At 37.4% G+C, this 72,089-nt stretch overlaps 6 protein-coding genes across 6 annotated transcripts in view; 3 read left to right on the forward strand and 3 right to left on the reverse strand.

Annotated features, from left to right (window-relative positions):
- LOC133325114 (radial spoke head 1 homolog) overlaps nucleotides 1–1,463 on the forward strand; it is a 3,204-nt gene extending 1,741 nt beyond the window's left edge. Inside the window, exon 4 of the mRNA XM_061533941.1 lies at nucleotides 1,453–1,463. Coding sequence (XP_061389925.1) covers nucleotides 1,453–1,463 — 11 coding nt within the window. The remainder of the gene's footprint in view (nucleotides 1–1,452) is intronic.
- A 5,052-nt stretch (nucleotides 1,464–6,515) lies between these two features.
- LOC133325125 (polycomb protein Sfmbt) lies at nucleotides 6,516–21,026 on the reverse strand. The gene is given in 12 exon segments (XM_061533952.1): nucleotides 6,516–6,860; nucleotides 9,807–9,887; nucleotides 9,936–10,634; nucleotides 13,422–13,611; nucleotides 13,677–13,926; nucleotides 13,982–14,425; nucleotides 14,485–14,964; nucleotides 15,148–15,261; nucleotides 15,334–15,558; nucleotides 19,415–20,002; nucleotides 20,138–20,377; nucleotides 20,872–21,026. Coding segments are annotated over 12 exon segments (3,786 nt in total). The 5' UTR covers nucleotides 21,008–21,026; the 3' UTR covers nucleotides 6,516–6,521.
- Nucleotides 21,027–27,998: 6,972 nt separating this feature from the next.
- On the forward strand, nucleotides 27,999–29,867 carry LOC133325158 (integrator complex subunit 14). The gene is made up of 2 exons (XM_061533978.1): nucleotides 27,999–28,548; nucleotides 28,612–29,867. The coding sequence occupies exons 1-2, from the start codon at nucleotides 27,999–28,001 to the stop codon at nucleotides 29,865–29,867; spliced, it is 1,806 nt and encodes a 601-aa protein (XP_061389962.1).
- Nucleotides 29,868–29,952: 85 nt separating this feature from the next.
- LOC133325102 (uncharacterized) lies at nucleotides 29,953–33,935 on the reverse strand. The gene is made up of 6 exons (XM_061533931.1): nucleotides 32,714–33,935; nucleotides 32,064–32,605; nucleotides 31,669–32,003; nucleotides 30,598–31,108; nucleotides 30,262–30,531; nucleotides 29,953–30,204 (listed from the first exon to the last, which is right to left on the reverse strand). The coding sequence occupies exons 1-6, from the start codon at nucleotides 33,933–33,935 to the stop codon at nucleotides 29,953–29,955; spliced, it is 3,132 nt and encodes a 1,043-aa protein (XP_061389915.1).
- A 602-nt stretch (nucleotides 33,936–34,537) lies between these two features.
- On the forward strand, nucleotides 34,538–35,704 carry LOC133325147 (uncharacterized). The gene is made up of 3 exons (XM_061533973.1): nucleotides 34,538–34,747; nucleotides 34,793–34,942; nucleotides 35,522–35,704. The coding sequence occupies exons 1-3, from the start codon at nucleotides 34,538–34,540 to the stop codon at nucleotides 35,690–35,692; spliced, it is 531 nt and encodes a 176-aa protein (XP_061389957.1). The 3' UTR covers nucleotides 35,693–35,704.
- A 479-nt stretch (nucleotides 35,705–36,183) lies between these two features.
- Nucleotides 36,184–39,448, reverse strand: LOC133325091 (phospholipase A-2-activating protein). The gene is made up of 7 exons (XM_061533920.1): nucleotides 38,421–39,448; nucleotides 38,167–38,353; nucleotides 37,481–37,683; nucleotides 37,256–37,419; nucleotides 37,121–37,196; nucleotides 36,816–36,958; nucleotides 36,184–36,749 (listed from the first exon to the last, which is right to left on the reverse strand). The coding sequence occupies exons 1-7, from the start codon at nucleotides 39,440–39,442 to the stop codon at nucleotides 36,184–36,186; spliced, it is 2,361 nt and encodes a 786-aa protein (XP_061389904.1). The 5' UTR covers nucleotides 39,443–39,448.
- Nucleotides 39,449–72,089: the final 32,641 nt, after the last annotated feature.

A 72,089-nucleotide genomic window follows, 5' to 3' on the forward strand; every position in this document is an offset into this window, starting at 1 on the left:
AGCTGTGGTTTGCGCGCACGATTTGAACATGCTGTCGAATGTGACCTCGAGAATTTTGGATTAATTGGTGGTCGTCGGAACTGTAGGCCCTTGTCCAGCACATTCAATGGCATTCTCTTCTCCGCAATCCATGTGGTGAACAATATGACCGAATATTTCGTGACGGATGTTTTCATATTTCTCGAGTGGAATAAGGTTGCTAAGTCGGTGAGATAGGCGTTCAACCTTTCTCAATCGTACAATCACCTACATACGTAACGATATCAATGCCGTTGAACAGTTCCGGAGATAATACTCCACCATGAGGAACTCTCTGCTTGACTTTACGGGGTTTGGACTTCTTATTCCGTACGATCTGCTGGGTTATTTCGACGGACTCATCACGCTCATTTGTTGAAACAACTGTCAGGTATAAATCTAGCGGCTGCAGCTGCAATGATGTCCCGGAATTTCTTTTCTGCTACCCGTACATAAGAAGGAATGGAAAATTATTTGAAGCGCTGGTTATGAACTCTCTGAATCCATGCTAGTTGGCTTTTCTATGGTTAAAGAATGTGCGGCGTTCTGAGATAATGAAATCGAGCAGTGTGCTAATAAAGACGATTATGGGGAGGTGGTCTGCGCCAAGAGAAATAACGCCTGTTGACGTCATTTGTAAGACCGGTTGAAACAACGGTTATGTCTGGCGAACTGTGACACTTTTCCCTTATTCTGGTGAATGTATGTATCCTCATTTACCGCGCCGAACGTGAAACTATCAATTCAGTAAATATTTTTTCTGGTCGAAGGCCATCAAATACGCGAAGTCGTCGTGATCGAAATTTTCTATGTATTTTGTCGAAGATTGTAAAAGGTATGATCTATCTGGCTCCATAATTTGGTGAGCTGTGAAAGTATTTCCCATGCGCTCATGGGAAATACTGTGACACTTGGCAAATTTTTGAAATCACTCGAAGAATCGATAATAGGTGGTCGCCCAAAAATTTGAGTGATCAACAATGAATTCTAATCAATAACTCGGTGGGGGAAATTTCAACCTTTGGATAATTTATTCATGTAGGAACTTCTATTAATGTTTCGCGTAGAAATGCTGTCAACGAAGCTTTGGCGTTCTCCTCTAATAGGTTTTCAGACGATGTGCGCGTTCATTATTTTCAAATGGTTCCCTCAATAATTTATGGATCACGACCAATCCTCGCTGGGATGGAAGAATGAATGGCACCATTTATAACGGAAGGTTTTATATATACTTGATAATGGTTGGATGTCCATGATTATAGAATTGGTTGCTAGATATCAGCTTTGCAGTTCTCGGCACATTTAATTGTAGCTATCGGCTAATTATGGAATGGGCTGTTGGATACCAGCTTCGCTCTTTTAAGGATCACGATTATTCCTCTCTGGGATGGGAGAATGTTTTCAAAAATGAATCCTTGCTGTTTTTATCTTCAGCGGGTCTCTGATTGGGCGCCATTTTTAACGAATTGTTTTGTATCTAATTGTTAATGATTGGATCTCCATGATCGAGCTCCCACTACAATTCATGGATTACGACCAATCTTTACGGATAAGGGAGAATGTGGTCCAATGTGTGAATTCTCACAGTTTACAATCAGAGACCCGACGAAAGATTTTATGTATAATTTACAATGGTTGGATCTCCGTGATAATGGAATTATTTGCTGGATATCTGCTTCGCAGTGTTTTTAATGGTAGCTATCGGCTGGGTAGGTTAAAATCAGCGAACAATTCGAGTACCTTCGAGCCGACAGCAGCTAACCAAATACATCCGAGCTGATAGCCGATAACCGATTACCTAATCAGCTGTCGTCTCGGAGATATTCGGTTTACTGGAGATCGGCTCGAGGACTAGCTCCTTTCGGATGGAAGGTATTCAAATGTTTGATGTCGATTCATGGTATCGCTCAAAAGAGCAATGCCGAAACGGTGCTCATTGTATGAGTAAAACAAAAACGCGACTATCCCCCATATGCCTAGTGGGGATCGTCCTAAGACAGCGAACGAAATCGGCCATCAATTTTTTCTCTCCAGTAATAAAGCTCCGAATGAACCGTTGACTACCACAAGCTCAGGTCTGCAATGTGCTCCATCAAGCACTATGGCCGATGATGTTCAACTACGGCCGCCAAATGTTTCCAGCCACATTCATGATGTAGGGGTTAATATCCGAGACAACAAATCAGATATTTTCGTTCACTCCAAGGGTAGACAGTATATGTGGAACGCCAGAACGCCGATACGTCCAACACCGTCGGCATACATTCATTGTTAGCGTTCGTAAATGAATTTCGTAAATCTTTGTAAAATGCCGCAATAAAAACAAAAACACCAACATATATATTTAATAACTTTTTGTTGTTGTAATATACTTTACTATTTTATTTTATATTTTATTTGTTTTTTTTATTATTAATTTTTTTTTGGATTTTTTTTTTTTTTTTTTGATGTCATTTTTCTCTTTGATGCTGTTGTTTTTGTTGTTACTAAAATACATAATAATTGTATTAGTATTAATAATAGGTAATAGTAATAATAATAGTTAATTATTAGTTACTTTTTCATATAGTATGTCTATTCAATTAGAGTTTTTTAATTTATAAATCTATATATATAGCAAGGGAAGGGGACTATATGGAAATACTTAAATAATAAAAATCGTAACTAGTTTATGAAAAATTTGTATATATGAGAAAGTGTATTTTGTGTGTGTGTGTGATTTTTTAATTCATATTTGTTTATATTACTAAACTTACAAACTAAACTAGCATTTCGAAAATAAAAACAAAACTTAAACAATCTATATTTATGTAATAATAAAAATGGTATATGATAGTGTGTATTGTATTTTTGGTATTTACAATTAAATTATCTGAACATTAGGCCTTTTAGGATGAAGATTTAGTTGTATTTTCCAATATAATTCCATATTAACACCATAGCAAATCATGACTTTAACATATATATTTCTTTCTTATGTGCAAAAAATAGAATCTAACAAATTTATTAAATTTTATTTGATTTTAGTCTACTCAATATTGGTTAAAATCTAAAAAAACAAAAATAGAGCATATCTATAAATAAAATCCGAAATTATTAGGTTGGGGAAAATAAATCCATTATTTTTTGTGTAAATGGTTTAAAACAGCTATGGCCGGAATGCTAACATACCGTCAAATTCGATTTTATCGACATTTTCGACGGTCGGTCCACCTGTGCGAGGTGCATCTTTAACATCAAAAATTCCTGAACGGAATCTACGAATACCAACCTACCATCCAAGGGCTAAAAGTAGAAATCACTGACACTCTCAGTAGTTAAACCTCCCAATCCAATAAAACAGATTAAAAAGAAAAGAGGAATATGTGATTGTGAAAGCAGCAACCACCTCTAAAAGGTTGTCAGATCTTATAGCAGTGGCTGGAATTCCAAAGTTGACTGGTTGTTCTTTTACATTGAAATGGATCAAAATATTCCACGTTTCTTGATTTCATGCATAATCAAACAAAAATATATATAGGACCTATAATTACATCAAAGTGTCAGTCGGTGTTTCCTGATAGATGTATACCCACAGTTTATGGTTTGCGGAGGTCAACGCAATTTCTACAAAGAGGCTTAATTATAATATAATAGCAGAAGGAGTGGATCGATGGGTCCCATCTTCGGACATGATCTGGATTTAGTAAAAATACTACGATTTGCAATTTTTGGATCAAATCCGACATTCAATTCGTTTGGTAATGAATTATTAAATTTTCAAAATATTGACACTTTGTGGGATAGGTACCAGAAGGCAAAGGTAAAACAATTTTGATGTGCAAAGTTTAGATCAAAACTGATCTTTCATTCGTTTCATATTGAATTGACAAAATTTTAAATTGTTTATACTTTGTGGGGTAGGCACAAGAAGGAGTGGACCGACGGGTCCCATCTTCGGAACAGATTTTGGTTTGTTAAAAATAATACGATGTGTAATGTTTGACTCAAATCGGGCATGCCATTCCCTTAATATTGGATTTATAATACATTGACAATTATGACTCTTCTTGTGGGATATTCCCCATCTACGAAATTGTTATCCTGTGCACCAGGATCCGAGAAACGTTTATCAACTTAGCCCATTGTGTAAAAGGAATTGGGCTGCTACAACAGCAGACAGACGGTCATTTCTAAATCGACTCCTAATTGTCGGAAACGAATTCGGTTCAAATAAGCATGGGATCTAAAACCAATATTTTGATCAAAGTGTACGAGTATATACCCTCATCCAAAGGGTTGAGGGAAAAAATGTTCACACATATTAACCCGAGCTGTGTTAGCGTGACCATATGGTCACACTCATAATACGATCAATAAATCATCTAAAAAACCTGTACCCGAGCAGTGCTAGTGTGAACATACGACCACAGGCCAAAAATTGATGCTGTCGATTATCCTGAAAAGAACTAAGGATACACATCAAATTTTTGAATTCAGTGGCCAACAATCTAGAGATGCTGAAAGTTTCTTCCCACAATTCCAAAAAAATAATTACAGCACTATTCGGGTTAAAATACGGCTAATTTCTGATCATGCATTAATTACATTGACTATTTTAAATCCGCTTACGGCTCTACACGTGTAATCTCCAGCCATACAATTGTTGTAATCGGGTTCCGCAAACAATCTCTTGGGATTATGGAAACAACATTCATAGGCACACATTTAATTTTTTTTATATTTTCTGACAGTAACCACAACGAAATACATGTAGGCCTTTCCTAAGCCCAATATTGCAGTTTCGTTGAAGCATCTTCCAGAACTCATTCGAGCTTTTGCCATTAGCAAACAAGGTCTTTCATACTAAGAATTTTCTGATACGACAGCTAATCAAATATCGTCTGTCAATGACAATATTAATACTGAGGCGAGTGGCCGAAGAGTGTATATAAGGAAATATTTTCGATCGGAAAAACTGTTCTTTAACAAATCTAGGCCTTGGATAGCTTTCGAAAAAAATTATTTAAAAAATCTATGCCTTTGATAGGTTTCGGAAAAAATTTATTTAAAAAAATCTATGCCTTGGATAGCTTTCGGGAAAATTTATTTAAAAAGTCTATGCCTTGGATAGCTTTCGAAAAAAGTTATTTCAAAAATCCACGCCTTGGGTTGGCTCTGGAAAATTATATTTAAAAATCTATATCTTGGATAGACTCAGAAAAATATTATATAAAAGATCTACGACTTGGGTAGTCTCAGGAAAAAATGTTCTTTCAAAAATCTACGCCTTGTGTAGTCTCAGGAAAAAATGTTCTTTCAAAAATCTCCGCCTTGGGTAGTCTCAGGAAAAAATGTTCTTTCAAAAATCTACGCCTTGAATTGTCTCAGGAAAAAGTGTTCTTTCAAAAATCTACGCCTTGGGTAGTCTCAGGAAAAATTGTTCTTTCAAAAATCTACGCCATAGGTAGTCTCAGGAAAGAAATTATTTAAGCCTTGTGTAGTCTCAAGTAAAATTTATTTATCTAGTCCAAGAAAAAAATTCAATTTAAATAATCAACGCATTGGGTAGACACTCGAAATGTATATGAAAATCAACGCATTGGGAAGACTTTGAAAAATTTTATTTAAAAAATCTACGTCTTGAAAAAAATGTTCTTTAACAAATCTACGCCTTGTGTAGCCTCACGAAAACAAATTATTTCAAAAATCTACGCCTTGGGTAGCCTCACGAAAACAAATTATTTCAAAATTCTACGCCTTGGGTAGCCTCACGAAAACAAATTATTTCAAAAATCTACGCCTTTGTGTTAGTCCCCGAAAAAATCAATTTAAATTATTGAAAGACAATAATAACGCTTTGTTTTCTTTATCTTTGTGATATTTACATATATATTTTCTTTATATATGGAGATTACTATTATTTGTAGTTGTTGTTTTTTTAAGAATATCATTCAAATTTCATTCTAATGCCTAAATAGTAGAAGTTAATTGGAATAAAACTTCAAAACTTTCTTGTACAAAAAAAAAATTGAAGAAAGTTATAGAAAAGTAGATCTTAAAAACTATATGTCTTGCCAATTGTGAATGTGCTAAATTTAAAAATACAAAAAAAAAATCTTAAAATTACAAAATCAAAAGGGAGCATGAAAAATCTTAATATTATTTAACTTAAAAAACAGCTTAGAGACAACAATAACTCTTAAATAAACATAATTAAGAAGTAGAGGCAAAGAAGCTCAACAATTCTAAACTCAAAATCCGGAAATTTATTTTATAAATAATTTCCAGTTGAGTTTTATCATTGTTGGTGCTGTTGAAGCGGATACCGCGTTAGCATTTTCCAAATGATTAACATTATTATTGTTATTAGTACAATTTGTTGTAATGGTCATGTTGCTACTACTACTATTATTGGAATAGGAATAGGAGGAGGCGTCAACGGCAGAGGAGGCGGCGGCTATATTCTTATCATTTACATTTAAATCTAAATTTAAATTATCATTCACGAAATTCATATTGGACTATAAATATTTATTATTTTTGTGCATACGCGATTTACCCGGATTAACTTTACACTTCAGCTGTTGTATTAGATCGTAGATTTTTAACGCAGGTCCCACCTTCATACCCAACAGGGTGATAATTTCATCCTTCGACAGTTGGAGCAATCGCTTACCATCGATTTTATTACGACTAAATGTATCACAATGGGCTGTACAATCGTTGACACGCAGAAATTGTGAAACATCATAGACATTCCAGGTGTCCGGCATCAGTTCGGCATTGCTGCTGCTGTTGCTATCAATGTCACTGCAGTCGCTAAGACGGGGTATATATTTGGTACTGCTAACCGAGGAGTTCTATAAACGGCGACAATTGAAACATATTTTAGAGATTAAAAAAAAAAAATTTATAATTTGATTTCAAATATTGATGATTGTGAGATATATGGAAATATATGATTGGGTGGGTGTGGTGGTTGTGGTGGTTGGTAAATGCCAATAACAGTGCGCAAAATTAATATATATGTACAATGTGAATGGGAGTGAATATTCTAAAATGGATTTTAGTTACAATGCAAAAAAATAATGGATCTAAAAGTTTGAAATAAACTAATTGAGTTTTTTTTCCAAATCTAAAGGTAATTTTAATCTGCAATTATTCTAGAAGAAGTGCAGAGCTATTCGATTTCAAAAACTGCTAGAATTTGCATGTGATTTGTGCGATACGATTTTGGGTGTGGAAAATTGCTATTGGGGATGGAAGACCTTGATGAGTATATGAAATATTCATCATAGTCAAAGTTCACATAATTTTTTTGCTGGGGACCCATATTATACATGAAAAGATAGTTTGATATCCTGAATTGTAGCTATGGTATGTATTTTTTAAATTACATTTCAAGCAAAGGCTCTAATTGGCTCTAACATGGCGAAGCCTAGGCTTATCTTGGCCCCTCTTTCATCTCTATTGTGAGCTGATATGTGCGTTGAGACGTCGGATTAGTTGTCCATACTCGGAAACCCCCTCTTACTATGAAAAAGCAACGAAAAAGAAAGCCAAACCCAAATTCTGTCAACATTCGCGTCATTTTTTTATATGAGTACAAACTTGGTAATAGTGCTGCAAAAGCGGCACGCAACATAAACTAATCGTTTGGGGAGAATTCGGTTAACGATCGGAAAGTGCAGCGTTGGTTCGAAAAATTTCAGATTGGGCCGCGCGGAAGACCCAAAACGTCTGTGATCCAGCCGTATTCACAAGGAAACTTGCTATCAGGATGAAAGTACTGCCAGTACATTCATGAGATGCACGATAAGTTAAAAATTGTACGCCCATGGCCTGGTCCGCTACTGCTCCATGACAACGCTTGGCCGCATACATCGCAGAAAACAGCATCCACATGCAGCATCCACCATATTCACCGGATCTCTCGCCGACCGATTTTCATTTTTTTTCAAGCATTTAGATCTGTTTTAAGGGCAAACGCTATAAAAATGAAGACCGTCTAAAAAAACTCGATATCGGAGTTTATTAATTTTAAAGACCAACATTTTTTTAAGTCAGACATCTACGTTTTAAAATCTCGTTGGGAGAAGTGTATTAAATCGATTGGAGCATACTTTGATTGAATAAACAGCTTTTGAAAAAATATATGAAGTTTTATACAATCACTCAAGAATCCGACATTTCGTATGCACCAATCTAATAGCTGTCATGAAACGAGACGTGAATTTGGCAGCGGACTTATGGTTAATAGGAGAATGAAAGACCTCATGTCCAGATTCACTCGAATAGATGAGCGAATTGTTATAATCCGTATAAAAGCGAAGTTATTCTACATCAGTCTTATTTGCGCCCACGCTCCGACGGAAGACAAAGATGAACAGACCGCTGAACCGCTGCCCTGCCCATGTCATTAAAATTCTGTTAGGAGATTTTAATGTAAAAATCGGAAGGGAATAGATTTTTGGTCCCACCGATATTCAAAATTTTGACCCATTGTGGTGGAGGTATCCGAAGGAGTGGACTGATGGGTCCCATCTTTTTATTCGTTCTAGGATTGCCAAAAAGATTACGATTTGATATTGATTAAAAAATTGGAAATTTTGGTCCTATGAGGGGGCATGGACCGATTTTGATTCAAACTTGAAAGAAATTTTACCATGTGCAGAATTTGGACCAATTCGGACACTCGAATTCGCTTAATATTGGATTTATAGAAAATTGGAAATTTTGGCCCTTTGTGGGGGAGGTACTTGAAGTACTGGACCAATGGGTCTCATTTTCGGAAATGATCTGGGATTGGTAAAGCTATTGTGTTTTGCAAAGTTTGTTTCGAAAAAAATTAATTTTCAGCCAAAAAATAAAATTAATTTTCAGCAAACTATTGACCATTTTGTGTGGGAGGTACCAAAAGGAATGGACCGATATTCCCCATCTTCGAAATTGATTTATGTTTTAAAGAAATATTACGATGTGCAAAGTTTTGATGAAGTCGGTTACTCCTACCGAGAGTTATCGTGGGCCCAAGCCAGACAGACGGATGGACATTTGTAAATCGACTCCAAACTGTCTGAAAAGCGATTTGGTCCAAAGAATCGTCAAGTGTAAAAACAGTACTGCGATGAGGAACATGTCTGCCGTATCAAAGTGTACATAGCATCAGTAGACATAAGGCTGAGGGTTAAACATTATCATCCGAGCCTATTCTCACTTTTACTTGCACATATGGTTGGCGGAATAGGACCCAAGGGGATCACAATGAAATTTTTTCACAGTAAATTTATGTTTACAACACCGAATTTTTTCATTTTGTACTACCGGGCCCCCCCCCGAAATGAAATCCTGTGTACGTTGCTGCTGTCGGGAATAGCTGGGTATCCCTACAGAATCAAAATATATTTATAATCTAAAGAGTTCTTAGTTAGCCTTTACATGTTAACGAACGGAGAGGGCCCTACCAATTTCTCTTCTAATTACTTGTTGATACGCAATTTAGATACCATTAATTTGGAATACTAGACCTTATGATGGGCATTGAACTTGTCAAGAACTTGATAGACGGAACATCCAATAGAAACTCAAAATTATATTTTTCTTACACACAATGGTTGCGCCTATATTCCGGAACAACTTTCCAAAGCTATTTGACCAAAAAAACAATAAAAATGGAATGAATGGAATGAAATGTTTGATGGTAATTTTTACATTGATGAATTTTGATATTGGGAGGAAATAGATTGAGAGAGAGATCGTGAGAACAGGGCAACGACGCACTATTACAGGGTTCAACTACCACTTACCCCAATATAACTAGTTGCTTTGCGTGTTGCAATTGGCGGTGCAGGTGATTGAGGTTTTTTAATCGTATTCGATTTTTTAGTCTTACGTACTTTTGTTTCACTACTACCACTATTTCCAGCAGCAGCAGCCGCCGCCGCTGCTGCAGGATTCATTAACAACGACGACGATGATGTTGTGGCTGTTCCTGCTGCTGCTCCTCCTCCTGGATGTGATGTATCCATTAAATGGGATGATGATTGATTCGATAACATACTATTTGTATCTTCATCATATTCCTCAATATCATCGTCCTCGTCATCATCATCGGCGGCGGTGGCGGCATTGGCGGCGCTATTATCATAAAAGGCGGGATTGTGATGTTCCGGTTTCAGTTCCAATTTAATACTAAGCTTAGGGAGATGGGGTGTTGTCTTTAAAGCTATTGTACGAGTTTTAACTGAAAAAAGAAAACAAATTTCATAATCTTCAATAATTTTTTTTTGTCAACCTTTACCTTGAGGTGCTTGACTTTCACTGGGCGATGTGTGGTTATTTTTATTGTTAGCTGTTGTTGCTGGTCTTTTCTTGCGCTTCTTTTGCACTCGTGGTTTGGGTGCGGTTTTTGGCGGTGCTGGTGCCGGCGCAGGAGGTCCTTCGAGCTTATGGCCCACCAATACACACCAACCCACCGGATAAATATCCGATGATTCACAATCAAGCCATTGATCATATTCATCAGTCCATCCATCAAAATGGATTTTTAGTAGTCGCCCCACCACTCGCGACACTGTGGCCACACACACCAATCGGGGATCCATAAGATCGGCACATTCTAAACTCATACCAACCTATAAAAATGGAAAAAAATAAATGATTTTAATTTAAAGGAAAATTAATGGAAGGGAACAAAATGAATTGGATAAAATTTAAAAATGTTGCAACTTGAATTGGTTGTGTCCATAGTGAATTCGGGGTTAGGTAAGTCGTCTTAGCTGTACAGTTGAAGAGGTGGTCGTGGTCGTGTGGTCCTAGTCTACATGCAGAACATGTGTTAGGTATGAAGCCGCCAATTCTTGCCCAATATGAATTGAGGCGGTTGAACCATCCTGATGTTAGTTGAGCTAAGACTACTCTTGTTTATCGGGGCAGCTGATTTTCCTTTGTTGGATTATGGTAGACCTGCTTAATAGACTTCTTGATCTAGTTGTTCACGTTTATATATTTGGACCTCTCTCTCTCTAGATCATGAAGATCTCAGCTGACGTGCCCGGCCGGGGGAGTTCTGTCCATAAGGCTATGACAGGTGTGTTCCCGACGATAACACCCAAGCAATTACTACATCGATAACATATAATTGTGTCGAGGGACGTGTAAGATCTTGGTCTTCACATGAAGGTGGTCCACTGGAGTCATGAGGACAGCATTTTGGCAGCTCTGTATGTTCTTCCACTGCATATCACTTACATTCGCAAACCCCCCTGGCGCCGCATAGCTTACCACTGACCGGCCTATTGCTTTATAAGAGGTCAATAAGAAGGTTTCTTTGTCAGCGCCCCAAGTTCTGCCGGCTAGCGACTCGAGGATCTTGTTCCTACTTCTCAGCTTATCGCATAAAGCAGTGACATCATGGGGTAGTTATTGGTCGGAATCAGTTCTCCATCGACAGGCTTCAGTAGCGGGACCACCCTGCCTACTTTCCAGCAACTATGTGGGTGGTTAACATAAAGTTGAGGGATGATGTTAAATACTCAACACTGGGTTCATCCAGCTGTTTAAGCATTATCGTGGATATTCCGTCCGGGCCCAACGCTTTGGATGACTTAGCGTTTTTGATGCAACGTCCTCCTTTGTAAATTTTAATCGTACACCTCGGCTCGGAGTGCCCCTATGTGACGTAGTACACTCCTTTTCGCCCTGTCACTTTCGATTGCCTCTGCTGGGAAGTTTGGTCTCACTTTGGGTATTCCAAAAGCAGATATGAAGCGAGCGGCAGCAGTAGCATGTGACGTAGTACACTCTTTATCGCCCTGTCACTTTCGGTGTTCACGGAATTCATCACGCTCATTAGCCAATTCCGTTGCCTCTGCTGGGAAGTTTGGTCTCACTTCGGGTATTCCACCAGCAGATATGAAGCGAGCGGCAGCAGTAGCAATGATTTTATGGAAATATCTCTTAGCTATCCGGGGGTCTGAGGGATTGGATAGTTCACTAAAGCAAGGATTGATTAAATTTCTGAAACCTTACCAAACAGCTTTCCCATGGTTCAGGAAAGTATGGCGTTCAGAGATAATTAAGTCGGGTGGTCTTTTTACGGAGACGATTCTAGGAAGGTAAAATTACAGGTTGCCAGGTTACATATTTTATCAGACCCGGTGCAACAATGGTGATATCTAGCAAAACGTGGCAATCACCTGTTATACTCATGGGAGCATCCTCATTAACCGTGCAAAATATTGAACTCGCAATTTGCTCAGCCAGCGCTGTACCCCTGTGGTCATTACCTAGGACGGAATGCCACCGGATATCAGTCCGCTTCGGTTATCATCTTCTAAAAGCGGACTGATATCCGGTTAATAACGCGGTGTTCAGCTATTCCCTTTGCAGACGCGCCAGTCTTGCTCGCAGCTCTTCTTATTTGAAATACAAGGTTCTAAAATGTTCTCTTCCACTTGATCTTTCCATCTAATTCATGGCCTTCCTTTTGTACGTGAGCCATCAGTTGGCTCGCTTTTTTATGCCTTTTGTGTTGGGGCATCTTCATCCATTCTCACAACATGACCTAGCCAACGTAATCGGTGAAGCTCGATAAGTCTGACATCGACATGTTGTATAATAGATGGCACCGTCGACGCAGATCGGTCCATAGATCTTTCGGAGAATTTTTCTCTCAAACACTCCAAGAACTGTCTCATCTGCTTGCGCAAGTACCCATGCTTCAGATCCACACAACAGCACGGTAATATCAGCGTATTGCAGAGTGTGAGTTTGATCTGGCGTGAGGTGGCCTTGCTTTTGAGTTGCTTATTCCGACCATAGTAACATCTGCTGGCCAACACTATTCTCCTCTGGATTTCATAGCTGATGTTATTAGTTTTTTTTATGGCCGTACCGAGGTATATAAAATCGCTAAATTCATAACCATAACCATTACAATGTTCGACCCATTATATAGAAGTCGTCGGCTATTCGGTATAGGTATTAATTTTGCAGGAATGCCGAACGCAGACATTGCTTTAAACACCTCTGAACGGATATGGCTGTCGAATTCGGTTTTATAGTAGACGAATAGGTGGAATGTGTCGATGTGTTTTTCGTTGGTCTTTTCCAGGATTTGGCGCAAGGACTTGGTAACAAAACCTAATACACATCGAGGTATCAACATATCCTGATAGGCACGCGATCGCATAATAACCCAGCTATAAGGAAGCCATACTTTACTGTAGGAGACTAAACACGTATTGTGTTTGATTGTTTAAAGATAAGCCAAAACTTCGCCTCGTATTCGCTTATTTCCTCTGAAAACCTCCCCTTTTAGAATCTTAGAATTAACTATGGGTTATATGATTCCACTGTACCACACGGTGACATTCTAGGATCTAAAAATATATTATTACAGAAATGTTCAAAAAACTAACCTCAAAACCATGATTTGGCACTGTGCGATGAAATAAATGTGAACCGGCTGGTACGGAATTAGTATCACGTAAATATTGTTCCCATGTAAAATTGGCAGCTGTATAGCCATACGGAGGCGTTAATGCGATATTGTTGGTGGCACAAAAGCCAACCGGAAATATATTTGGAGATTTTTCATGATAGCAGAACCTAGAGATTAAGGAAACAAAATGCATAAGAGATTTATAATATTACAAAAAAAATTAGTTTCTTACCAATCCGCTCCAGTGGCATCTGGTTGATATGAATCAATCCTTATCATCATATAACCAAATTTCAGGACAGCCATGACGGTGGCCACACAAATCGATGAAAGATTCAAAGGATCAACAGCCTCCAGTTTCATGCCTTCGACAAATGTCTTCGCCTTATTTTCCAAATAGTATTCCTCAAAGGTGAAATTCATTTTGAAGAGTTCGATGGTGGCATCATCTTCATGGACCTCGATCATGGCATCACGGCCAGCTGAGAAGCCAAAATATAATGTAAATTAATTAAATTATCTATGTCAATAACTTACCCAACATTCTTTCCAAATAGTCTTGCGGCGCTGCCAAATTGTGACCCACCGTTGTGGCCCAACCCACCGGATGTATGATCGGCGAATCCTCATGACACCAGAAGCCATCATCCGAATCAAAATAACGCAGAAATAAACGTTTGCCAACAATTTTTGTGACAGTGGCCAAACGTACCTGAGATATGCGATCCTTGTCGACACATTCTAAATTTAAACCAAGGCGAAAACGTGACTGCATACTATCGTTGACTTTATTATAGAAACTTGAGGGTAGGGTGCGAGCACCCGACAAACGTGTTACCAGAAAATCTTTCCAATCTTTGTATTTGTTTTCAATGGAACGTGGCGGGATTAGGGGTTTGCCTCTGGTGGCACACCAACCCACGGCATGTACCTCTGAATTACATAGATTCACCCAGAAATCATGGGCTTCTTCTTCGAAACCTGGAAATGGAAATAAATGATTACAAAAATATGAAATTGAAATGCAGTTTTCTACCCACCTTCATACCGCATCAGGGCCTTATAACCCTGAATATCCAAAATTGTCGCCACCCAAAATGAATGCGGCGTCTGACCGGGTTGTATTACCTCCACTTGATCACAGTCCGTGTTCTCAACCTCCACCTTCATGTCGATACCCAAATTATCCCATACATCACAGCCGGGTGCATGATGGAAACATGTCACCGGTGCAGCATAGAAATCTTCACGACCCAATCGCGGTGTCCAATCATACGAATGTGTGGGGTCGTACAGTTTCCGTCGTATACTAATGATTTTTTCCATTTGTGGACACGGTGTTGGAAGACGATCATATTTTGGAATTTGTGGTAGCTCATCCTGGGGCATAACATCACGATACATCCGTAAAGCTTTGGGGGTGCCGGTCATTTCGGCCAACTGTTCGCTGTCTGTGGTATATTGTGGCATACCACCAGCAGCAGTGTTCGGAGCGGAATTTATGGGAAGTTGGGTGGGTGGTACTTGTCCCGCCATAGGTGCCACGGCTTTTGTATCCACACCACCCGCACCACCTATACTACCCACAGTCCCTGTTGCTGTTCCGCCTGCTGCCGCTGCAGCTACAGCTGTTGTTGTTGTATTATTTGTCGTTACATTATTATTGTTGTTGTTGTTGTTGTTGTGATTATTATTATTAATATTTATCGGTTCTCCCAAACCATTAATTTGGGTAATTTTCGATTGGTCGGTTATGCGAAAACGATAATTGGTATTTTTTATGTGGGCCACACGTAATGCCATTTCAACATCGTTAGCTTGCTGTGCGGCCGCCAACATTGTTTGCTGTTGACCAGCATCCGCTGCACCCCCACTCGTTGCCTGTTCACCATGTTGTTGTTGCTGCTGCTGTTGCATTTTATTTTCATTGAAATTATTCTCCATATTAAAGAGGGCGGTCTGTTGTTGCTGCTGCTGTTGCGTCGTTGAATATCCTTGCTTATTCACCACTAGAGAATACAATTCACCACGAGCACATGCCATACTACAAAAACGACGCGATTTCGTATAGAATGTATGTTTGACACCTATTGCTCCGCAGCGTTCACAAACCGCTTGAAAGAGAAATTGAAAAAACAAAATACATTTCGAATAAGCGAAGACACGATTAAGAAGAGTTCGTAACGAGGAGATAATTGCGACGGGAAGGTCACTTGTATAACCATCACCTCCATAACATAGAATTAAAGAGGTTTGTGGTTTAACATTTTATAACCGTCTATCTTTTGAGAATCTAAAATAACCAATTGTTGAAAAAAATTCAATCTTCTTAAAAAAATCTTCTCTTATGAGACATGAGGAGCCTATATCGGACGATGAATATATATATTTTTTTAATTTCCCCGCGTGTGACTATATCTGGATATTTGTGAGACATGGAAAATCGAAAATTGTATTAGAAACAAATAAAAAATCGTCAAGTTCGACCGAGCCGAACTTTGTATAACATAAAATTCCTAAAAGTAGTCTATATTTTGTTGTTTTTGAAATCGATCTTGGACCTTTGGGCTAGATTCTCGTATATGAAATAAATTGAAATTGAATAATGGACGGAACACCTTTGGGGGACTATGTATCCAAAGAAAGAACAAGAAAAGTGTGAAGTCCGGAAATTTTACCAACGAGTAAAACAACAATCCGGAGGCTCATCCTCCTGTAGAGATGAAGAAGGAATCCTGGTGACAGATACAGACAAGGTGTTGAGGATTTGGAAGGAGCATTTTGCAAAACTTCTGGCATCAAATAGTAGCGGTGAAGAGGATATCCCAGAACTAATAATAGATGACGGTATAGAGTGTATACCACCTAGCCAAGATGATATCAGAATAGCAATCAATAGGCTGAATAATAAATTAGAAGGTGCCGAATCTATTCAAGACTGGTACAAGACTGATTAGTACAATTTGGCTAGAGGATTACATGCCGAATGATTGGAACCTCAGCATCCTGTCTTCCGTGCACAAAAAAGATGAGACAAGACGATACGTGCCAACTATTGAGTAATAAGTCTCCTTTCCATCGCATATAAAGTGTTATCCAGAGTGCTGTGTGAACGAATGAAGCCAATGATCAATGACATTATTGGACCAATGCGGCCTCAGACCTGGTCACCATTTACGAATTTTTAACTTTGCGCCAAATGCTGGAAAAGGCCCACGAAAAACACATCGACACATCCACCTATTCCTCGACCTATTGCTCCGCAGCGTTCACAAACCGCTTGAAAGAGAAATTGAAAAAACAAAATACATTTCGAATAAGCGAAGACACGATTAAGAAGAGTTCGTAACGAGGAGATAATTGCGACGGGAAGGTCACTTGTATAACCATCACCTCCATAACATAGAATTAAAGAGGTTTGTGGTTTAACATTTTATAACCGTCTATCTTTTGAGAATCTAAAATAACCAATTGTTGAAAAAAATTCAATCTTCTTAAAAAAATCTTCTCTTATGAGACATGAGGAGCCTATATCGGACGATGAATATATATATTTTTTTAATTTCCCCGCGTGTGACTATATCTGGATATTTGTGAGACATGGAAAATCGAAAATTGTATTAGAAACAAATAAAAAATCGTCAAGTTCGACCGAGCCGAACTTTGTATAACATAAAATTCCTAAAAGTAGTCTATATTTTGTTGTTTTTGAAATCGATCTTGGACCTTTGGGCTAGATTCTCGTATATGAAATAAATTGAAATTGAATAATGGACGGAACACCTTTGGGGGACTATGTATCCAAAGAAAGAACAAGAAAAGTGTGAAGTCCGGAAATTTTACCAACGAGTAAAACAACAATCCGGAGGCTCATCCTCCTGTAGAGATGAAGAAGGAATCCTGGTGACAGATACAGACAAGGTGTTGAGGATTTGGAAGGAGCATTTTGCAAAACTTCTGGCATCAAATAGTAGCGGTGAAGAGGATATCCCAGAACTAATAATAGATGACGGTATAGAGTGTATACCACCTAGCCAAGATGATATCAGAATAGCAATCAATAGGCTGAATAATAAATTAGAAGGTGCCGAATCTATTCAAGACTGGTACAAGACTGATTAGTACAATTTGGCTAGAGGATTACATGCCGAATGATTGGAACCTCAGCATCCTGTCTTCCGTGCACAAAAAAGATGAGACAAGACGATACGTGCCAACTATTGAGTAATAAGTCTCCTTTCCATCGCATATAAAGTGTTATCCAGAGTGCTGTGTGAACGAATGAAGCCAATGATCAATGACATTATTGGACCAATGCGGCCTCAGACCTGGTCACCATTTACGAATTTTTAACTTTGCGCCAAATGCTGGAAAAGGCCCACGAAAAACACATCGACACATTCCACCTATTCCTCGACTATAATAAAGCCGCATTCGACATCGCTATCCGTTCAGAGGTGTTTAAAGCCATGCCTGCGTTGGGCATTCCTGTAAAATTAATACAGCTATGCAGGATAACTTTAAGTGGCACAATATCAGCAGTTAAGAGTCGGAAAGGACGTCTTTGAGTACTTCAATACCAAACGAGGATTCAGACAAGGTGACAGTTTGTCGAGTGACCTGTTTAATATCCTGCTGGAAAAGGTCTTACGAGAGGCAAAGGTGAACAGAAATGACACTCTGTACACCAAACAACACATGTTATTCGCCTACCCCCATAATATCGACATAATGAGTCGAACATTGAGAGCGGTAACAGCCACCTTTGAACAAATTGAGAAGGAGTCTGTCAAAGTGGGTCTGGAAGTAAATGGCGAGGAGACCAAGTTGATGGTATCAATGCGCAAGAAGTCCAGTAGACTCGGACCAACTGTGGAACTTGAGAAATACACCTTCGACGTAGTCAAAGATTTCATATACCTTGGTAGCGCCATAAATAAAAGTAATGACATCAGTTTGCCAAATTATTACAGCCTCTAGATGGGTAAATGCTGTTATAACATTCAAGCATGAACTACTCTTCACATTTCATTTTTGGCGCAGAATTGCTCTACGGATATCGATTCAGTTGCAGTCTGTCTCTGAAGCTTATTGTCGACATGTGCCGACACAGGACCAGTCGGTCGACACAGACCTGCTTTCGTTTGGGCACATCAAGATCCATACTCTCTGCTTCTCTAGACTATCGTGAATAAATCTAATGATCCCATGTAGATCGTCCATGCCCATAACTTCGGTCATGTCTACCGTAGACTAATTAGTTCTAGGTCACTGAAAAAAATATTCTTTAAAAATCCACGTCTCTAATAGTCATTAAAAAATCACGCCTCTAATAGTCTTTGAAAAATCCACGTCTCTAATAGTCTTTGAAAAATCCACGTCTCTAATAGTCATTAAAAAAATCACGCCTCTAATAGTCTTTGAAAAATCCACGTCTCTAATAGTCCTTGAAAAATCGACGCCTTGTCTGGGTCCCTGAAAAAATATTCTTTAAAAATCCACGTCTCTAATAGTCATTAAAAAAATCACGCCTCTAATAGTCATTAAAAAAATCACGCCTCTAATAGTCTTTGAAAAATCCACGTCTCTAATAGTCCTTGAAGAATCCACGCCTTGTCTGGGTCCCTGAAGAAATATTCTTTAAAAATCCACGCCTAGTCTCGGCCCCTGAAAAAATAATATTTAAAAATCCACGCCTTGTCTAGGTATTTGAAAAACAAAATCTTTAAAAATCCAAGCCCTCTCTAGGTCTTTATAAAAATATATTTCAAAAATCAACCTGGAAAATCACCATTAATCCGCAATCCTCCTAGTATATGTTATTAGTAATCTGTGGTATCAAAGTAATACACCATATATATATATATAAAGAAAAAAATTCAACAAAATATCTACCACAAAAAATAATTGCAAAAAAATCAATACATTAAAAACTCAATTTATAAAAAAGAAGAAGAAGAAAAGACCTACCCATGCCATCTTTTTGTATTGGTATTACAGATGGATCAATATTGCCCTTATAGGCAATTGGTGTTTTTAAAACTAAACCTGGCCGATTGACCGGTTCAATTTTACGTGTTTTACGCTGAGAACGTAGACTTGAAGTTCCACCACCCGTTGTGGTCGAAGAACCACCAGTTGTTACAGATGACGGACTATCGCCACCACCACTGCGGTGACTTGCAGCCGCTGCTGCAGCAGCAGCATCACTTAGTAATTTGTGTTTTCCACCCATTGACATGGTCAACAAATCGTTATCGTTGACCCCGTGGGGTTGGGTAATATCGATGCCGCCACTTGTTGATTTATCATTGTCGTTGATAAAATCACCATCTTCATCATAGGAATTGGAATCGGTCATCATGACAAAATCATCAATGTTGATAATTTCCTTTTTGGGCGTTAGTTCAGTGGAGTCATCACCACCATAGCTAACAGCAGAATCATCGTACATTTGGGTCTGCTGCTGCTGGTGTTGTTGTTGCTGCGGCTGATGCTGCTGTTGTTGTGTTGTTTGTGACTGTTGAAGGATTCCACCACCTCCCCCATTGCCAGCCGCTGCATTGGCCAAAAATTGGGCAGTAGTTATGGGCCTACCATTGCTGTTAACCAAAATGCCACCACCCCCGGCCGTTGCCGAGGCAACATTGAGGGCATTATTGAAATTCGCCGCAGTTGCTGCTGCCGAAACACTTGCCATATCTTCGATATTGGTGTAATTTTGAAATACCGCTGCTGCCGATTGTTGCAACAATTGCTGATGCAAACCCATTTGGGCGAAGTTGTAAATATCGTTGGTGTTTGTGGCCAATAGTGTGGTGGGCTGTAAACCAAGCGCTGCCGATGATGCTGCCACTGCAGCAGCAGCAACTGCTGCCTGATTATTGAAGTCCCCCCCAACTAAGTTCATCATTGAATTGACATCCTGCACAGAGATGGGTGTGTGTTGCCATTTTTTGTGTGTTTGTAGCCCAGGCGGGGTTTTGTATATATTTTTTTAAATTTATTTAATTTTTTGTTTTCAAAACATAAAGTAAAAAAATTGTTTTTTGTTGTTTTTGTTGTTTTGTAGGGGGGTTAGGTTTTTGTTGTGAAATAAACGTAGATTTGATTTTGTTTTGGAAACCGAATATACACATATGAAAAGAAAAAAAGAAAAACAAATAGAGAAATAAAATTTTGAAATGAAAGTTATTTTGTTTTTGGTAAAAAAGTTGAAAATAATATATATTCCAGATATTATACATAAAATAGGAAATAATGAAACGAATAAAATGAAACAAAGTGAAAGAAAATAAGTTAGGCAAAATATGATTTGAGTTTTGGTGCTGAATGTTAGTAGTTCCGTGCTTCATTTTTTTTTTTGTGATTCTTATTCGCTAAAACACTTACCATTGCTTGTTGCTGCTGCTGTTGTTGTTGTTGCTGCTGCTGTTGACCAATATCCTCCATTACGGACAGACCAACATTTTGATTGAAAAATGATGCAGCATCTTCAAGTGTAATACGTTCATTGGGATTGTATTGACTCATCCACATCATTCTCAATTCCGTCGGATTCATATTTCCAATTTTATTTTATTGAGTTATTGTCTCGGTTTTTATGTGGCATTTATATTTATTGTTTTGTTGAAATGCATATAGAGAGATGTTCCGAAAAAATATGGTAATGAAATTCAAATTGTAATTTCTGAAAAGAAAATATGAAAGTATTAAACAATAGAAAATATGTGTGTATTTAAATATTAAAATTTTATAAAAAGAAAAAATTGTGTACTTAAAAAGTAAATTGAATTAGGGGACATTAAATTCTGAAAAAAAGGTTTTTTAATGTAGGTTTCATAAAAACATTTTTAATTTATTTTTTTTTAATTTTATTAAATGAAAGTAAAAATCTGTCGGAGATAGCATCAAATTTTAAAATAAGTTTAAATTTGTTCGAATTGGTCACCATTGACACAAATTATAGCCTTCAAACGGCCAATGAAACTGCTGCCCGAATGTTGCTCTGCGGTATTTTGGCCCATTCCCGGCGAAGCGCTTGCTTGAGGTGATCGACATTTGGTATTTTTTAGTGCCAACCTTGCTTTCCAAAATACTCCAGATACATAGTCCAACGGATTGGTATCCGGAGATTTTGGTGGCAATTGTGCGCTGGAAATGTAGCGAGGAACCTCATTTTGTAACCTTTTTTGGGTGGCGCGTGCTGAATACGATGGTGCTTAGTCCTGTTGGAGTGTCAAAGGTCTGCGGCCAAAATGTTTGCGTGTCATTTTTCAATATTTGCTGAATGAAATATTGCGATATGTTCAGCTCACGATCCATTTTCGGCCACTGCGACGCGGGTTTCAATCATTTCTGTTGCTGCTTTCTTCTGTCCACTTCCTTGACATCGGGCTACGCTACCAGTATCACGGTAACGAGCGATGGTGCGAGACACATAAGATTTATTCACATTTAAATGCTGGAGGGCGATTTAGTGGATGTAGATAATTTTTCTGGGTTTCAGCGTTTCATGCTTCCAGACAGCGAGTTTGGCTTTCCACTCTTGCCAGGATTTTTCAGTGACTTTATCGACGCATACAAATATTTTTGCCATTTTCAGCAGTAGGCGAATTGGTAGGTTCGTTTGTTTGCTCAGAGGAGGGTTGTGTTTAAACAGTTTTTCTGCTTGCCTTTCTACAGTTTCTCCTTCGGCATGACTTCATCACTACCTTGCCCTCCTTCGCAGTGGAAGTTGGTGTCAGGGAACTCTCGACACTCAGAGATACCTTTTGGTGTGCTAAGTGATCACAAGTCTCAGCCATCAACGTCCTGGTTGTGCACAGACTGCTCACAATCTTCTCCTTTGGATGGGATGCAAGGTTGACTTCGGATAGTTCCCAGAGAACTTTCAAATGAATTAGAGATTCCTTTTAATTAGAAGGAATTTCATTCCGGTGATGGAGTCCCTGTCTCGTCCGATAAATCGGTTGCAGAAGTAAACTGATCTCCGGTAAATCGTTTTGTCAGAGATCTCTTTGGTATTGACGAGTTCGATTCTTTTTTGTGCTGATAATTCATCCATCGTTACGATGGGAAGGTCATGAACAATAGCCTCGACATAAATGGTCAGCTGCCTTAGAAGTCTCGAGACTTCGCTCTCGACGTTGAGATGGAGTTAGGATCTTCATCCTCGCCAGGAATTGCATTCTTTCTCTTACTATCCTTGCACTGACATCATCGAAAATGAAGGGGTTTGAAGAAACAGAAGAGTGGTCTGGTATATTGGCATTGGTCGTCATAGTTTGTAAAGGTTGATGTTGTTGTAGCAGCCCTATTGCTTTTACACAATGGGTTGAGTTGACACACGTTGGCCGAGTTAGACTCGGGTCGTCTAGGATCGTAAACCCCACTGATATGGAAACATGTTGAGGTTGATTTGGATCTGGTCTTGTATAGTTCGAATCTGTTGTTGCCAAGGTAGCCAGACCAATATTAGACAAAAAATCGCAAACAATAACATTTTTTATTTTTTGGTGAAAAAGAAGGATTTAAAATTCGGCTCCATAGAAAGTTTTTTGAAGTGAGGACTTGAGGTCGGCCATGGCATAGTCTTTTATTTGTTGCGGCACCAAGGTATCAGAAAGGATCCGTTCAAATGCAATCGGGACCCTGTCTGCAAACCTTAAACACTGATGAAGACGAGGCCGCCAAACAGAATGTTTGCTACAACTGTCACGGAATGGCCGAATTGAACTCAATGCGTTCGGAAGCGTTGTTGTTGTAGCAGCTTATACTGCTATGTATATTTCTTGTAAATGTGGTTCTGTCTGTACCGATTGAATGCAAAGTATCAGTGTGGATAAGGTCCAGGTTTACCGCACGGTCTGTAGATCTAGAGGCACCCTTATTTACCCCTGGATTTCTCTGCCTAGATGGTGTGTGCCTATCCAAAAAGTGGATTGGTTTGGATGGCTACTTCTATAACAACCAAGTAAGTATTGCATCTTGACAAGGAACGAGACACCATGTTGTAGTTCTCAGGAAAGCATTCTGTTTTCCGCTTATGCTCGATCATTTTGTCATCCGAAAGACGTGGAATTTCGAAAAGTTAGAGGTTAAAAAGCCAATAATAAAGAATTTTTTTTCGGAGATTGATAAAAATCCCTGCAGAACATATTTCATATGCTTATATATCCCCCATATAATGATTTTAAAATGTCCTCCTTAGGCAGAATCTAGGAACTTTAAATATAATAGTTTTGCAGTTGGCCAGCCTTCGGCATGAGATTTCAAAAGGTTTTCAAAACAATCCAGGTCCCAAAAACGATTTTTCGTTAGATGACAATAATCAATAGAAACATTTTTTAATAACCGTAGAACCAGGTGTCCGTACCCGAATTTCCGGGTATATCCTCAAAATTATAATAATACCTACCTCTGGAAAAAAATTGTGGATTGTTTTTACTAAACTAGAGTTAAGCTCAATAATCGGCTTATGGTCCTAACATATGGGCCATACGACGGATAGTTAATTTATGTTGGGCTCCAGGACATAGTAACATATAAAAGGGAATGAGATTGCTGACGGGCTTGCTCGAGGGGGTTCACAGTCGTCCAACCTCCCGATTGAGAGATTTGTTCAACCGCCCATTGGCTATTTCATTGGCAAAATCCGTTGATCTACGGCGAGGTAGTCGGCAACAGATGGCCAAGAGAACCTGTTTGCAGAATCTCGAAAGCTATCTGTCCTCAATTCCCTCGCCGAAGAACTTCTTCGCTGTTGCCCCATAATAAGAGAGAGATTAAAAGCATTGTGGAAATTATAACAGTTCAGATCTCTCACTTCAAAATGTGATACAAACTGAGAAAATTACTGTCGTCTATGGGAGGACGAAGAGGAGCTAGAAACAATTTAACATATCCTCTGTAGATATCCATCGCTTAGTGGCAGAAGACACAGACAGTTTGCAAAATATGAAATTGATAACCTAGCTTTCTTCTCCAAAATAGCCCCCAATCAGATCATAGGCTTTGTCAAAAATTTGCCATGGCTAAAGTAACCACTTTCTAGGATCTCCAACTCCGACTATTTTTCCTCTCTTCCACTCTCTTTTCTTTTCAGGTACGAAGGATGATCACAATGAACAATTGTCTCTGAGTGAACGGTTGCAAATTAGCAAGCGTACCTCCCTAACCTAACATATGGGCCTTGTATTTTTAAAATTCAAATATGGGTATAAATTTGTAATTCCATTGGTTCCCTTTTATAGGGGCCGGCCTAACTCTAGTATAATAAAAACGATTGGACTTTTTTGAATTGTTTTCTGGAGATGTGTATTTTTAACTTACTTATGAGGATATATGATTTTCTTGGAGGACGAACCCGGTTAGTCGGTATAATGGACCCAAGTTCGACTTTTAGGTAATTTTACCAAAAAAAAAAAAATCGGGGCCCAAAAACCAGTTTACTGACTCTATCTCCCAAACGGTTTGAGATAGCCCCTTATATTTTTAAAATGAATCCCATTTTGTATTAATCGGATCCGTAAAACCGGGTATATTTTTAAAATTAATCACATTTTGTATTAATCGGATCCGTAGAACCGGGTATATCTTTAAAATGAATCCAATTTTATATTAATCGGATCCGTAGAATCGGGCATAACCGCTTACCCGCACCCGAGCTTTCGGTTCAAATAAATGGATAACCGGGTATGTCCCAAAAAAATATGTATCTCCATAATTATGGTGAAATCGACAACCTCTGGAAAAAAAATCAGAAAAAACTGATCGTTTTTTTATTCTAAAAAAGAATTGTTCCGGGTCCTAAGTCCATATATAGCACTAAAATTGACTTCTTTCCAATATTTGCATTTTTTCTAACAACTATTAAGCCCGGATTATTTTCACATTAATATAATTATTTTCACACAATCAATTTGTATGCTGGGATATTCGCACAATACCCCCGAAGACCAACCGTAAACAAACATTCGACAGAAGTTCAATACTACTTAGCAGGCATCAGAACAAGTTGAGCGGAGACTTCGCATATGGATGAAATTTTGTTTGGTTTTAATTTGCACTTTAACCAAAATTAAGTCACCAAAATTCCAAAAAACGAAAAACCAATTACATTGGCTTGTGTACGACGAACGAACTTAGCGCCGCGTTTAATGTTGTAAAACAGCACCACAAAAAACACACACACTCACAAACAAACGCAAGCCTTGCCGACGTCGTCGTTGATTGTTATAGGCATTTCGTTTATTTTTTTAATTTGTTTTGCAAAAATTCATATGAAGCAGCGATATGGCAGGCAGACAAACCGAATCTGTTTGCAGCAGTCCATTGACGAATTGTTTACTACAAGAACAACAACAAAACATTCACAAAATTTATCAAAACATTATTGGGAACTTTTATCTTCAATATCAACTAATTATTTCTCCTTTTATTTTGCCCAAAAAAATAGCATAAAAGAACAAAACACACTTGGCACAAACACACACACGCATATAGAACAGCCAACAGCAGCAGCGTGTGTGTACGTACCTAAACCTGAGAAAAATCAACTAAAAACGCACACACACATAGACACGCATTTGCACATCGAAGCGACCGACGAAAATCACAAACATATTTTTCGACACTTTCTCGTCGTTTTTACTCACCAACTTCACTGAAATTCAATAGAGTTTTATTTGTTCTAATTGTTAAACATTGTTTTGATAGATTTCCACAGGTTTTTTGTATTCAAAAAGTTATATTTTTTCGGTAGGCGACAAAAGTGTATAATTTAGGGATAAGTAAATTGACTTTCGACTACACGACTCGATTAATCGACTTTAAGTCGAGTACACACTATCATTTTGGACTGTCAGCTCATTTATCGATTACTGACTGTCAAACAACCATAGTAGTTGTCTGATGAATAACAAACATAACGGCGTTGCTATTGAAATTGAAAGGGATTGGCGATATTACACGACGGTAATTTAATGTAGGTTTTGATATTGTTTACATTGTGTTTTATTAAAGCACGTAATTTATTGAAAGTAAAATCTAGAAAAAATAAACTATTTCATATGGAGGAGAAGGGAAATAAGATGTACGTGTAGATTTGCTGGTAGAAAATCGGAAATGTCGATTTTCAAATACATTTCTTTCTGGATTTTTTTTTCTGAAAACCCCCTATAAATCGACCACTTACATGAAGAGGGGAATATCTGTCGATGCAATATCTGTTTAGGTGATATAAAAGGAGCCATACAAACCAAATCATTTTATGGATATGCCCCCACAAACTACTAAGCATACCAGAAAGGATATTTATGGTATACAGGTACAAAAGGGTTCCGCTATATCAATAGAGGCCAATCAAGCAGCAAATTTATACCGTTAAGGAAGCAATTCAAGAATACATGCTGTATACAAACCTCGGAGAACATCCACCTTCTTTAGCAGCAGAAGAGCATCAGCTACCGATACAAACCACGTCATTTCACCGACAGATGGGGTCTACGATCCAAAAGACCCGATTATTACTCGGTCAATGCCTCAAATTCGTATTGGGCACGAATTGATGGCACATTAGACAGAATCTGCCCGGCATCTGGTAGTGGTCCAATGAAGAAGCTACACCTGTACAGGCTGCAACCTTTTTGAATCTGGAGTTAGAAACAGAGAAAGCTTAGCAGGAAAATTACATAGCTGTATATGCTGATATGATGAGATGAGCGATTTGCTATAATCCGTATAAACGTTATTCTACATCAGTCTTATTTGCGCCCATGCTCCGACTGAAGACAAAGATGAGCAGGCCAATGACATATTTTACGAGTGCCTAGAGGCAGCATATGACAGCTTCCCTGACCATGACATTAAAATCCTGCTAGGAGATTTTAGTGCAAAAATCGGAAGGGAACATTTTTTTGGCCCCAACGTCGGAAAATTCAGCCTACATGAAGAAACATCCGACACCGGCATGAGGTTGATTGACTTCGCGGCAGCAAAAAACATGGTAGGTAGCAGCACCAGATTCAAGCATCTCGATATACACAAGGTCACCTGGATTTCTGCTGATCAAGCATGATCAAATTGATCATGTTGTGATAGACGAAAAGCATTCGTTTAGTGTTTTAGATTTTCGATCGATACGAGGAGCAAATATTGATTCAGACCATCACCTTGTGGCAGCCACCCGTGTTAATGTAACAGCAAATGTGCGATCTAATGTAACAGGGAAACTTGACGTCGAAAAGCTGCAAACATAACAGGTAGCAGAGGAACAATTTTTGCCATGACTGTTCTTGAAAGATTTTCGTAATAAAATATATTTATCGATTAGTCAAAAATCGACTTATATATCCCTATTTTGTTGGGAAAATAAATCAGCTGATTGATATACGTTCACGTCTCCTTCTTATTGCCAGCTATACTTCACACTCTTTCGTAAACAATATTTGCCAATCGGTATTTTCTTCCAATCTTAACTTTTATCACCCATTTTCTCCTGTTTCGGACAACGAAGTAGTGGACTGGAATATAATTTTCCCGGTAGACAAAAATGCCCACAATAATAGCCCTAGATGTCTCGCTGTCCATGCAGCGCACCATACCCGGCCGAAGTGAGGAGAATGCCATAACTTACCATCAATTGGCGCTGAAGGGAATATCACAGCTGTTGGAATATTTGTCCATATCTAAGCTGGAATATGTGGCCCTGCTGACCTATAGCAGTAGCTGTGAACTCAAAGTGGATTTCACCCGAGATTATGATCAAATAAAACAGGTGGTTAAGAAAGTGGAAGCTGTGGACAAACTCTGTCTGATGACGTTGATGAAAAATGTCGGTAGTATCTTTACGACAAATTGGGGTACCCAATCCCAATGTCAGGTAATTGCATTTACCGATTGTGGTCTGGGTTTTGGCAGTACTTCGCTGAAGACCTTCCTACAGAATTATGCCGGCAAGGAAAATGAACCGGAATATGGATGGGTGAAGGCTATAAAACCGGTTAAATGGAATTTCATTTGTTTGGGTGTGCATGCCGATAATTATTTTACCCGGGCGGTGGGCGTGTATCAGCAGTTGTTAGATTTAACGGGGGTTAAGGGTAGGTTGGATTTTATTTTTATTAGAAAAATGGGTTATTAATTTTTCTTTTTGTGATTTTTAGGCCAATTGTATATGACCAAGGCACCCAAGGATTTGGAATCCTCAGACACTTCGATTACGGAAACTTTAAAGAACCCTTTGGGAGGAGGCCACAAAAGTGAGCTGGGCCGCACCGCAATGTTTGAAATGATTGAAAAGTTGTGTGAAACCAATTACAAACCCTATGAAGTCTCGCTAAAATGTGGTGGTTATTTCCGTTTGGAATGCCAGGTTATATTATGGCCTCCACCTCTGCCATATCAATCGCCGGAAAATGAAAAAGCCACACCTGTGTCTTTGGCTTCCAAATTGGAAATTTGTGGTTATTTGTCTCTCTCGGATATTGGTTCCCCCTCTTCGTTAAGTCGCCATTTGATTATACCCAAAATTGAAAGAGAAAAACCCAGTCGAAGATCCTCCGATAAATCGGGAAGTGCCAGTAAAATATCCAACGAAAAGACCCCAAAACTTGATGTCAACAATGTCAACTATGAATATGAAAAATTGGAACAGGATATACGAGATTTCTATACCAAAGATGTTAAGGATACGGAAGAAACCTCGGGCCAGAGTACCGACGACGCGGATAAGAATTCTTCAACGGGTGCGAATGCGACCTTATCGGAAATGCAAAAGGAGTCAATGTGTGCCCTATTACATGGTGCCCTTAAGGTGGAAAATCTGGCTGCATTGGTTTTACTTAACCCCGAAAATTCGTGGTATGGCTTCCTCTACTCCTATGCGGATAGTAAAAAGAAATCAAATTTAATGTTAAATATTTTACCACCGGGTAGTAATGTCATACCCTGGTTGGGTGATTTACAAATGCTCGGCTTTGCCGAAGATGTATTACCGGGAGAGACAGCCTCTTTTCCCGTCAAGGCTGACAAACGTTCATATTCGCAAAATTTTGTCGTATGGATAAATCGTATTAGCCTGCAATCGGATGTACAGAAGGTTCTGCGTCATGCCAAAAAGATGCCAGAGAAGACGCAACATTTCTATAAGGAATTAAATCGTATAAGACGGGCTGCCTTGTCGATTGGTTTTATAGAACTCCTCGAAGCAATGGCAACCCTATTCGATAAAGAGGCAATCAATTTAACAGCCTTAAATGCCAATCCCGAATGTATGGTCCAGCTAAAACATGCATCGTTGGAATTAAGGAAGCCAGCAAATCGTGATTTAAAGGTTTCCATTGTGCCGGTACCGGTCCAAACTGTTAATCCCACAGCTCAGGGTGTGCCGCCAGCAGCAGCCAATTTTGTTTTTAATTAAGAGGATTATTGTTTGATATATTTTTTGTAATTTTTTTGCATGTATTTTTAAGCGAGGATTAAGATATCGATACGAAAATATATTATTAAGATTTCAATTCGGGTATATCGATATAGAGGTTAACATCTTTGTAATCTATTTTCTCCAATTCATTGATTATTTCAGAGTGAATTTTTGTTTGCGAATCTAGGTGAGCATATTTCCAACATTCCAATGCTTGGTAATTGGCATTTTGTTTTAAATTAATCAGGGCCATATAGGCCCATACATTTGGTAAATATAATCCATAGCGGGTACTATTCGCAAAGGCCATTTCAGCTTCGTTGAGGTCTCCCAACTATTAAGGGGACTGTTTTTAGATACATTGTCTATTTCATAGGTGGGTTTTACTTACTTGATAGCATGCCTTTGCCTTTCCAATGTGGGCTATTATACAATTCCCGATTTCTTCGGTATTCTGGCAGCATAGCGAAAATACGTCTTTGGCTTTTTCGAAATCCTTTTCTCTCATCAGATAATACGCATAGCGTATAATACCTAAATTATATGCTGCGTAATTCAGAACCTTTATTTCGGAAATTTGCGCATAATATTTCATAGCCATGTCTGTGGAACCATTGCGATAATATTCGATATTTCCATTTACTTGAGACAGCGTTCCGCGCTGTGAAATAACAAAACTATATAGACTCTTCACTATGATTATGATTTATTAATTTTGTTTTCTTACCAAATACTCCGGATTCAAATACTTTTCGACGGGGAAATTTCTCACATTGAATTTCTTTTCAAATCGATTTAAGAATATATTAAAATTGCCGGCCATCATATATTGCTCAAATTCCAATGCTTCCGCGGCTATTTCATTGAATACCCATTCGGCAAATTGATATAGACCCAGTTGGGTAAATAATTTTACAACTTTATAGAAATGTTGAGCTTTGGCCGATTTAAAATCAATTTCATATGGTAAATACATGTCCCAACGTGACGTTGGTATTGGTGGAATATTTGGGAATTCCAGATGACAAAGATTTTCATATTTCCAACGGCAATATTCGATGCCAGGTAAATATTTTGTTTGCTTATAGAGGCAATAGAGTAGAATCCAGGAGGAAATATTTTGGGGATTATTTTCACAGTATTGGGATAGGTTGTAGATGAGATTCTCGAGGGCGGTGGTAGGTGTTTCAAAATCATCGGGAGTTTGTTTATAGGTTATATATAATTCGATAATGGGGCTGGAGAATGTATGGAGGAAATGAGGGAGGGGAATTAAAAATCGAAAACATATATTAAATAAATCTACGCCTTTATTGGTCCCTGAAAAACTATTTTAAATAAATCCACACCTGTTTAGGTCCCTGAAAAACTATTTTAAATAAATCTACGCCTGTTTTGGTCCCTGAAAAACTGTTTTAAATAAATCCACACCTGTTTAGGTCCCTGAAAAACTATTTTAAATAAATCTACGCCTTTTTTGGTCCCTGAAAAACAATTTTAAATAAATCCACGCCTGTTTTGGTCCCTGAAAAACTATCTTAAATAAATCCACGCCTGTTTAGGTCCCTGAAAAACTATTTTAAATAAATCCACGCCTGTTTTGGTCCCTGAAAAACTATCTTAAATAAATCCACGCCTGTTTAGGTCCCTGAAAAACTATTTTAAATAAATCCACGCCTGTTTTGGTCCCTGAAAAATTATTTTAAATAAATCCACGCCTGTTTTGGTCCCTGAAAAACTATTTTAAATAAATCCTCGCCAGTTTTAGTCTTTGAAAAAATATTTCATTTTTACTCACCTAAAATATTCCCCTCCAATATATTTCTCTTTCAATGGCCTTTTTAAATATTCCTGAGCCGCTATGAAATTTTGATTCTCAATATTCCACAGAAAAAGATAGAAATTCAACATTGGATTGCCCTCATATTTTTCCAGCAGTTTTTCCTTTAAATATTCTGAAAATTCGGAATTTCCAACCTCATATAAATATTTACAAATATTGAGTTGGAAAGTCAAATCATTTTGAATTTCCTCCGCGGTATAAAGACACTTGTCCGAACCCTTCGGACTACATTCCATAATGATGCCATATATGCGTTGTGAAAGTTCCTGATAGACCATAGTCATAAGGTTCTAAAAGGAAAGATTTAAAATTGTACTTTAGGATCAAATCTGAAATGCGGAAACTATTACCGAAAATTCAATATTATTGTGGGTCGGTACACGCCTATTAAAATCACATGCCACTAGACGTAGAATCTTATTACTAAGATTACTCAGTTGCGAATTATAGAACTGCCTATCATCCTGCATGGTTCGGATGTTATGCCTTAGAACGTAGTCAGCCATTTCCAGAATTGTATCATCAAAATTACGATAGGCTTCTTCACGAATGGTTTTTATAGTTTCCTTGGTAATTTCGTGAATACCGATTTTCTTTGGACATCGTATAAATTCGGAACATTTTATTTCTGACTTGGGAATATGTGTCATATTTTCTATTGGTTGTGTAATGGGTTTCTGAAGATATATTTTCATTATGGCAAAGGGAACTTTTTCTTTAGTATTGGATTGGGATTGAAGTGTTGATCGCCTGGAGGTCTCCGTTGTTGATTGGGAATCTCTACGTTTTCCTTTTTTAGTGGATTTCTTGGGGATTGGATCTTTGGGTATTGGAAGGATGGGTTTTCTATAGCCAGGTGGTCTCATTTCAATGGCAAAGGTGCAACTGTGGACTGGAAAAAATATTTTAAATAAATCCACGCCTGTTTTGGTCCTTGAAAAACTAATTTTAAATAAATCCACACCTGTATCAGTTGTGAAAAAATTATTATTTGTCTTACCCTGAGGATACATGAAAACCGATAATGGCATGGTACCCTGCAACACTATCACATCCGGCTCTCCTTCCCTCAGAAACTCCACCAGCAGATTATAGCTATTAAAAGCTAAAATATCCTCCAATTGCCTTTCCATATCATCCGAGAGTACATAACGAAACATAGAATTACAAATCCATGCCGAATCGTTGCCTCCATCAATATCCTCCAAATTAATATCGGAATTTTCATTTTTCAAAAGATCATAAAATAATGTTTGCGGATTCACTTTCATTCCGCTCATTATGGTCATAGTTTGTTCATTTTGAAATTGAGAATTTTTCAGATTCTCCCATTTTATATCAAGCACTTGATCGCTAATCAGCTGTTTGGAAAAGGCGCGAAAACTGCAAAGGGGTATTTTTTCCAAGTCCCCATTTTCATTGGGCATATTTGCAACCATGGAAAGCTTGGCAATTAAATCTTCACATGAATTGTCAAGGAGATCCTCTTCAATATTGTAAATCGAAGCAAAGGTTAGGAAGAGAACATTAGCGAAGTTCATATCTTTTACGAGAGGATGTAGGGAATAGATTTCCCATTCAATTTTACAGGTTAAACGATGATTGGATGTGGTTAAAGGATATAGAAATACAGTAGTCATAGAACGTACCCGCGTTTTACAAAAGAAATCCAAGAGGTCAATATATCCCTGGGCCACGGCCCGACGTTCTATAATAATCAAGTCATCACTTACTTCAGCTTCACCTTCCATAGATAATTTCTCAAAAGCTAGATTATCCGTTTTTCGAACACTATCACCAATAGAATCTTCTTCTTCGTCCTCCACACCGCTCACATCTGGCCAAAATGGTCGGGATAAATTCACATAAAGGTTTAGAGTTAGGAAACAATTATTTACATCATCGATGTCATCCTGATTGAGGGTTATACTAAATGTGGGTCTTTCTCCCGAAGAGAATTCTTCTAAATGAATTATATTATCCGTGGTATAATGATCGGCTAGTTTGGTTATGGTATTGTATTGATGTTGCAATTCGATTTCTACAGATGTGACATTATTTGTTTGGTCTCCCGGTTCCTCATCCAGGGGATAGAATATTGATTTTGGCTGTAGATATAGAAATATTCGCTTGGGATGATTTTCTGCTACTGGTGCAGATGATGTTGGTGAGGATTCTTCAGCTTGGGATTTTCGTTGTTTATTAGAGCTACGACGGCCCATTTTTCAACTAAAAATTGAAAATTAATGTATGTATGAAGAATACAAAATATAATTATTTTTAAAATTCAAAAGAATCAGAAGTTATATCTGAAACACTTTTCACTTTTTTCTGAAACACTTTTTTTCAACAGGCGTGGAAAAAATAAATATAAAATATTTTTTTTCAACATTTAATATAGGCGTGGATTTATTTAAAATATTTTTACACATTTAAAATAGACGTGGATTTGTTCAAAATAATTTTTCAACATTTAAAATAGGCGTGGATATGTTTAAAATATTTTTTCAACATTTAAAAATAGGCGGGGATATATTTAAAATATTTTTTCAACATCTGAAACAGGCGTGTATTTATTTAAAATATTTAACAGGCATGGATCTATTTTTAATATTTTTTCAACATTTTTCACATTCGTCCTATCACTCCCTTCCCCACAATGCATGACTATCACTTTTATTGCTGGGTTATCACTCCAATGTGTTATCACTTCAAAGTACGCAAACTAGAATCAATGTCGAAGAAGAAGAAGAAGCATAACAACAACTTTTGAATCATCTAGACATTCCCGACACACAACTCCCATTGAAAATCTTTGCTAGAAATGGGTTCTCCGGAATTACCCAGTGATGGTGGTGAGGAGGATTTACGTCCAACACATATTGTACATCATCCAGTGGCGGCGGTGGCCAGCGATGATAGTGATAATGACTCGATGAACGATTATGATGGTTATCAACCTCTAGCTATGGATGAGAATCATCAGGGCTATGTGCAGCATGGAATGGATGATGATGAGGAGGAAGATGCTGATGTTGATTTCAATACAATTCGATCACAACCAAATACACGGCCTGAGAATAACGACGACGAGTCCCCTGAAGTGACATATGGTGATCCAAATTTACCACCCGTCGAAAGTATAGATGCGGAAGTGGAGCGAGAGGTGTGGAGTCAACCCAGGCCACAGGAGTTGCAAATTGAATTGGATAGTAATAAGACACAGCAGGTGAGAATCAAGATTTTAGAGAAAAGTAAATAAGAATATTTAATATTACCTGAAATTGTCCCAAAGGGCCCTCATATTAAAGGTCATTCCTTATATTATAGAGGTGGATTAATTTCAAATATTTTCTCAACATCATTCACAGACGAGGATTTATTTCAAATATTTTTTCAGGGACCAAAATAGGCGTGTATTTATTTCAAAATTTTTTTTTTCAAGGAACAAAACAGGCGTGGATTTATTTAAAGGCATAGAAAACATATTCTTTAAAAAATCCACGCCTTAGAATTTGTTGTTTTTTTAATCCACCCCTTAGATTTTTTTGTTTTCTAAATCCACGGCTTAGATTTTTTTAACTTTTGAAAAAAATATTCTTTAAAAAACCCTCACCTTGAAAAAATAATTAAAAAACCAACGCCTTGAAAAAATGTTCTTCAAAAAACCACGCCTTGAAAAAATGTTCTTCAAAAAACCATCGCCTTGAAAAAAATATTCTTTAAAAAATCCACGCCTTGAAAAAATATTCTTTAAAAGTCCACGCTTTTATGGGACCTTCCATTAACTAGTTTTTTATTCTTCCAGATCTTAACCGCCATGGCCAATTTTTCTTTACCCAATATGGCTGTACCTTCATGGGCTGATGGTGTGCCAGAAGAACGTTGGAAAGAGGAGCTGTTGGAACGTATACGACAAAGAAAACCAGCTTCCGGTGACGCTCAAATGGACGTAGATAAACAAACTAAAGTAGATTAATTAAGCAAAATATTCCAAATGTTTTCTTTTCAAATCATTTCAAACAATTTTGAATTAATTAAATTCTATATTTAAAAATGATTTGAAAAAAGCAAATTATCTTATTTTTTAGGATATGAATATAAACATATTTATCGTAATAGGCAATTGTGTTATTTTCTCATTAACATATTTCAGATATTGTTCGAAGAATATTGAATTGAAATTCGGGGTATTCATCTGAAAATATTATTAATATTGAATTTATTCTCAGATAAATATTAGATACAAATGGATAAATAAAAAATAGTATTTTATTGTATGTTGTTGGTTTGTTTTTAGTTTATCTTCTTCTTTTTCAACTGCAATGCTACAAATATTTGATGATTTGATTAAATATTTAATATATGTATGTATGCTCTATAGTGAAAAAAAAAACAAAAGTAGAAATAATTTCCGCTCCTCAACCCCAAAAAATCTTCACATTAGTGTTGTTTGACACGACCACATTTTCAAAAAGCAGCCAATAGAGCTGTACCAGCCTTATTGATTTTCGCAAATGTCTCAACCTGGGGTGTATTTGTTAGCTCCCGCAATTTATCCATAACATAATCCACAGAGATTACCAAAGCCGAAGTTTCTTGGCCGAAAGGTGTAGTGGTCATATTACCCAATGCTTGCATACAACGATAACAGGCCTCCAAATCACTGGCCCACTTGAGGAATTCAATTAAACCTTCGGTTAAAATTCGACATTTATCACCATTAGCCAACCCAGTGGTTTGTGTTATGGTCTGATTCAGATAGAATGTGGCAATGGCAATCTGTAAATTATTGCTACCCGATTTAATGTTATTAATATGTTCGACCAACGGGGCCAAACGTATATCAACTTCTTGACGGCCAGCCGCATGATTCATACTATTTGCCAAGGTCCGTACGATCATAAGTTGATTGGGTGCCGAGGTGGCAATATGTGGCAGTAGAGCATCTAGGAAATTCATCGAATTCAATATGACAAATATCGATTCATTGCGCACAGCCAGGCGTATAATGTCGATTACGGGGAACAGGAGTTCTGTAAAAAAGGGGGAGATTTTAATTTGAAATGTAAAAAAGGAGGAGGAAAATTTGTTTCACTTACCACTTGGCCATCTCAGTAGGATTTGTAAAGCTTCGATGGATGTTTGCTCCACCTCGGGAGCTGGATCTGTTAGTTTGATGCAAGCCTCCAGAAGAGTGTCGGATACTTTTTCATTAGTGGCAGGCAATTTGCTGTTAAATTCTCTGAAGAAAAAAGAAAACAAATTAAAACGGACATTTTAAAGGCCAAAGAAAGGCCATTTGAAGTTTTTCCTTTGGACAAGGTTCAAATAGCGGTAACAAAATCAACAATTGGGAATTGATAAAACCTTATTTCCATAACCCTTAGAAATTTCCCGTACATACTTGAGTTTTTCCAAAACCTTGCTAGGATCACAAACGTCGAATGTTAAATATTTGCTGACCGGGAAATGTTTTTCACCTGAAATTAAAATACATCAATTAAAACCTTCCTTTTAAAGGACACCCATTTTTCCCTACCTTTTACAAAATTAACATCCACCTTAGGAGCCTGCGCCTGGCTGGCAGCAGTACTGTAACTAGAACCACCGGTAAATGGATCCATATTACCAGCCGATTGAAAATTGCTATTACTTGAGCCGGGTACATAACGATTGCCACCGGTAAAGGGATCCTGATAGGCTCTAAAAATAACAGAGGAAAATAAATTATAAAAAAATTTCAGAAGTATTGAAAACCCCTTACCCCGTATTGGTGGCCGTCTGTATGGGAGTGCTATCGGCATTTTTGATTATGAAATTTGCCACTTGATCCAAATAGGCCTGAGGTAATTGATGGCGATGTATAAATGCCTGGGCAGCATGCCAAGGATCTTCACCACGATTATAGGGCAGTTTGAGAGGTGGTTCCGTATCGGATATATCTACTGAGAATACATAGTCATATTCCTGGAAAGGAAACAAAAATAAATCAGAAAAGGGAAAACAAGGATCACACAGGGGCCTGATCTGATCAATATTTTTTCTTTAGAAGAAAGTAGTCCTCAGGGACCTGAGCAAATTTTTTTCTATGAGAATTTTTTCCATTCGAAAGATAGTCCTCAGGGACCTAAGGATTTTTTTCCATTCGAAATAATAGTCTTCAGGGCCTAACGATTTTTTTCCATTTGAAAAAATAGTCCTCAGGGCCCTGACGAATTTTTTAAATTCGAAAGAGGGGGCTGACGATTTTTTTCTATAGAAAAAAATAATCAGGAGTCCTGAAGATTTTTTTCTATAGAGAAAATAGTCCTTAGGGGTCAGAGGATTGTTTTAACTATAACAAATAGTCCTCAATCGTCTGAGGAAATTTGTCCATAGATAAAGGTAGTCTTCAATGCCCTTATGCAAATTTTTTTATGGAAAAATAGTAAATTATAACAATCCACTCACCTTGCCATCATGCAGTTTCTTGCCCGACGTAGTTTGAGTGGCCCCAGAGGCTCCGGTGACATCACCCACTAATTTCCAGTTACCCAATTCCCACATATAACACTTGACCGAACCATCAGGATGTCTAACCATTTTGGTTTGGCCTTCACGTGTACCATTTGTCAACAAGGATTCCGGGCCAGGTAAACTACAACAAAAATTTAAATTTCAAAATTAATCAAAATAAAAAAATATTTGCAAAAACGGAAACCTACTCTGTTTTCTTGACACCACCCAAATCTTCGGACATTTGTTGTTTACGTGTTTCCACGGCCAAGCTGTGTGCCTTCAACACAGCCTCTGAGGCAACACGAGCAGCATCTTTGGTAAACACCCTGACAATGCCATCACTTGAACCAGTAACAATATCGCCATTTTGCAGACATGTTACCGACCACACCGACTGGGCGGGATGGACCAAAGCATCACCCAACTGCTGGCCAGTGCTGATATTCCACATACGCAGTGTACTATCTTCACCACATGAAACAATGAAATCATCTCCCAAGGCTTTGAGGCGCGCCAAGGAATAAATATAATTGTTATGACCATTCATTTCATGGACACATTCACCATCTTCATTCCAGACTCGAATGGTGGCATCATTGGCACAGGATATTAAACAGCCATTGTCCATGGCCAATATGCTGCGAACACAATCGGTGTGGCCCTTGAGCAGGCGTAGCTTCTCTCCCTTGGCGTTCCAGAAACAAATACTTTTGTCTGCCGAACCGGTAATGAATTTCTTTGTTTGCGGCATCGAGGCCACGGACCACACAGCCGCTTCATGTCCCTTTAATTCAACAAATGTATAGGCTCCTGTCTGATCTATGGTCCAAATACGTGCCGTCTTATCCCAACTTCCGGTAATAATGCTATTTGGTTCCACCCCGGCTGCAATACTGCACACTGTCGATTCATGACCCTTGAGCGTTAAAATTGGCAAAATGGCATTTTCCGCATAAATGCACACGGTGGCATCATTACTGCCGGTACATAGCCATCGTTGTGGTTCATAAAAGAAGACACACGAGACGAAATTTTTGTGATCCTGCAATGTGACAGCTTCGACGAAACCATTATCCAAAGGTTTCCACAATTTGGTGGTTTTGTCTCTGGAGCCAGACACAATCATTTGTCCCGATTCCGTTATGGCCCCCGACGACACGGAGCGTACATCCATGCTATGACCCACAAGCTCACAGCTCAGTTTATAGCTGTCTAAGGTATTTGCCATTTCTATTTTGTTTTGATGTCGTTAATAAAGTCAGTTCGATTTTCTGCAACTGCAATAACAAAAATTAATTTCTCTGGTTTTCGTTTTGCAAAAAAATTCCGGCCACAAAGATGATATTTAAAAAAATTGCGATAGCTAGAGAATGAATGACAACAACAAGGCAACACAACAATTCACTTTGCAATGATAGCTACGAATTTTTTGCAAACTTTTCTTCTTCTTCGTTTGTTGTTATGACACATCTGCCTTTGTTTGTGTAATTACAGGATGATTCAGACAAAGTTAAATGTAAATCAATCACAAGGTGATTCTTGTCATAAAGAAAAAATGGTTCCGGCCTTTGAGAAATATTTTTTCTATAGAATATTTATTCTCGGGGGGACTATTTTTTCTATAGGAAAAATGTGCTCAGGCCCCTGAGGACTATTTTTTCTATAGGAAAAATGTGCTCAGGCCCCTGAGGACTATTTTTTCTATAGAAAAAATGTGCTCAGGCCCCTGAGGACTATTTTTTCTGTGGAAAAAATGTGCTCAGCCCCCTGAGGACTATTTTTTCTATGGAAAAAATATGCTCAGGCCCTTGAGGACTATTTTTTCTATGGAAAAAATGAGCTTAGACCCTTGAGGACTATTTTTTCTATGGAAAAAATGTGCTCTGGCCCTTGAGGACTTTTTTTGTATAGAAAGAATGTGCTCAGTGCTCAGGCCACTGAGGACTATTTTTTCTATAGGAAAAATGTGCTTAGGCCCCTGAGGACTATTTTTTCTATAGAAAAAATGTGCTCAGGCCTCCGAGGTCTTTTTATTTCTATAGAAAAAAATGTGCTCAGACCCTTGAGGACTATTTTTTCTATAGAAAGAATGTGCTCAGTACCCGGAGGACTATTTTTTCAGTCTCCGAGGACTATTTTTTCTATAGGAAAAATGTGCTCAGGCCTCCGAGGTCTTTTTATTTCTATAGAAAGAAATGTGCTCAGGCCTTTGAGGACTATTTTTTCTATAAAAAAATGTGCTCAGGCACTTGAGGACTATTTCTTCTATAGAAAAAAATGTGCTAAGGCACTTGAGGACTATTTGTTCTATAGAAAAACTGTGCTCAGGCCCCTGAGAATTATTTTTTCTATAGAAAAAATGTGCTCAGGCACCTGAGGACTATTTTTCTATAGAAAAAAAATGTGCTCAGGCACCTGAGGACTATTTTTCTATAGGAAAAAATGTGCTCAGGCTTTTGAGGACTATTTTTTCTATAGAAAAAAATGTGCTGAGGCTCCTGAGGACTATTTTTTCTATAGAAAAAATGTACTCAGGCTCCTGAGGACTATTTTTTTTTCTATAGAAAAAATGTGCTCAGGCTCCTGAGGACTATTTTTTTTCTATAGGAAAATGTGCTCAGGCCCCTGAGGACTATTTTAAAAATATTCTTTAAAAAATCCACGATTTAGATGCTCCTTAAAATATATTCTTTAAAAAAATCCACGCCTTTTTTAGGTTCACAAAAAATATTTTATTAAAAAAACCACGCCTTGTTTAGGTTCTCAAAAAATTTTCTTTAAAATCCACGCCTTACTTAGGTCCTCAAAAATCAGTTGGTCCTTGAAAAATATTCTTTAAAGAATCAGCTTTATTAAAAATAGTAGTCTCTGCATCCGTTCCCCCTCTTCCATCCTCTCATTGATTAAATTGTGTAACTTTCTATTTCCTTTTTCCGCATAACTTTTTATTTTATTTGTAGTCCAAAACTTTCTCCAACACTTTTCCATCGAAACGGATATTTATTTTATTGTTTTATGTGTTTACCTATGTTTTTTTTATTCCTTTACGCTGTCTGTGCCTGTCCGCACCTTTTTATTCGATGCGGTTACATCGGTTATAAATCCACTCATAGCTAAGCTAACTTTCGTTATTTCCTCACAATGTGGGTTTTGAGGGGTTTCTGTTGCTTTTTTTGTTTTCATCCTTTTTGTACTCGATTGTATTACTTCATGTAGATGAAAGTTATTTGTTTTTGTTGTTTTTTTTTTGTTGTATCAGCTTGAAGGAAAACAAATACATCTCTCGCTTGGTGAACGCATTTAAATGTTAAGGTTTTTGGTTTTTTTATTGCAAGGAAAAGTTTTAGATGAATAACTTCAAATAAAATTGAAATATTGAAGTCTAGGCGAAGATAAGAAGGAAACAAACGGTGAAAAGTTCCGTTATCTTTTCAACCACCCATCAATTGACCTACTACAAAAGTTACTTCTTGCCCAACCTTAAATAGTTACAATAGAAAACTCTTAAATTTTACCATAACCTCCTCCTAACAAAGCTTTTTGTATATGAGATTTCCATATTAGATATTTTTTTTAATTATAGTTTTTCTTTTTCGTAATAGGATTCTTTGAACTTCGATATTCTCTCTGAAAAAATATATTTTACTGTTTTTTTACAATAAAAACAAACGTTTTTCTTTCCAATTGACCAACTGGGCGAATGAGTATCGTCGTCACTCATACGCTCCATTACATGTAAGTATGTATTCATTATTTCGGATGAGTGTTGTCGTAACTCATACGCACAGTGGGAAAAAATACCGATCTAGCGCGCAGAAAATCAAAAAATGAAGTTGAAGGAAACTTTATAACTTTAATGCAGTTTTAAAGTAGAGTGTTGAGAGTACTTAAGTCCGTATAAAATAATCCGAATTAATAAGCTAGAACGGAATAACGGTACATTTAAAATAGAAAATTTTTCCAATGTTAAAAATGGCATTTTTTAGCTATAAAATTGCGATGGTCGTGTTCATTCTGTGAATATATTATTATAAAATTTTGTCCATTTTTGATATATAGTATTGGTATTTAATTAAATTGTATAGTTATATAACCCATAAGTTATTTTAATTTAGGTGTTCCGGGCTAAATATATGTAAGGTCCGTTTTTTTAAATTCCTTCAATTAAAATAGGGGTTTAGTATGGAGTGCAGTCGAGTTCAGCTTTGATTTTTGTTTTATTTTTCTTGTGTGTCTGTCTAGAACATCATACTAAATTTTTTCCTGCGACTTCCTGCGATTCTCGGATTTATGGCAATTTTTTTGAAAAAATGCCAATTTGGTGTAGGAAGCTTTTTTAAGGTTTCCTTTAAATAAAATTAAAAATTTGTGAATTTTTTTGATATAATTCATCAAATATGACTTGGAATAGATCACAGCATAGCAGATAAGAAAAAACAAGTTCAAAATGTCCATCCTAAGGTTCCAGAGTACTGGGTGTGAGTAGGAAAATGAGGGTATTTAAGTAAGCTGCTCCAAACGTTGATTTTAAACTCATGCCCTGAATATACATTTATTCCAAATGTCTTTCTAAATAAAAATTGAAATTACAACGAAATCGGTTGTAAGAGTCTTCTAAAATACCGCAGGTAAAGGGTCCACTTTATGAACCCTGGAAAAATATCATTGGTGTAACATTCATATATACACTGTTTTACCTATATTTATGATTTTCGTGGAGGTGGAGTTTATGGACTTTTATTATACCTGTTATGGAGTTTCCAATGACTGACATGACTTCGGATGACTTTACTTCTTTGTCATACGAATTTCGTTAGGGTCGGATACAGGTATCAGTTAATTATGAATGCAAAAATACATATTATTTATAGACTTTTCTACCTATGAATGAAAAATCCGCATTTAACAAATGTTCATTCATAGATTTTTCTCATTCAATAAGTGTCAAAGAACGGGATTATACAAGTTATAAACAAGTGAATGGCGATTTATTTTAGTTCTTAAACAAGTGAAGTGGAAAAATGTCAATTTTGTACAGAGAGCTCTTTGGCTAAAATCTAAAAATGGCTCTGATGTAAAGGAATATGCATTAAATAGACTTGGAGTTAATGCTACCGATTATTCAAACGCTAAAGGGATTTGTCGAACAGTTACCACGCTATGTACGCGATTTAAAACGAAATGTATGGCCGCCAGAAGGAACAAAAAACAAATGGAGCGTCAGCATGGAAATTGGCTGATATAATTAAATGTGCAGCTTTGCCCATAGGTATGTTGTCTGAAGAAGCCATGGAATCCAGAAATAAGGACTTTCGGAACCACAGGGAACTGTACACCAGACAAATTAGTCGTGAGGAAACAATGAGGGATCTTTTTAATAGGTTGCTATTTTCTTCTGATCCAAAAATATCAAGTTTGTCTCGTAGTACATCTCCTAACCATCGATATAGTAAGCCACTATCTTAAGAAGTCCTTAAACTACTGGAGGATACAATGCTACCAACTAATTCAGATCAAAACTCGGATTCTGAATGTGATTAGTATTTAATAAGTAACGCCTAAATTTTGTAAAATATATATAGTTTAATGTTTTAGATATGTAATATTAATAATAAAGATATATATAATAACAATAGTGTTTGCCCTTAACCCACTTTTTACCATCCAAATGTTTCGGAATTTTTAAAAGAAGCTCCCATTTTAGGAGTACTATTAGTTATAACGAAAAATGTTGCTTATTATAAAATGTTTCAAATGCTTCAAAATAGTAATTTTCACCTAAAAATTTAAGTTTTTCAAAAAAAAAAAAAAAAAAAATCGGCGCTTAATGGGTTAATAAAAAAAATTGCCAAATTTTTTCATAAAATAATTAAAATTGTCCATCTAAATCTATTCTTATCCAAAATATCGATAAACATACAGTAAAACATCTACTTTGATTTTCTGCGCGCTAGATCTGCATTTTTTCCCACTGTGATACGCTCCCTGGTCTGTATGTACGTATGTGTTTTCCAATTTCATTTATAGTTTTAGATTAACTTTTATAGTTACACATGCATGTTCTTTCGGACCCACGGGGGCCATAAAGAATAGTTGCTGGTATTGCAATACTGATTGGAAATGTGCGATGCACTTTTTTTCGAATTACAAAAAACAAGAAATGTTAGTTTTTTGTTACAGGTAAGAGGTTAATTGGAAAGACATCAATTATATATTAAAAAATATTCTTTTAAATAAATTTAAAAAAGTTAAAAAGATTTTTTTAAAAATTATTTTTTGATGACTATCTAAATAATAGTTTTTGAGGACCATCTAAGGCGTGAATTTTTTAAAGAATAATTTTTGAGGAATATTTTTTAAGGACCATCTAAGGGATGGTACAGGGTATTATGTCTTTGTGCATATGTTTGTAACAGGCGAAAGGAAACGAGGTAGACCCATAGCTCCTTTTGAGAGTATGCATATAATTACTTTTTAAGTCGATTTATACATGTCCGTCCGTCCGTTCGTCTGTCCATGTTAAATTGTAAACAAAGTACAGGTCGCATTTTTGATTCGAATCGGATGAATTTTGGCATAGCTCATTTATTTGGCCCAAAGACGAACCCTATTGAAATTGGGAAAAATCGGTTCAGATTTAGATATAGGTCCCATATATATTTTCGTCCGATTTTAGGTAAATAGTGCCCACATATCCTTCGATTTTCACGAAATTTGGTATAACATACTGAATTAAGCCTAGAACGATGTATGCAAAATTTTGTGAAATCGGTTCAGATTTAGATATAGCTCCCATATATTTTTTTGTCCGATTTTAGGTAAATAGTGCACCAAATTCCCTATATATCCTTCGATTTGCACGAAATTTGGCACAGCGTACTGAATTAAGCCTAGAACGATGTGTGCAAAATTTTGTGAAAATCGGTTCAGATTTAGATGCAGCTCCCATATATATATATATATATTCTTCCGATTTTATGTAAATGGTGCACCAAAGTGCCTATATATCCATCGATTTTCACGAAATTTGGTATAACGTACGTGCAAAACGATGTGTGCAAAATTTTGTGAAAATCGGTCAGATTTATATATAGCTCCCATATATATTTTCGCCCGATTTTAGGTAAATAGTGCACCAAATTCCCTATATATCCTTCGATTTGCACGAAATTTGGCACAGCGTACTGAATTAGGTCTAAAACGGTGTGTATTAAATTTCGTGTAAATCGGTTCAGATTTAGATATAGCTCCCTAGTTTCGTCCGATTTTAGGTAAATAGTGAACCAAAGTCCCTATATATCCCTCGATTTTCACGAAATTTGGCATAGCGTACTGAATTAACTCTAGAATGATGTGTGCTAAATTATGTGAAAATCGGTTCAGATTTAGATATAGCTCCCATATATATTTTCGTCCGATTTTATGTAAATGGTGCACCAAAAGGCCTATATATCCATCGATTTTCACGAAATTTGATATAAAGTACTGAATTAAGCCTAGAACGATGTCTGCAAAATTTTGTGAAAATCGGTTCAGATTTTGATATAGCTCCCATATATATTTTCGTCCGATTTTATGTAAATGGTGCACCAAAGTGCCAATATATCCTTCGATTTGCACGAAATTTGGAATAGCGTACTGAATTATGTCTAGAACGATGTGTGTTCAGATTCGTGAAAATCGGTTCAGATTTAGATATAGCTTCCATATATAGTTTCGTCCGATTTTAGGTAAATAGTGCATCAAAGTGCCTATATATCCATCGATTTTCACGAAATTTGGCATAGCGTAATAAATTAAGTCTAGAATGTTGTTTGCTAAATTTTGTGAAAATCGGTTCAGAGTTAGATATAGCTCCCATATATATTTTCGTCCGATTTTATGTAAATGGTGCACCAAAATCCCTATATCCCTATATCCTTCGAAATTTGGCATAGCGTACTGAATTGCGTCTAGAAAGAAGTGTGTTAAATTTCATGAAAATCGGTTCAGATTTAGATATAGCTCCCATATATAGTTTCGTCCGATTTTAGGTAAATAGTGCACCAAATTCCCTATATATCCTTCGATTTGCAGGAAATTTGGCACAGCGTACTGAATTAAGCCTAGAACGATGTGTGTTAAGATTCGTGAAAATCGGTTCAGATTTAGATATAGCTTCCATATATAGTTTCGTCCGATTTTAGGTAAATAGTGCATCAAAGTGCCTATATATCCATCGATTTTCACGAAATTTGGTATAACGTACTGAATTAAGCCTAGAACGATGTGTGCAAAATTTTGTGAAAATCGGTTCAGATTTAGATATAGCTCCCATATATTTTTTTGTCCGATTTTAGGTAAATAGTGCACCAAATTCCCTATATATCCTTCGATTTGCAGGAAATTTGGCACAGCGTACTGAATTAAGCCTAGAACGATGTGTGTTAAGATTCGTGAAAATCGGTTCAGATTTAGATATAGCTTCCATATATAGTTTCGTCCGATTTTAGGTAAATAGTGCATCAAAGTGCCTATATATCCATCGATTTTCACGAAATTTGGCATAGCGTACTAAATTAAGTCTAGAATGTTGTTTGCTAAATTTTGTGAAAATCGGTTCAGAGTTAGATATAGCTCCCATATATATATTGTCCGATTTTATGTAAATGGTGCACCAAAATCCCTATATCCCTATATCCTTCGAAATTTGGCATAGCGTACTGAATTGCGTCTAGAAAGAAGTGTGTTAAATTTCATGAAAATCGGTTCAGATTTAGATATAGCTCCCATATATAGTTTCGTCCGATTTTAGGTAAATAGTGCTCCAAAGTGCCTATATATCCTTCGATTTGCACGAAATTTGGAATAGCGTACTGAATTATGTCTAGAACGATGTGTGTTAAGATTCGTGAAAATCGTTTCAGATAGATATAGCTTCCAACGACGTAGCCAGAGGGGTGTTATGACGTTATTGCGTTTTGTTGAAATTGGTGCAGATGTAGCAATAGCTTCCACATGTATTTCGAACGGCTGTCTGATTGAGATTAAATTTTTAACAGTACGACGTACGCAGACGACTCTAAATCTGTCCGAATGAAATTTAGCATAGGTTGCTGAAAAACATGAGTATGTTCCTTCGATGGAACATTGACATGCAATTGTAAGGATACATATGTACAATATACCCAAAGTAATATAGTCGGCCCAGTCCGACTTTACTACTTTCCTTACGGCTTTAAATAATATTTTTTAGGGACTTACATAAGGCGTGGATTGTTTAAAGAATATTTTTTAGGAATCTACATAAGGCGTGGATTGTTTAAAGAATATTTTTTAAGGTCTACCACAAGGCGTGGATTTTGTATAGAATATTTTGTAAAGGACATGACATAATGAAATAAGTTTTAACTATTTGCCTACTTTTAGGTGGCCATACCATTAATTAGTTATTGCATATTTTTTGGTTAAAATAATAATTAGTAGCCGTTTACTTTTTTTATTTTCTGTGGAATTCGGTTAAAATATGTCACGCAAAAGCTTGCCATGTTTACGCTCACTTGAACTACCCGCCAGCAATTAGAATAACATTGGTTCAAGTATTATTTTTCCCACCACCCTCATAAATAATCTTCATCGGTAATGGTGACGACAAATAAATTGCGTTCGTCGTTCGTTTAATTATAAACCACTTCTACGAAAAATAATAGTAATTAAATATGAATTATTGCAAAAAAAACTAATCTCTAGCAGGAGGAGGTATGTCTCAAAGGACTTCGAATACGTAAATTTATGAAAATATCCCAAAAAAGGTGTAGAAAACATGACTTAAGTCATTGTTAACGGTCCAAAACAATTACCATTGGTCATTAACCTATATTGAACATATTGGTCGGGGTAGAATTAAAGTTCACTTGGAGAAATGTGAATATTTAATAAAAAAAATTTACCGAAAAGTATGCAACAAAATTATAATATATGACCCCCTAATGTATGCACTTGTATATAGTAGTCAGTAATGCTGAACCACTTATGTCAGTATAGCAGATGTTAAATGAGAACTTATTTTCTTATCTTCAAATCCTCCTACTCTTTCTCGAAAGCTAATCAATCTTCTCAAATTGATTCTCAAACCTAAAAAAAAACAACAAAAATAAATAAAAAATTGTTAATTTTGTTTTTTTCTCTCTCCTAGAAGTATGCTTTGATTTCTAATTTTTGTGATACTTTAATTTGCCTTGAACTTGACTTACAGTCGTCTCCCACTTCAAGTGCAAAATTTGATTAGGACATTGTGAGCGAAAACCTGACATTGATGTGGCGTGCTGAAAATATATATTTTTGAAATACAATCGAAGGTATGGGCCATGTTCCATTATTGTATGTGATTAAGTTAAGTTTCGAAATACATTCGCTTAAAATGAACTTGTTTTAGACACACCACTCAAGACGACCGCCTCCTGCCGGTCTTTTGTTGAAAACACACCACTTGAATTATTTCTGCACACTGATTGTTGTTATTGTTGCTGGTTGTTGTTGTTTTGGTTTGTAAACCACTTAAAAAGTAGACAAATGATTTGTGACATAAATTAGTGCCTTAAAGTATGCAATAGAAAAAATGAATATATTCATAAATTAATTTCCAATTAGAGGGAAAGAAAAAAGAAGGCAGATAGAGACTAATTTATATTCGCTTGGTTCTCTACCCTACACTTCGATGGGGTGATAATATTTTTCAAGGCGCGGATTTTTTAAAGAATATTTTGGGAGGACCTAAACAAGGCGTTGATTTTTTAAAGAATATTTTTTGAGGAGTATCAAAAGGCGTGGATTTTTTAAAGATTATTTTTTGAGGAGTATCAAAAGGCGTGGATTTTTTAAAGATTATTTTTTGAGGAGTATCAAAAGGCGTGGATTTTTTAAAGATTATTTTTTGAGGAGTATCAGAAGGCGTGGATTTTTTTAAAGATTATTTTTTGAGGAGTATCAGAAGGCGTGGATTTTTTAAAGATTATTTTTTGAGGAGTATCAGAAGGCGTGGATTTTTTTAAAGATTATTTTTTGAGGAGTATCAAAAGGCGTGGATTTGTATACCCTTCACCACACTGTTGTACAGGCGTGTGTCTTTGTGCATATGTTTGTAACAGGCAAAAGGAAACGAGATAGACACATGGTTCCTTTTGAGAATATGCATAGAATCACTTTCTGAGTCGATTTACGTATGTCCGTCCGTCCGTCTGTAGATGTTAAATTGTAAAAAAAGTACAGGTCGCATTTATAATCCGATTTGGATGAAATTTGGCACAAGTCACTTATTTGGCCCAAGGACGAACTCTATTGAAATTGGGAAAAATCGGTTCAGATTTAGATATAGCTCCCATATATAATTTCGTCCGATTTTAGGTAAATGGGGCACCAAAGTCCCTCCATATCTTTCGATTTGCACGAAATTTGGCACAGAGTACTGAATTAGGTCCAGAATGATGCGTGCCAAATTTCGAAAAAAAATCGGTTCAGATTTAGATATAGCTCCCGTATATAGTTTCCTCCGATTTAAGGTAAATGGTGCACCAATGTCCCTATATATCATTCGATTGGCATAAGATTTGACATAGAGTACTAAATTTAGTGCAGAATGATGTGTGCCAAATTTCGATTTAGATATAGCTCCCGGTTAAGATTTAGATATAGCTCCCGTATATAGTTTCGTCCGATTTAAGGTAAATGGGGCACCAAAGTGTTTCCATATCTTTCGATTTGCATGAAATTTGACACAGCGTACTGAATTAAGTCTTGAATGATGTGTGCTAAGTTTCGTGAAAATCGGTCCAGATTTAGATATAGCTCCCATATATATTTTCTTCCGATTTTAGGTAAATGGTGCACCAAAGTCCCTATATATCTTTCGAAGTGCACGAATTTTGGCACATCGTACTGAATTAAGTCTAGAACGATGTGTGTTAAATTTCGTGAATATAGGTTCAGATTTAGATATAGCTCCCTATATGTAATTTGGCCCGATTTTAGGCAAATGGTGCACCAAAGTCCCCATATATCTTTCGATTGTGTTATATCGTACTGAATTAAGTATAGAATGATGTGTACAACATTTCATGAAAATCGGTTCAGATTTACATACACTTCCTACATATATTTTCGTCAGATTTTAAGTAAATGGTGCACTAAAGATCCATAGCTAGGCCGATTTACACAACGTACAGAAGTTAATATAAATTAATCGCTGGCAAGTTTCCTTGAAATCGGTTCAGATGTAGGTATAGCATAGCTTCCATATATAATTTTGATTTATTCATATTCATGTTACCAAATAATCAATGGGTGTCTGATTGAGATTAAATTTTAAACAGTGCATAGGTTGATGTCAGCCGGTTTAGATATATATAGAGATCACAAATTCAGTTCCTTCGTTTAATTTCATGTCCGACTTTACTGCTTTCCTTACTGGTTTAAAGATTATTTTTTGAGGAGTATCTAAAGGCGTGGATTTTTTAAATAATATTTTTTTTAAACCCGACTTTTGTTATTAGTATAATATTAGTGTAGCGTATCATATATTCGCCTCCACCCTCCTCCATTCCATATCTTCCTATTATTTACATGTTAGTATTTTTATCTTTCTTGTAAATATGGAAGTTTTCATTTGTTTGCGTTTTTGTATTTTTTTTTTGGTTCGCCGTTGTAGTTCAATTTGTTGAGCGGATTATTTGTTTTTTATTGGTCTATCGGTGTTGGTGGCTTTGCTGTTGTCTACCATTAAATTTATGGCTATTTTGACAAGAATAGCAACAAAAACAAAAATACAGAGTGGCGAAAACCTCAGTAAGTTTCGGTTACGAATCATAAATAACACCATTTAGACAGTTTAATATTTTAGTGTAAAATGTGGGGATTTTTTCCAGTTCGGTTTTTGGCTTTGGCTTTCGTTTATCCGCAAACAAATTATGAAACGCAACGCAACTCAGGGGATTTCCTGGTTAAATGGTGGGAGGGGTGCGGTTTCAAGAGTTTTTAGTCATTTCATGGGGAATGATTTTAAAATGGCAACTATTCTAGTGGAAAGGAAAATATTTAAGGAATGAGAGTGAAATCTTTTGATAACCTCTGTCGTTTTCATGCGTATTTAAATGTTTCCTCTAAATGCCATTTTTAGTGCTGCAGATCACAATGGACGGATTGTATGAAAGTATTTGAAACAGCGCAAATAAAGTAAAAGTAAGTTTGTGATAGAAGCAAATAATATATTTTTTTTTCAAGTCCTGAAAACATGAGGTTCGTTTCTGAAAAAACGCAACATTTTTGTATTTGGAGTCCTTCGAGGACATAACCCCTCTTAGAGTTTTTTCTTTGCAATAATTCATATTTAATTACTATTATTTTTCGTAGAAGTGGTTTATAATTACGAACGACGAACGCAATTTATTTGTCGTCACCATTACCGATGAAGATTATTTATGAGGGTGGTGGGGAATTTTTGCATGAACCAATGTTATTCTAATTGCTGGCGGGTAGTTTAAGTGAGCGTAAACATGGCAAGTTTTTGCGTGACATATTTTAATCGAATTCCACAGAAAATAAAAAAAAATCAACGGTAACTAATTATTATTTCAAGCACAAAAGTATGCAAGAAAACGCTTTATATTAAGTTAACCTAAAAGTATGCAACATTTCAATAAAAAAATATCCACACCTAATGCAAAATAATGGTTCTTGAAAAAAGTCATCATTTAAGGCCTTGAAAAAATATCCACAACTTATTCAAGGCCATAAAAATATTGTTAAAACCAGTAATGAAAGTTCAAAAGTCGGACCGACCGGGGCCGACTATATGATACCTTTCAGCACTTTGGGTACATACAAGAGATGCTCATATGTACAATATCCTTTAGATAGGATATCTTTGGAATCGGACGAAATTAACTGCGGAAAGTACATAGATATACACATACCAATCTGAAAAAGTGAATGTCAATCATCGAGCAAAATATGTATAAGATCTATACAAAAACGGACATGTTTGAGCCACCGTGACATCCACCATTTGGTATGCTGCAACACAGTGAGCTATCCAAAATTTATTTCGATTGTGCACTAAATCGTCCTAAGCAACCACACTTTAGTTACTTGGTACATCATTTTGGCGAAATCAAAGACTCCTCGGTGCGCCATCTGAACCGATTTCAACAAAACTTGGCGTATATCACTCCAGACCTAATTCAGTACTCTGTGCAACATTTTGTCTCAATCGAACCAGTTTTGGGAGCTATATGGGAGCTATATCTAAATCTGAACCGATTTCAACAAAACTTGGCATACATCAATATAGACCTACTTCTATACTCTGTGCAAAATTTTGTCTCAAATGGACAAATATTGGGAGTTTGGTGCTACATTTACCTAAAATCGGATGAAACTATATATGGGGGCTATATAAATCTGAACCGATTTTTTACGAAACTTTGCACACATCATTCTAGACTTAATTCAGTACGCTATGCCAAATTTCGTGCAAATCGAAAGATATATAGGGACTTTGGTACACAATTTATCTTAAATCGGACGAAGATATATATGGGAGCTATATCTAAATCTGAACCGATTTTCACGAAACTTGGCAGACATCATTCTATCCCTTATTCATTGCGCTGTGCCCAATTTCGGGCAAATCGAAAAATATATAGGGACTTTGGTACACCATTTACCTTAAATCGGACGAAGATATTATGGGAGCTATATCTAAATCTGAACCGATTTTTACGAAACTTATTCATTACGCTATGCCAAATTTCGTGCAAATCGAAAGATATATACGGACTTTGGTACACCATTTACCTTAAATCGGACGAAGATATATATGGGAGCCATATCTAATTCTGAACCGATTTTCACGAAACTTAACACACATCACTGTAGACTTTATTCATTACGCTGTGCCCAATTTCGGTCAAATCGAAAAATATATAGGGACTTTGGTACACAATTTACCTTAAATCGGACGAAGATATATATGGGAGCTATATGTAAACCGATTTTTACGAAACTTGGTAGACATATTTCTATCCTTTACCTTAAATCAGACGAAAATGTATGTATGTAATGTACAATTTAACATGGACAGACGGACGGACATGCATAAATCGACTCAGAAGGTGATTCTATGCATATTTCCAAAAGTAACCATGGGTCTACCTCGATTCTTTTTGCCTGTTACAAACATATGCACAAAGACATTAAAATAAACGTTTTGTCTTAATTAAAAAATTAATTTACCACAGTGTGGTGGTACAGGGTATTATATATAGGTCTCTAAAATATATTGTGGTAGACCCTGAAAAAATTTTCTTTCAAAAAATCCACGTCTTGTGTTAGACCCTGAAAAAATATTCTTTTAAAAATCCACGCCTTGTGGTAGACCTTGAAAGAATATTCTTTAAAAAAATCCACGTCTTGTGTTAGACCTTGAAAGAATATTCTTTCAAAAAATCCACGCCTTGTGGTAGACCCTGAAAAAATATTCTTTAAAAAATCCACTCCTTGTGGTAGACCCTGAAAAATATTCTTTAAAAAATCCACGCCTTGTGGTAGACCCTGAAAAAATATTCTTTTAAAAATCCACGCCTTGTGGTAGACCCTGAAAAAATATTCTTTTAAAAATCCACGCCTTGTGGTAGACCCTGAAAAAATATTCTTTTAAAAATCCACGCCTTGTGGTAGACCCTGAAAAAATATTCTTTAAAAAATCCACGCCTTGTTGTAGACCCTGAAAAAATATTCTTTAAAAAATCCACGCCTTGTTGTAGACCCTGAAAAAATATTCTTTAAAAAATCCACGCCTTGTTGTAGACCCTGAAAAAATATTCTTTTAAAAATCCACGCCTTGTGGGACACCTTGAAAAAATATTGTTTAAAAAATCCATACCTCTTATGGACCTTGAAAACATATTCTTTAATATTTAACCTCAAATAGAATCACAACATATCTAATTTTTTTATGATGCCACTCAGTTGACTGAAAAGGAACCCCTGTAAAAAGAAGAAAAAACCTCTAAAAAAGGATACACCTTCACCCAGCCATTCATCCATACGATTTTCTGTTATTGTTGTTTTTTTTGTAATACATTTATTACAAAGGGTCATAAATTATATTTTGTAAAAGGGCATAACGGTCACAAAAATGCTTCCGGCAAAAATTAACAAACCGTAAAAGAGCCCAGCACCAGCATTAATATCCGCTGTAAAATGTTTTTGAGGAGGGGCATAGCGTTTGTCTTTTGACCCAATTTTTTCTGTTAATCTGCCTTATTCAACATGACTGAAAATTGTATTAACTTGTCACTCAAAGTCCACATCCTTTCCACTTTTTTGTTTCATATTTTTCGTCGTTGTTTCCTAGGTCTGCATCTTTTAATTTTTTTGAGCTATATCCTTGCCGGGGTAATGGCGTAACGAAGTTATATGTTGCTCTTTTTTTATGTCTTTGGTTCATTTCGTGGAAAGATTTCCTTTCAATTTCCCTTTAACCTTCCAGGTTGGTAAATTGGAAATTTTTTATATTGCATTTTGTAATAATATGCGGAAAATGATAATCAATTAGAGCAGGTCAAAAAGCGGAGATTCTTTAAAGATGAATTGTCAGGGTCCTTTATATATGGCACCGTCGGAAAATTCAGCCTCCTTGAAGAAACATCAGGCAACGGCATAAGGTTGATTGACTTCGCGGCAGCAAAAAACATGTTAGTTAGCATTCTTTAAAGATGAATTGTCAGGGTTCTTTATATATGGCATCGTCGGAAAATTCAGCCTCCATGAAGAAACATCAGGCAACGGCATGAGGTTGATTGACTTCGCGGCAGCAAAAAACATGTTAGTTAGCATCACCTGATTCAAGCATCTCGATATACACAAGGCCAATTGGATTTCTCCCGATTGAACAACGACAAATCAAATCGATCATTTGGTGATAAACGGGAGGCATTCATCCAGTATTTTAGACGTCCGATCGATCTGGAGAGCGAATATCGATTCGGACCATTACCTTGTGGCAGCCAAGGTACGCACCCGTCTCAATGTAGCAGCAAAGGTGCGATCTAATGTAACACGGAAATTTGACGTTGAAAAGCTGTAAACACAGCAGATAGCAGAAGCCTACTCCGCTCAACTTTCCCAACTGCTTGACGAAAGCACCCCTTGTCCCGATAATAATATAGAAGCACAATGGTAGAAAATTGCCCAATTACTACAAACTGCACCAAAAGCAACACTTGGGTACTAAAGACCACCATCAAGAAATCCGTGTTACAATCAGGAGTGTCGTAATGTTACTGATATGAAAAACGCAGCGTATAGGGCAACCCTGCGGATAGTAGCAACACGCAATGCGATGGAGAACTATCGGGAGAAAAGGAGAGAGGAGAAACGTATTTTCAGAAAGAACAAGAAAAACGTGAGCGTGAGCAAATCGAGATGTACAGGAGTCAGAATGAAGTCCGAAAATTCTACCAACGAGTAAAACACCAAACCGAAGGCTTTGGTGCAGGCACATCCTCCTGTAGAGATGAAGAGGAAAAACTGGTGACAGATATAGACAGCGTGCTGAGAATCTGGAAGGAGCATTTTGTGAGTGTATCAAATAGTAGCAGTGAAGTGGATACCCCAGAACCAATAATAGATGATGGTATAGAGTGTATACCACCTAGCCAAGATGAGGTCAGAATAGCAACTAATCTGCTGAAGAACAATAAAGCAGCAGGAGCCGATGGGCTACCGGCCCAACTATTCAAGACTGGTGGTCAGGTGCTGGTAAGAAGCATGCACCAGCTTATTAGAACAATTTGGCTAGAAGAATGCATGCCCAATAATTGGAACCTCAGCATCATGTGTCCCGTGCACAAAAAGAAGACAACGCGCTATGTGCCAACTATAGAGGAATACGTATCCTTCCCATCGCATATAAAGTGCTATCCAGCGTACTGTGTGAACGACTGAAGCCAATGGTCAATGGCATTATTGGACCATACCAATGTGGTTTCAGACCTGGCAAATCCACCATTGACCAGATCCTGCGCCAAATCCTGGAAAAAACCTACGAAAAACACATCGACACATTCCACCTATTCGTCGACTTTAAAGCCGCATTCGACAGCCCTATCCGTTCCGAGGTGTTTGAAACTATGTCTGCGCTTGACATTCCGGCTAAATTAATTCGGCTATGCAGGATAATTTTAACAGGCAAAAGATCAGCAGTTAAAGTCGGAAAGGACCTTTCGGAGTCGTGTGACCTTTTTAACATCCACCTGGAAAAGGTCATACGAGAGGCAAAAGTGAACAGAAATGGCACTCTGTACACTAAACAACACATGTTACTTGCCTACGATGACATCGACATAATGGGTCGAACATTGAGAGCGGTAACAGCCACCTTTGAAGAAATTGATAAGGAGCCTGCCAAAGTGGGTCTGTAGTAAACGGCGAGAAGACCAAGCGCAAGACGTCCAGTAGACTCAAAGATTTTATATACCTTGGTATCGCCATAAATAAAACGAATGACAAGAGTTTTGAAATTCGGAGAAGGATAGTGATGGCCAACCGATTCTACTATGGTCTGAGCAAACAACTCAAAAGCAAGGCCACCTCCCGCCAGATCAAACACACACTCTACAAGACGCTGCTACTACCCGTGCTGTTATATGGATCTGAAGCATGGGTACTTGCGCATGCAGATGAGGCAGCTCTTGGAGTGTTTGCGAGAAAAATTCTCCGAAAGATCTATGGGGCGATCTGCGTTGACGGTGAATATCGCCGTCGAATGAACCATGAGTTGTACCAGCTATTATCGGACATCGACATTGTTAGACGTATTGAGCTGCAGCGGCTACACAAGGCGTGGATTTTTTAAAGAAGATTTTTTAAGGTCTACCACAAGGCGTGGATTTTTTAAAGAATATTTTTGCAAGGTCTACCACAAGGCGTGGATTTTTTAAAGAATATTTTTTCAAGGTCTACCACAAGGCGTGGATTTTTTAAAGAATATTTTTTCAAGGTCTACCACAAGGCGTGGATTTTTTAAAGAATATTTTTTCAAGGTCTACCACAAGGCGTGGATTTTTTAAAGAATATTTTTTCAAGGTCTACCACAAGGCGTGGATTTTTTAAAGAAGATTTTTTAAGGTCTACCACAAGGCGTGGATTTTTTAAAGAATGTTTTTACCACCCACATTCCAACCAATTTTTTAAAGCATTCAACTGCAAACTGAAAAAAAACCTCAGGTAGGTCATATGTTGAAATAATAATAACAGCAACAACAACAACAAATGCTTGACATAACGCCAGAAACTATACTTCAAATTCCACTAACAAGCCACACACACACACACAGCATTGAAGTGACTTTCGCTCTTCACATCCTGTTATTGTTTTATTTTTTTTCATTCGAAGAGCAGGTCCGGGGCTGTGAAGGTGGAGGTGGTTGTTGTTTTTGTTTGGTTTCATTTTAATTACAAAGTGTTTGTTTGTTTAGAAATGAGAAAATGCATAGAAAAGTGCGGAAAATACCCACAACAACAACAACAACGACAAATGAATAGCACTACAACAAATTTACATAAAAAACCCTTTTCACGTCCGAAGCTTGAAGGGGCATTGGGTCGGAGAAAACGTACGGGTGGGCTAAGTCCTTTTGTTGTTTTGTATGGCGACCACCCCCGCGAGTTTTCAGGAAAAGAGGTTATGTCAGCCAGTCAGCGAGCGATGATTGACAGTTGAACATGACCATGGTTATGGAGATGTTCAAATAAAAATGCATTTCATGGCCATGGCTGGCAGCGAACACAAAGCCAACCAGTCAGCCAACCGACTAACCCACCTGAAAGGTAGTCATGTTGTTTAGTTATCAACGTCATCATCATTACCATCTGCGAACGACATTAGTGTCGCGGCCATGTAAACGTCACTGTCATTCGTCAAAGTCATAGTAATTAGAAATTCATGTAGACCATTTTTCAATGCTGTTTGGGGTTCAATGGCGTTCGAAGGGCTTGCTTTTCGATAATGAAATTTTAGAAAAGGACAAAAAAGGATAATGAGGTCTTTGAGGATTTTTAAAGGAATATAATTAAAACGTGGATTTTTAAACAATTTTTTTTTGTGGATGTTTAAAGGAATATTTTTTCAAGGCCCATAAAGCCGTGGATTTTTAAAGGAATATTTTTTCAAGCCCTCAAATGAGGCGTGGATTTTTCAAGGAATATTTTTTCAAGGCCTATAAAGGCATGGATTTTTAAAGAAATATTTTTTCAAGGCCCATAAAGGCGTGGATTTTGAAAGGAATATTTTTTCAAGGCCCTTAAAGGCGTCGATTTTTAAAGGAATATTTTTTCAAGTCCCATAAAGGCGTGGATTTTTAAAGGAATATTTTTTCAAGGCCCATAGAGAGGTGGATTTTTAAAGGAATATTTTTTCAAGGCCCATAAAGCCGTGGATTTTTAAAGGAATATTTTTTCAAGGCCCATAAAGGCATGGATTTTTAAAGAAATAATTTTCAAGGCCCATAAAGGCGTGGATTTTTAAAGGAATATTTTTTCAAGGCCCATAAAGGCGTGGATTTTAAAGGAATATTTTTTCAAGGCCCATAAAGGCGTGGATTTTTAAAGGAATATTTTTTCAAGGCCCATAAAGGCGTGGATTTTTTTAAAAATTTTTTTCAAGGCCCATAAAGGCGTGGATTTTTAAAGGAATATTTTTTCAAGGCCCATAAAGGCGTGGATTTTTAAAGGAATATTTTTTCAAGGCCCATAAAGGCGTGGATTTTTAAAGGAATATTTTTTCTGGGCCTTAAAGGAGGCGTGGATTTTTCAAGGAATATTTTTTCTGGGCCTTAAAGGAGGCGTGGATTTTTCAAGGAATATTTTTTCTGGGCCTTAAAGGAGGCGTGGATTTTTCAAGGAATATTTTTTCTGGGCCTTAAAGGAGGCGTGGATTTTTCAAGGAATATTTTTTCTGGGCCTTAAAGGAGGCGTGGTTTTTAAAGGAATATTTTTTCAGGGCCTTAAAGGAGGCGTGGTTTTTAAAGGAATATTTTTTCAGGGCTTTAAAGGAGGCGTGGTTTTTAAAGGAATATTTTTTCAGGGCCTTAAAGGAGGCGTGGATTTTTAAAGGAATATTTTTTCAAGGCCTTAGACAAGGCGTGGATTTTTAAAGGAATATTTTTTCAAGGCCTTAGACAAGGCGTGGATTTTTAAAGGAATATTTTTTCAAGGCCTTAGACAAGGCGTGGATTTTTAAAGGAATATTTTTTCAAGGCCTTAGACAAGGCGTGGATTTTTAAAGGAATATTTTTTCAAGGCCTTAGACAAGGCGTGGATTTTTAAAGGATTATTTTTTCAGGGCCTTAAAGGCTTTATCCCAATTTAGGCACGAAATCCGCATTCTCCTCTAAAATAAAAAAAAATTGTTATTTAATTGCAAAAAATACTGCAGTTGGCCTCTTCTATACCCTCTATAATTAAATTTTAAGAGGCCATTAGGATGCAATTCCAACAGAGGTGTAGTAAATTGGCGAACCGAAACTTGGTAAAATAACACAAATTAAGTTATGAATTGCATAAATTACTGAGTACTCAGAATTTAACTACAGAACTTTCTGTGTGTGGAAATTGAAAGTTAACAAACATTTTCAAAATTACAGAGAAAATAATAACTGTGAAAACTTGGCTAAGTGGCTGTGGCTTAGATTTGCAGGAAATGCTATTACCAAGCACTCAGTTGGCAGTAGCATTTCATTTCAGTTTCTATTTCATCATCATCGCCTTCTACATCTTCAACGCCATCACCGTCATCCTCGTCATCCCCGTCTTCCTCACCATCGTAAATAATGAGTTCCAGTTAACACAAATTAATGTACCGCCGCATTGTTTAATTAAGAGATGTAAGCGAGCGAACGAGGTGGGGTGGGGTGAGGTGAGGCGAAACCTGCATTTGCATGTTGCATACTTTCAGGTAGCTCTGCTCTTAATTTTTGAGTAACCTCCATTTCAGTTTCAAGCTCAGTCTTGCATAAATTTATTGCATGCGGAATTTGAGTTTCCTTCTTCGTTCGTTGAGTGGCATGTCCTTAAATGGTACCTCTTACTTCCGGTGCCCCCTTTGGGGCCCGAGTGAATTGCTAGTGTGTTTAGATTACTATGTCGTTGTTGGTGGCAACATTGTTTAACCGTTGACTTATGAATGACATTGAATCAGAAATGCCTACAATTTTGAATTGAAAACAATTGAAATTATTTTTGTGCACTCTGCATGAACTCGAATGTATCCTAATAATAATATACGTGTGTATCAAGATAGAAAAAGGACCAGTAAGGAAAGTAGCAAAGTCGGACTGGGTCGACTATATGATACCCTTCACCACTTTGGGTATATTTTACATATGTATCCTAACAGACGACGCGTTTTGTTCTAAATCTATACCTGACCGACTTCAGGGAAACTTGCCAGAGACTAATTTATATAACATCAGTACGTTGTGTCAATCGGCCTAGCTATGGATCTTTTCACGAAGCTTAGCAACATTATTCTAGACTTAATTCAGTACCCTATACCAAAATTCGTGCAAATCGAAAGATGTATAGGGTCTTTGGTGCACCAATTACCTTAAATCTGATGAAAATACATATGGGAGCTATATCTAAACCTGAACCGATTTTCACGAAACTTGGCAGACATCATTCTCGATCTTATCCATAACTCTATGCCAAATTTCGTGCACATCAAAAGATTTCCAGGGACATTAGTGGACTATTTACCTAAAATCGGGCGAAGCTATATCTAAATCTGAACCGATTTTCATGAAACTTTGCACACATCCTTCTATACTTTATTTAGTACGCTGTGCCAAATTTCGTGCAAATCGAAAGATATATAGGGACTTTGGTATACAGTTAACCTTAAATCGGACGAAGATATATATGGGAGCTATATCTAAATCTGAACCGATTTTCACGGAACTTGGCAAACATCATTCTAGACATTATTCATTACGCTGTGCCAAATTTCTTGCAAGTCAAAAGATTTCCAAGGACTTTAATGGACTAAAATCGGGCGAAGCTATATATGGGAGCTATATCTAAATCTGAACCGATTTTCACGAAACTTTGCGCATATCATTCTAGACTTAATTTAGTACGTTGTGCCAAATTTCGTGCAAATCAAAATATATCTAGGGACTTGAGTTGACTATTAACCTAAAATCGGGCGAAGCTATATATGGGAGCTATATCTAAATCTGAACCGATTTTCACGAAACTTTGCACATATCATTCTAGACCTTATTCATAACGCTGTGCCAAATTTTGTGCAAATCGAAAGATATATAGGGACTTTGGGCACCATTTAGATTAAATCGGACGAAGATATATATGGGAGCTATATCTAAATCTGAACCGATTTTCTCGAAACTTTGCACATATCATTCTAGACTTAATTTAGTACCTTGTGCCAAATTTCGTGCAAATCGAAAGATATATAGGGACTTTGGGGCACCATTCACATTAAATCGGACCAAGATATATATGGGAGCTATAACTAAATCTGAACCGATTTTCTCGAAACTTTGCACACATCATTGGTGACCTTATTTATTACGCTGTGCCAAATTTTGTGCAAATCGAAAGATATATAAGGACTTTGGAACACCACTTAGATAAAATCGGACGAAACTATATATGGGAGCTATATCTAAATATGAACCGATTTTTCTCAATTTCAATAGGGTTCGTCCTTGGGCCAAATAAGTGACCTATGCCAACTTTCATCTAAATCGGATCATAAATGCGACCTGTACTTTGTTTACAATTTAACATGGACAGACAGTCGGACGGACGGGCATGCATAAATCGATTTAGAAAGTGATTCTATGCATATTCTCGAAAGGAACCATGGGTCTATCTCGATTATTTTTGCCTGTTACAAACATATGCACAAAGACATAATACCCTGTACCACAGTGTGGTGAAGGGTATACAAATTATTCTTTAAAAATATACGCCTCCAGTGGCCCATGAAAAATATTCTTAAAATCAAAAAATATATACTTTAAAAAACTCACGCCTTTGATGGTCCTTCAAAAACTATTCATTAAAAAATCCACGCCTCTATTTGTGATTGATATTCTTTAAAAAATCCACTCCCCTTTAAAAAATTCACGTGTCTGTTGGTTCTGGAAAAAAATATTATTTAAGAAATATTGCCAAAGAACAACAGATTGCAGACTGGAAGATCTTCATGTAGGAGATTCGAAGGTTTCTCTATGAATATGAGGTCCCTATAGAGGATCAGAAATACTTCTCATAGAAGACATGACGGTCTTCTTCAGAAGGTCGTTTTGCAGAAGAGCGAAAGATCTTCCTATAGAGGACCAGAAGCTTCTAATAGAAGATCAGAAGGTTTTTTTTATCAAAGAACAGAAGCTCTTCTGGCGGATTTTGAAAATTTTGCCTAATTTCCCTGCTGAGGTGGGTAGCTGTGATTTGTCATTCTGGGTTCATAAAAGTTGCAAAATATCTGTGCTGAAAAATTTCGATACAGATCGAAGGTATAGCATAATCTCCCTTATAAAGGAAGTTTTGAATGGTTTATCCTATTTTTCGTATTTTGAAAATTTTGCCGAATTTCCCTGCTGAGGTAGGTAGCTGTGATTTGTCATTCAGGGTTCATAAAAGTTGCAAAATATCTGTGCTGAAAATTTTCGATACAGATCGAAGGTATAGCATTATCTCCCTTATAAAGGGAGTTTTGAATGGTTTATCCTATTTTTCCATCGAAGTAATTGAGCATTCCGAGTTTTTGGAGACTGACAATCGTTTTGCAGAAATTCTTACGCGTTGATTGTTCTCATTGTTAGCTTAGTTCTCTGTGACATTGAACAGGACAATGTACCACTATGCGTATGAATGATATCAAAATTTGTGGACAATACAAATACGCCACCTATTCCTATATTAGTACATCGGTTTTAGTTCCTTGAAAAAAAAAATATTTAAAAGAGTATAAAAGGTAGTAAAGTAAAAAGTGTCAGTCAGTGTTGCCGGCAATGATATACCCTCAGCCTATGATTTGCAGAGATCTTCGGAATTTTACACTGGTTTTATTATCCACTGTATATAAGGAATATGTTATTATAGAAGAGGTTTCATATTTAATGTTTATCAAATTGGTTATTCAAAATTCAAAATTTTGTTGAGAGGTATCAGAAGAAGAAGGATAGTGATGTCTGAGCAAACAGCTCAAAAGCAAGGCCACCTCCCGCCAGACCTAAGTCACACTCTACAAGACGCTGATACTACCCGTGCTGTTATATGGATCTGAGGCATGGGTACTTGCGCAAGCAGATGAGGCAGCTCTTGGAGTGTTTGAGAGAAAAATTCTCCGAAAGATCTATGGCCGATCTGCGTTGATGGTGAATATTCTCGGACATCGACATTGTTAGACGTATTGAGCTGCAGGGACAACGTTGATGGATGAAGATGCCCCAGCCCAGAAGGCATATAAAAGCGAACCAGCTGATGATTCACGCAGAAGAGGAAGGCCACGAATAAAATGGAAAGATCATGTAGGATATAATATTGCCAAATATGGTCTTTCAAATTGGAACCAGTAAGGACTGGGCCGACTATATGATACCCTTCACCACTTTGGCTATATTCTACATGTGTATCCTAACAGACATCGCCTTTTCAAAGGAACATCGGCATGAAACTGAACGAACATAAACCTAAACCTAACACAATTTTCTCGAAACTTAACATACGAGCTATGGTAGGGACAGATCGGACAAAACTTTATATAGGACTATAGACTCAATCGAGTACACCGTCCTAAATTTCAAGCAAATCGAAAGATAAATAGGAACTTTGGTGCACCATTTATATAAAATCGGACAAAACTATATATGTGAGCTATATCTAAATCTGAACCGATTTTCACACAACTTAGCACACATCACTCTAGACTTAATTCCGTACGCTGTGCCAAATTTCGTGCAAATCGAAAGATATATAAGGACTTTGGTACACCACTTAGATAAAATCGGACGAAACTATATATGAGAGCTATATCTAAATCTGAACCGATTTTTCAATTTCAATAGAGTATGTCCTTGGGCCAAATAAGTGACCTATGCCAACTTTCATCCAAATCGGATCATAAATGCAACCTTTACTTTGTTTACAATTTAACATGGACAGATAGACGGACAGACGGACGGACATGCGTAAATCGACTCAGATAGTGATTCTATGCATATTCTCAAAAGGAACCATGTGTCTATCTTATTTCCTTTTGCCTGTTACAAACATATGCACAAAGACATAATACCCTGTACCACAGAGTGGTGAAGGGTATAAAAACTGCGCAAAAGACCAACGCGTCTGGAAATCGTTTTTAAGCTAGGCTTGTGGAACAAAAGTTCTATCGGACTTGATGTAGGCCCAAAATTTGGTTCAAATCGGACATTCCATTTGACTGATTTTGGATTTAAAAATTTAGAAGATTTTGATCATTTGTGGGGGAGGTAGCAGAAGAAGGGGACCAATGGGACATTATTTAGGCTGGGTAAACATAAAAGGTTGTACAATGTTTTGTTGGAATCGGACAGTCCATTGGCATGATATTATAAAATCAATTTTTAGTACAATTTCGACCATATTGTGTAGGAAAGGTATCAGAAGGAATGGACCGATATTCTCCATCTTCGAACTTACACCAAGTTTGGAAGAAACTGTTTAATCTCTTCGAGTGTTATCGTGTGCACCCAGAAGAGCGGGCGAACCTTTGTAAATCGACACCAAATTGTCTGAAACGGATTTGGTCCAAAGAAACATGGGGTCTAAACCCGATGTTTTTATTCGTAGCAAAGTGTATATACCCTCATTAGCCAAAAAAATGAGGGTATACATATTTTCCATCGCCTATGAAGCCGAAATTCTAAACATAGATTATGATTATTGATCAACAGCTTCACTTTCGAGATGATCTATAAATTCTCCCTGAATTTCGCTCATTCACTAAAACATACTGGTTCCAGGTGATCCATAAAGACTCACTGCTTTTAGTTCGTTCATGAATACTCCATTTATTTCATCCATAACGTATCTCAGTCTATTTCCAAACACTGCCAGACCGTTTGCTCATTTATAATGTTTCAAAAAATCTCGGTTTTAATCAGCTTGTCTTTAAAAAAATTCCCGTCTTTATCTCTTCTTCAAAAAATCCACTAAAACTGCATAATTTTAATTTTTAATTTTATTCATAAATATTTAGGACCCTATTTTGTTGGCCTTCTTTCCTCTTTGTATTCATACTTATATATATGTACATATGTATTAAATCAATTATATTTGTGAAGTTCTAAAAAATAATAATTTTTTAGGTACATTCGTATATATTGATTTTTATACATAACACAAATTTTCTAATTAAATTTGGCAAAATCAAATGGGAACCCCCTCAAACAAAATCTACCAATATACATCTATTCATATTTTTACCGAACAAATTTGTAATCCTTTTTTTTTGGCAATTCTCATTTTTCCATAGAGATAGATTGTGAATTTAAATGGGGGGTGTCTGTGTGTGTGTGTTTCAAATATTTTTCAATTATTGAATATTGTTTTTTGGGGTTTTTTTGCTTTTTGTTTGGCAAGATGACCTCTTCTGACATGAATATGTTGTTACCAAGTGGATGGGGGAGGGGGCGTTTTATTGCTTTTAGCCAACGTTAACAAACGAGTTTCAAAGCCACACTTTTTTTTTTAGAAAATTCTTGTTATCCAACCCTCCGTGCATATCAAATATTTCAATTTAAATTCATATATTTTTGGAAAAGGGGAAGAGGGATAGGAAGTTTCGATTTTGTTTGGAAATGTTTTTAATAGTTTTACTTGATAAAAAAATTGCATAAAAGGGTTAAGAGTCAAGTGGTAACGACAGTAGTACATCATGCACCAGTTCACTTTCTAATATGTAGGGGAGGCGCATATAAATACACACACATACATACATACTTGCATATCTATTACTTTGACAGTTTAAAAAATGCATTTAAAATAATTATAAAAACACCTCAAGAGGCCATTCATTGCACAAAAGATTTAAAGCAGCAGCCTTGACTTGAATACCCCGGATGAGGCTTTCACTTAATGAAAACGACATAAACTCCGTTGAGGTTCCTATTGGCAACCTCTATGAATTCAGGGTAGTCTACAATATGTCTACAAAGACACACTACACTCTACTGAGACCCTCTCTGATACGTCTACAACGAATCCCTGCCTTAGATCGTCTATAAATATTCCCCGCTTCTGTCCTTTTATAGAGAATCCCTGCAGACCAGCTCCATTCAGAACTCGTCTATAAAAACTTCCTATAGTTCGTCTGGAAGACATCTCAAAAGACCATTAAGAGTCCCTGCTTCAGCACTATTATAAGACACTTCTATAAATACTCACTGAACTTCATTTCCCCTGCAAATACTCCATAGACTTTACCTCGTCAATAAAGACTTCCTTACTTCCTCCAACTCCTACCTAAAACTCCCTGTCTTCAAAAACTAAGAACTCCCTCCAGCCTCTCTGCTTCAGCTGAGTCTATAAAGACACCCTGCTTTAATGTTACAAAATGACTCCCTGCTAAAGAAGGCTCCCTTTAGAGCTCGTCCATGAAGACTCCTATATTTTGGCCTTTAAAGACTATATTCAGAGCGTCTATAAAGACTCCCTTCAGCTCGTCTATAAAGACTTCCTACCTTCAGCTCGTCTATAGAGACTCCCTTCAGCTCGTCTATAGAGACTCCCTTCAGCTCGTCTACAAAGACTCCCTGCCTTCAGATCGTCTATAAAGACTCCCTGCCTTCAGCTCGTCTACAAAGACTCCCTGCCTTCAGATCGTCTATAAAGACTCCCTGCCTTCAGCTCGTCTATAAAGACTCGCTGCCTTCAGCTCGTCTATAAAGACTCCCTGCCTTCAGCTCGTCTATAGAGACTCCTTGCCGTCAGCTCGTCTATAAAGACTCCCTGTCTTAAGCTCGTCTATAAAGACTCCCTGCCTTCAACTCTTCTATAATGAATCCTTGTCTTCAGCTTGTCTACAAAGACTCATTGCCTTCAGCTCGTCTATAAAGACTCCCTGCCTTCAGCTCGTCTATAAAAACTCCCTGCTTCAGCTCGTCTATAAAGACTCCCCGCCTTCATCTCGTCTGTAAAGACTCCCTGCCTTCAGCTCGTCTTTAAGGACTCCCTGCCTTCAGCTCGTCTATAAAGACTCCCTGCCTTCAGCTCGTCTATAAAGACTCTCTGCCTTCAGCTCGTCTATAAAGACTCCCTGCCTTCAGCTCGTCTATAACGACTCCCTGCTTCAGCTCGTCTATAAAGACTCCCTGCCTTCAGCTCGCCTATAAAGACTCCCTGCCTTCAGCTCGTCTATAAAGACTCCCTGCCTTCAGCTCGTCTATAAAAACTCCCTGCTTCAGCTCGCCTATAAAGACTCCCTGCCTCAGCTCGTCTATAAAGACTGCCTGTTTCAGCTCGCCTATAAAGACTGCCTGATTCAGCTCGTCTATAAATACTCCCTGCTTCAGCTCGTCTATAAAGACTCCCTGCCTTCAGCTCGTCTATAAAGACTCCCTGCTTCAGCTCGTCTATAAAGACTCTCTGGCTTCAGCTCGTCTATAAAAAATCCCTGGCTTCAGCTCGTCTATAAAGACTCCCTGGCTTCAGCTCGTCTATAAAGACTCCCTGCCTTAAGCTCGTCTATAAAGACTCCCTGCTTCAGCTCGTCTATAAAGACTCCCTGCCTTCAGCTTGTCTATAAAGAGTCCCTGCTTCAGCTCGTCTATAGAGACTCCCTGCTTCAGCTCCTCTATAGAGACTCCCTGGCTTCAGCTCGATCGTAAAGGCTCCCTTCCTTCAGTTCGTTTATAAAGACTCCCTGCCTTCAGCTCGTATATAAAGACTCCCTGCCTACAGCTCGTCTATAAAGACTCCCTGGCTTCAGCTCGTCTATAAAGACTCTCTGGCTTCAGCTCGTCTATAAAAAATCCCTGGCTTCAGCTCGTCTATAAAGACTCCCTGGCTTCAGCTCGTCTATAAAGACTCCCTGCCTTAAGCTCGTCTATAAAGACTCCCTGCTTCAGCTCGTCTATAAAGACTCCCTGCCTTCAGCTTGTCTATAAAGAGTCCCTGCTTCAGCTCGTCTATAGAGACTCCCTGCTTCAGCTCCTCTATAGAGACTCCCTGATTCAGCTCGTCTATAGAGACTCCCTTCAGAGCTCGTCTATAAAGACTCCCTGCTTCAGTTCGTCTATAAAGACTCCCTGCTTCAGTTCGTCTATAAAGACTCCCTGCTTCAGCTCGTCTATAAAGACTCCCTGCTTCAGCTCGTCTATAAAGACTCCCTGCCTTCAGCTCGCCTATAAAGACTCCCTGCCTTCAGCTCGCCTATAAAGGCTCCCTGCTTCAGCTCGTCTGTAAAGACTCCCTGCCTTCAGCTCGTTTATAAAGACTCCCTGCCATCAGCTCTTCTATAGAGACTCCCTTTAGCTCGTCTATAGAGACTCCCTTCAGCTCGTCTATAGAGACTCCCTTCAGCTCGTCTATAGAGACTCCCTTCAGCTCGTCTATAAAGACTCCCTGCCTTCAACTCGTCTATAAAGACTCCCTGCCTTCAACTCGTCTATAAAGACTCCCTGCCTTCAACTCGTCTATAAAGACTCACTGCCTTCAGCTCGTCTATAAAGACTCCCTGCCTTCCACTCTTCTATAATGAATCCTTGTCTTCAGCCCGTCTATAAAAACCTCCTGTCTTCACCTCGTCTATAAAAACTTCCTTCAGTTCGTCTATAAAGACTCCCTGCCTTCAGCTCGTCTATAGAGGTTCCTCTCAGATCCTATATTTTTTTTTTATTTATATAAAATATTTTTATTTAAGGCAACCCAAACACTTGTAAACAAAAAAGGTCCTTATCAAATACACCAACACACCCTCCCCTCACTCAACCAAAAACGTGTATCTTTGAATACAATCAAACAGTACAGCAACAAAAAAAGGCCAATCAATTGAACAGCCTACAAAATACGATACATCATGTTCCAATAAAACACACACTTACATACATACATATGTATGTAGTACAAATATAAATATATTGGTATATATTGTATAATATATGTTGAGCATAAATAAAAACACTTGTGGCTGATGTCTAACGATTGGGACTTGAGTGAGTGTGTATGTGTGTGTTTGTGAGGAAATAGGGCATGTTTGAAATTACACAAAGTTAAAGGATTTAAGAGGATATGATTTTAAGGAGTTGATGTGGATTAAAACAATTAATTGGCATAAGACAAAAAAGGAGTAAAAAAATAATAAAATTTTTTTCCAAACCTGCATTTTTTGAAGCAAAAAAAAAAAAAAAAAAATAATAAATAAAAAAATAGAAACCTGAGATAAATTTTTTCGAGAAAACGCAAAACATAAATTTGTTTTTGGTAGAGCGGCATTTTTATTGAAGTTATATAAATATTTATACGAGTCAGGGTAATTCCAAAAATAATTATTAAATATGAAATAATTTGGAACTTGTTGACATGTAGACACTCTGTGTGGGTTTTTTCGGGTACGTCGGAGCAAGCTATGCTAATACAGAATAAATTTTTACCAATACTTAGAATTATAGGGTTTCGATTTTGCTGAAAACCTCTCCACCCCCTTTAAGGAAGGGTTCACTTCTTTCTCTATTTCTGTAAAAAATTCTCCGAAAATTCCAATAATATTTTAAATTTTTTATATATTTTTTATTTGTTAGAATAATTCAATTTGTTGTTGTACCTGTCAGTTCATATGTGTATATATGCATGTCCATGTATGTGTGCATGTCCTCCACAATGTTTGTATTTCAATCTATGTATGTGATACACATGGTCCGGTCCCTCAGTGGCCATTGTTATAAATGTTTTCAATGTAGGTATAATGAAAAAAGGGGGTAGCCAGAGGTGTCAGCGGGTCAGTTTGATACTCCTATCGAAAAAAAAGGCTTAAAGTGCATTGGTCGCAGTCTTTGTTTAACATCGGTCGGATGTTTATTTGTAACAAAGGTCAATTGAGCAAATGTTTGTTCATTACAACAGTGGTTGGTGAGAGCGCGAGGGGGAACAATGGACAGCATACAAGCTTTGTTTATTTTTTTAGGGGAGAATATTTTGTTGTTGAACTTTTAATAAACACCAAAAATAATGAACACAATTTAATCAAAAAACTGGACAAAGGGGGGACAGGGAGTCTTTACAGACGAGCTGAATCAGTGAGTCTTTATAAAAGAGCTGGAAGCAGGGAGTCTTTATAGACTAGCTGAAGGGAGTCTTTATAGACGGGTTGAAGGCAGGGATCTTTTATAGACGAGCTGAAGGCATGGAAGTTTTTTAGATGAGCTGAAGACAAGGAGTTTTTTAGCCGATTCTTTATATACGGGAGGTAGTCTGTAGACGAGCTGAATCAGGGAGCCTTTATAGACGAGATGAATACAGGGAGTCTTTATAGACGAGCTGAAGCATGGAGTCTTTATAGACGAGCTGAAGCAGGGAGTCTTTATAGACGACCTGAAGCAGGGAGTCTTTATATACGAACTGAAGCAGGTAGTCTTTATAGACGAGCTTTGAAGGGAGTCTTTATAGACGACCTGAAGCAGGGAGTCTTTATAGATGAGTTGAAGGCAGGGAGTCTTTATACATGAGCAGAAGCAGGGAGTCTTTATAGACGACCTGAAGCAGGGAATCTTTATAGACGACCTGAAGCAGGTAGTCTTTATAGACGAGCTGAAGCTGGGAATCTTTATAGATGAGTTGAAGGCAGGGAGTCTTTATAGATGAGCAGAAGCAGGGAGTCTTTATAGATGAGCAGAAGCAGGGAGTCTTTATAGATAAGTTGAAGGCAGGGATTCCTTATAGACGAGCTTAAAACAGGGAGTCTTTATAGACGAGCTGAAGGTAGGGAGTCTTTATAGACGAGCTGAAGGGAGTCTTTCATAGACGAGCTGAAGGGAGTCTTTCATAGACGAGCTGAAGGGAGTCTTTCATAGACGAGCTGATGGGAGTCTTTCATAGACGAGCTGAAGGGAGTCTTTCATAGACGAGCTGAAGGGAGTCTTTCATAGACGAGCTGAAGGGAGCTCCGGCAGTCTTTATAGACGAGCTGTAGCCGGGATACTTTATAGACGAGCTGAAGGCGGAGAGAATTTACATTCAGACTGGAGGGATAGGGGGTCTTTATAGACGACCTGCAGATAATTTTTATCAACTTTTTTAGGACGATTTGAAGACCAGGGGTATAGCGTGCTGTAGCTCGGTATATACAGGGTGAGATAAAAAATTGCAACAAAGTCAAACGCCATAATTTTTACCTTTTTTTAAAAAAAAATTATTGAATGAATGCAAAAATTGGCCTTCAAACGGCCAATGAAACCATCACACGCTGCCCGAATGTTGCCCTGTGGTATTTTGGCTCATTCCCGCGAAGCGCTTGCTTAAGCTGATAGACACTTTGGTATTTTTTAGTGCCAACCCTGCTTTCCAAAATACTCCAGACACAATAGTCAAACGGATTGGTATCCGGAAATTTTGGCGGCCATTGTGCGCTGGAAATGAATAGAGGAACCTAATTTTGTAACCAAACTTGGGTGGCGCGTCCTGAGTGCGATGGTGCTTAGTCCTTTTGGAATGTCCAAGGTCTACGGTCAAAATGTTTGCGTGCCCAAGGCTTTAATACACCCACCAGAATATTTCGGCGATATTATTCGGCATTTATTCTGATGCCACGGTCGATTAATATGAGCGGAGAG

The sequence above is a fragment of the Musca vetustissima genome, unplaced genomic scaffold (genome assembly GCF_032173495.1).
Source record: "Musca vetustissima isolate MV318-11 ecotype Yass unplaced genomic scaffold, APGP_CSIRO_Mvet_v1 utg13097, whole genome shotgun sequence".
NCBI classification, from domain to species: Eukaryota; Metazoa; Arthropoda; class Insecta; order Diptera; family Muscidae; genus Musca; species Musca vetustissima.

Excerpts from the sequence above, each read along its gene's own strand:
- LOC133325158 (XM_061533978.1), top strand. The coding sequence starts at position 27,999 with ATGCCCACAATAATAGCCCTAGATGTCTCGCTGTCCATGCAGCGCACC. Across the intron at positions 28,549-28,611 it reads AGATTTAACGGGGGTTAAGG|GCCAATTGTATATGACCAAG; the intron begins GTAGGTTGGATT and ends TGTGATTTTTAG.
- LOC133325102 (XM_061533931.1), bottom strand. The coding sequence starts at position 33,935 with ATGGGCCGTCGTAGCTCTAATAAACAACGAAAATCCCAAGCTGAAGAA. Across the intron at positions 32,004-32,063 it reads ACAATAATATTGAATTTTCG|AACCTTATGACTATGGTCTA; the intron begins GTAATAGTTTCC and ends CTTTCCTTTTAG. Across the intron at positions 31,109-31,668 it reads ATTGGAGGGGAATATTTTAG|CCCCATTATCGAATTATATA; the intron begins GTGAGTAAAAAT and ends TACATTCTCCAG.
- LOC133325147 (XM_061533973.1), top strand. The coding sequence starts at position 34,538 with ATGGGTTCTCCGGAATTACCCAGTGATGGTGGTGAGGAGGATTTACGT. Across the intron at positions 34,748-34,792 it reads ATGAGGAGGAAGATGCTGAT|AATAACGACGACGAGTCCCC; the intron begins GTTGATTTCAAT and ends ACACGGCCTGAG. Across the intron at positions 34,943-35,521 it reads ATAGTAATAAGACACAGCAG|ATCTTAACCGCCATGGCCAA; the intron begins GTGAGAATCAAG and ends TTATTCTTCCAG.
- LOC133325091 (XM_061533920.1), bottom strand. The coding sequence starts at position 39,442 with ATGGCAAATACCTTAGACAGCTATAAACTGAGCTGTGAGCTTGTGGGT. Across the intron at positions 38,354-38,420 it reads GGTGGTGTCAAGAAAACAGA|TTTACCTGGCCCGGAATCCT; the intron begins GTAGGTTTCCGT and ends TTTTTGTTGTAG. Across the intron at positions 36,750-36,815 it reads CCTACTGAGATGGCCAAGTG|AACTCCTGTTCCCCGTAATC; the intron begins GTAAGTGAAACA and ends CCTTTTTTACAG.